Source organism: Pleurodeles waltl, chromosome 5, assembly GCF_031143425.1.
Source record: "Pleurodeles waltl isolate 20211129_DDA chromosome 5, aPleWal1.hap1.20221129, whole genome shotgun sequence".
Classification (NCBI taxonomy): Eukaryota; Metazoa; Chordata; class Amphibia; order Caudata; family Salamandridae; genus Pleurodeles; species Pleurodeles waltl.
Genome location: NC_090444.1, coordinates 783,853,210 through 783,925,298, shown reverse-complemented (window position 1 = coordinate 783,925,298; position 72,089 = coordinate 783,853,210). Strand labels below are relative to the sequence as shown.

The 72,089-nt window shown below is 46.0% G+C and overlaps 1 protein-coding gene across 1 annotated transcript; it reads right to left on the bottom strand.

Annotated features, from left to right (window-relative positions):
* Positions 1-30,220: 30,220 nt before the first annotated feature.
* Positions 30,221-37,047, bottom strand: NKAIN2 (sodium/potassium transporting ATPase interacting 2). The gene is made up of 2 exons (XM_069236568.1): positions 36,880-37,047; positions 30,221-30,229 (listed from the first exon to the last, which is right to left on the bottom strand). The coding sequence occupies exons 1-2, from the start codon at positions 37,045-37,047 to the stop codon at positions 30,221-30,223; spliced, it is 177 nt and encodes a 58-aa protein (XP_069092669.1).
* Positions 37,048-72,089: the final 35,042 nt, after the last annotated feature.

The window sequence follows — 72,089 nt, the reverse complement described above, 5'->3', positions numbered from 1 at the left end:
CTTCAAAGAGACAGACTAGCAAAATGTTTGGTAAGAATTTTATAGTTACGTTTGGATGCTGAGCCAAACAAAGCCACTTGTGGCCTAATGGTCAAGGTCTTGTCCTGTCACTCAGTAGTCTGAAGGTTCAAATCCTAGTATTGCTTGGCAGTGTGTCTGTTTACTTTCTAGTGTTTTCACTGTTAAACATTCCTAGTGGTGGAAAATTGTGGGTTGAAAAGTCATAGCCAGGGCCACTGGAATTATAAGATTTTCTGGCCACGAAGATTTCTACATAATTTTAAATTTGTCACATTTGACACATTATCCATCATCTGTCACATAATCTGCAGATTTTTACAAAAAACTAATTTGTTTTGAGCTCAAACAGTTCAAATGTTACTAGAAATGCAGCAACACATGTTGCTGTGCCATGGAAGGCCCTTTGCAAAGCTGAATTGGTCACATTCTTTTGCTTATTGCTAAATTGCAATTTTAAACTGGTACTAATGAGGCACAACTAATCCCAGACAGTGCTACCAAGTTCAATGAAGAAATAACGAAGTTATATCAATACAAAATGTGTCACATTATGCTGCATAATTTTTATTTTTCTTGTCGCATCATTTACTCAACACTGCTAAATAAATTGGCTCTCACATGCCACATAATTCCAGTGGCCCTGGTGATAGCTGAGTATGGGCACTGCATAGTAAGGTGTCACCTCTGATCTAGTGGTGAAGATCTCAGACGTGCACACTAAAAGTTAAGGGTTTTAGTCTAGGTGAGACTGTGGTCATTTTGTGCTTTAGTTTCATTTCAACTATAAATATTTAAGTTACATAGTGAAAGGTGATCTCACTCTTTTTTATTGACAAAAACATTTTTATTTTTTAATTTGTCTGGAAATATCTCATTCTAAGTAAATCATTCGTCAAAGGCTAAATCGCTCTCTCTCGCTCTCAATCTCTCACTTTCTCTCTCTTTCTCTCTCTCTCAGGGTTGGGTAGTTAGCGGGTTTGGCTGCAGGGTCTGGCCGCAGGCCGGGCCCTGCAGCCAACCCCACCGGCTGTGCGTGGCACAAGGTTGACTGGTTATAGGGGGGTTGGCCCTACAGCCAGCTGCCGCCTTGCACTGCCTTTGGCCATGCACTGAGGTGGTTCGATTAGCATATAGTAATGAAAATTACTTTATGTTAAAACATCGAAATTCACTGAAAAAAACAATGGCTACATGGACGGTATAGTTAGGTTCTGAATTTACTGATACAAAACCTTAGAAATTCACCAGTTACAGTTACTTCTAATTACCCCAGATATTATAGATATTACTGTAATCATGACATCTTTGATAACATCATTGATAATATCACTGTATAATTTGTTGTAAAATTATTCAGAGAGAGGGACAGCCCAATGTATATATATTTACTTATAGATAGATATTTTTTAGCTGAGTTGATTAGTAAAGCCAGCCATTATCAGTACTTTAAAACAAATGAAATACATGTGAGAGAGGGACTATGGAGAGATGAGGGGCACTTTTTCTGGGATTTTTGTAGGGGAATACAAGGAGAAGGTCATGTGGGGTGCCAAAAATGATTGTTGCACTGGGTGCCACCAACGCTAATGGCTGTGATGATGGGAATGTGGGAAGGTGATGTAATACTGTGGATTTTTTAGCCTTTTTTAGTGTCTTTGGAGATTCTGCTTATTTAAGGAAGATGATAAAATGAGGTGACCTTTGTTATTTACTGTTGCACACATCTCTCGTGCACAAACCCACCAAATGTTTCAGAACAATATGTCTGCCATCTACGTAGGATGATATTTTAGAAGGACATTTTTAGCCAGTAGCGGAAATGGTGTTTGGGTGGATGACTGATGCTGAAACCCTAACTCTAACACAGGTTTTGGAGGACAGCTCTGAAGCAGGACCAGAGACTGAGACAGCAAATACTGAGCCAGCATCTGAGGCAGAGTCCCATCCGATGACTCTTCTTCCAGTGATTCTGAGGGTCACAATGATGACAGTCATGCTGTTCCCTCGCAAGCACAGTTTGTGCAGCGGGACAAAAGTAGCAGCCTACAGAGCAGGTAGGGGCGGTGGCAAGCTCAGACGGAGTGCTCTATTGGTAGCACCCCAATTTAGTTCAGCTACATATTCCGCCTTTCACTGGCGATGCTGTATGAAAGGCCCATACGGCTAACGCTTTGACAATTGACTATGTCCATATCTTCTTGGATGTTGACATCCTTGAGCAAATCGTGCAGCAAACTAGTTCTGAGAGAGCATAGAGGCACTCTAGGGCCTTGTTCTAGAGCATGTGAAGTGGGCTATATTGGAGGAGTAGAAGATATTTTTGGGCATTGGGCTAAAAATGGGGTTAGTGCAGAAACTAACCTTGCCGTCCTACTGGTCTACTAGCATGGTTTGGGTAACCCCCATCTTCACACCATACATGAGAAGAGATAATTTTTTGCAATTGCAGCACATGTTGAATTTCAATAATAACTCTGCTCCATTGTCCTGGGACCATCTGGACCATCACAGGGTGTTCAAAATGTTGCCTGTTGTGGAACATTTGTCTGCTAATTTTCCAGAAATGTATTGATCCTATACAAAAGGCAGCTGCTGCTCAGGCAATACATTGCGAGCAAAAGAGCTCACTATTGCATAAAGCTGTACATGCTGTGTGAGAGCCCTACTGGCTATGTGTACAGTTTGAGAGTGTATACAGGGAAGGACCCCACTATAAACACTGTAGGTTGCCCTCCCAATCTAGGAGTCACAGGAAGATTGTATGGGAGCTTTCCCAGCCACTCCTTCACAAAGGAAAATTTCTACACAGGAGTAGAGCTGTTCAGTGACCTGTATAAAACTGGCACAGTATTCTGCTGCACTGTTTGTTGTTGCCTCAAAGGCTTCCTGCAGGAGCTTGTTTGCAAGAAGCTCTAGAAATCCTAGAACACTGTGTTGCGCTCTAATGAACTGCTCACAGTCATGTTCTCAGGTTGGCATGATGTGTACGTACTCACTACAATTCATGGTAAGAGTACTTCCGTTGTCACGATTTGGGATCAGATGGCCAAAGTTCATAAACCCCACTGTATACTTCATTACAACAAGTACATGGGCTGAGAGGACAAGAACAACCAGGATCTTCAGTCATACAATGCAGGTCATAAAACTTGCACTTGCTGCAAGAAACTGTTTCCCCACCTGATTCAGATGGCAACATACAATGCGTATGTTGTTTATCGTCAGATATACAAAAACAAAGAGGGAGAAGGAGGTTGTGGGGCTGGGTCTGTCTTCCTTGTGTCCTATATAAAATTACAACAGAGGACCAGCTAAAAGAACTACCACAGGATGGATAGGAAAAAGGATTTTCTTGTTAGAAAAGCCCTCACCCACCAGGGTTACCCCTTGGTGGCATGCTGCATCATTGGGTTTCTTCCCATTCCTCTATGGAGCGAGGCGTGCTATGACCTACGGGGGACGTGGGAGCGCTGATATAGTCTTGTCAATGTGACTCACAGGAGGGATAGGAGTGGTGGAGTCTTAGGTGAGTTAAAAATACCTGTCTCCTAGTAATTCCAATAATTTAATAGATCGCTTGGAGGCGGTATGATTAAAAAGGGGGCTGGAGTGGCACCATGGAGTCTACCTTGGTCCTGAAGAGGATCCTAGGGGGAAGGCTCGGAAACATGTAGACTTGGAAGCCAGGTACATTACTTCCCCCACTTCCATAGCCCCCTATTTAATCATACCGCCTCCAAGAGATCGTCGTGCTGAGCAATTATTTGGAGGTCCCATCCTTCTCAGACCACCACAGGTGAAGATTTGGGCAAAAATGCTTTTTAATCACAGGCCCTGCAAAGCAGTATGGGGAGAGTCTCCATAGTACAGTGAATATTGTAGTATTGGTTCTCCCTCTATGCCAGGGAGAGGTGTTCTGAGGTTTTTCCTGTGTTTTTTTATTTTTAATGAGGCCTCCCGCAATGTTTTTATTCTCATCACTGGGGTGCCCGGTCTATCCCGGACCCCCCAGAGCTTGCCATTGTTTGAGGGCAGCAGGAAGAACCCACACTCAGCTGCCCTCACAGGCTCCCCATGCTGGCAGCACGAGCGCATGCCTTTACCGGAGACAGCAATCCTCTTTGGAGTCTGCTCGCTCCAGTGGGCAGAAGTGGCTTGTTGTAGCTGCCTCCTGGTGCCCAGGGATGGGGTCCTGGACCCATCCACCTTTCGATTCCCAGGGAAGCACAACTGCACTTTCCCATAACACAAATTACATGGGTGTCGGGATAGGATTCCAACCCTTGCAACATGAATCTGCCTAAGGGATGAGGCCCCTGGGTGCAATAGGAACACAAGGAGGGGGACCCCACACATGCCCTCTCTCCTAACATGGAAAAGATAGTTTCCATGCACTGTCTCCCAGGCGCTGGTCCACCTGGGGGAACTTGATCAAATGGCGGTGGAGCCCCATGTGTTCCGAGGAAGGAAAATTAGATAAAAGGTCACCAACTTTAGATTGCCATATTTCCTCACCTTCAAGGTGGTGCAGTCCTCTAAAAGCTCAAGAAGCTGGCCCTCCTGGCTCTCTGCACCAGTTCTCTTTTGTAGTTTTGCTCATGGGTGCAGAAAAGTCGAGGACTTTGCCCCAACTGGTCCGCAGAGGGAGTAAGGGTGGCAGCCTTACAGGCCCTTGGGGAGACCCACTGGTCCTAGAATCAAATGTCTAGTTGAGTCTAGTAGAGTTCTGGGTCCTGAGTCAGTGGTCAAGGGGATCCTCCTTTCAGTTCTCCATGGCAATCTCAGAATCTAGGAGCGCAGTAGTTAGAAACTCCACAGGTAAGAAGAAGGTCTTCCCCTGGTGCAAGAGTTTATAAAGGGGAGAAGAAGGTTCCAGAAGACAGGCACCTCTAACAAATCCTGGGGTGCCATATCACCTCTCTACCCCTGTCACACACCTTCTGCACAGCATATTGGAACAATTCAAAATGGTGTCATCAAGGAGCTGCTGGCCACATCAGCTCCAGGGGTCTCAGCTCCACCCCTCACTGAAATCACTGCCAGGAACATGCACACCCGATTTTCAAAGACAGCCGCCCAGTGGTTTGGCTCCAGTTGTCTGGGCACTCTCCTTTGTTCAGTGGGCTTGGGCAGGCCCATCCCTGGTGCAGTGTGACAGCTGAGTGATTGGAACAGGTCATTCTGCCCTGCCCCATTTCTTCCTTAGGAGCCTGGAGAAGTAGTGTTAATTGCTCCTTTTGTGTGGGGGTGTCCTTTGTTCCTGCTGCTGGAGAAAATGTAATAACTGGGCACAGGAGTGTGACAACAGGCCTGGGCTCTGATCCTGAGCTGAGCCAGGAAAATATGAACACTCTGAAACACCCACAAGATGTACACTTATTATTTCTGAAGTTGCAGATTTGATTTTCTTGCACCAGTAAGGCTCCAATTCTAGACATCAATGGTCTCAAGGCCAAGGAGAAAGGAAACTACTCCTTAGGGCAGTTTCCTTCCTATGTTTATAATGGAGTGTCACTATAGTTAAAACAGTAAAGAACACTGACTTTTCTTAATAGTGTACACTATTCTCATGAGGTCTATCCCAGGTGAATATCTATCCCTGCAGAGTCCCCATTGTGCCAAGCTACCTGTGTGCTGTTACCGGGCTGCGCACTACAGTAGTCTCCCATGCACAGCCTGTAGACGTGCGCACACGCTTGTGCATACAAGTCCATGTGTGACCAGTCAAGTGCCCCTTACACTTGCTGCATCATAATGGCCTTACTTTAAAAGGCAGACACTGGTGGTAAACACGTCGAGTCTATTTACTGTGTGATTACCGTGGGTGAGACACTGGTAATGAGGCTCACCGACAGAAAAATCTTCAAAAACCGGGTGGTCAGAAAAGCAAAAAAAAAAAACAGGGATGCTGCTGTGGCGGGCAGAACCCAGTGCGACTGGTTTAGATCAGAGCACTGTAGCAGACACCATGGTGCATAAGATCCACAGTTGTCCTGGTATACACAAGAAAGTTTGAGGCAAGTGGATGGACCATTTTCAGGATGTGCTACTGGACCTGATTGTTGATAGACTCCAAGAACTCTGGACATCACTCAATTGCTTCCTCCGACCTATACACACTCACACTACTTAGTCACTACAATTTAATACAAAGAAGCGTTTGCAGATGACCTGGTGCTGATGCATGCTGTTGTTTCTATCAAAAAGCTCAATAAAAGAGTTTTAAAAAATCCATTATTGGACTTAGCCTTAACAAAATGGATATGCTTGAACATCAAGAGACAATGGTGGTCATTCTGACCTCGGCGGTAAAAGGCGCCTACCGCCGGTCAGAAATCCTCCATAATCCCGCCGCGGTCGCGGAAACCCGCCACGGTCATTCTGACCCGCAGAAGGCAAACCTCCGAAAATCCGACCGCCACAACAGACCGCCAGACCAGCGGTCGGCGGAAAGGTGGAGGTGACCAAACCTCCACCGCCACGCCAACAGAAATACGCCCATCCCATTACGACCCACGAATCCACGCGGCGGTCATTCAAACGCGGTATTCCATTGGCGGGACACACCGGCGCGGTCAGAATACACACCAACGAACAAAACTCACCCACATTGGACGATTTGAATCCCACACACCTGATACACATACACACACCACTCCCACACACACAATACAATATAAAACACCCACCCACATCACCCACAAACCCCTACGCTTACAAAATCGTAAAGAAGGCAAGAGCGAGACACCAGCATCCAAAACATAACAGCCACAGCCACTCAACACCATCACCCACACACTATCCACACACAAAACAACACACACCACCACACTCAACTCACTTAAATACACATACTCCACCCCACACATCATACACACCACCCCATGGCACCCCAAAGACAACCCCGCTTCACAGACGAAGAACTCAGGGTTATGGTGGAGGAAATCGTTCGTGTAGAGCCCCAGCTGTTCGGCACACAGATACAATACACCAGCATTGCCCGGAGGACGGAGCTATGGCAGAGGATTGTCGACAGGGTGAACGCAGTGGGACAGCACCCCAGAAATCGGGAAGACATCAGGAAGCGATGGAACGACCTACGGGGGAAGGTGCGTTCCATGGTATCCAGGCACAACATCGCCGTGCAGAAGACTGGCGGAGGACCCCCACCTCAACCCCCACAATTCACATCATGGGAGGAGGAAGTCTTGAACATCCGGCATCCTGACGGCCTCGCAGGAGTCGGCGGAGGAATGGATACTGGTAAGTTGAAGCTTCAATACTGCTTCCCCCCCACCTGCATGCCAAATCAGACCCCAACCCTCACCCCCATCCTCGAACCCCACCCTCACCTCCACCCTCACCCCCACCCTCACCCCCACCACCATCCTCACCCCCACCACCATCCTCACCCCCACCACCATCCTCACCCCCACCCCCACCACACCTATTCCCCGCCAATGTCTCACCATCACAACCCACTCATCCCAAAACCTAGGCCTGCATGCGTCCACTAAGCATGGACACCCATCACCAAAGCATGCCCAATGCATATACACATCCCCCCCACAAGCCACCCTCACCAAAGCCCCCACACACGAATGCCAGCACTTGGGGACACGAGAACCCACAGATACACCCATATGCGACACATTGAAACTATAACCATACCTCTATACCCCTGCAGGACCCGACCGTCAACACACCGCGGCGGAGGGGCCAGAATTATCCACACCCCCCACCCAAGAGGCCGTCAGCGATGACAGCAGCTCTGTCGATCTGGACACCGATGACCAGCCCGGACCATCGGGGACCTCTGGACAGTCGGTTCCCCTCACACAGGCACAGGCCACTATAGACCCTAACCCCTCTGGGAACACCAGCACAGCTCCCACCCAGCGGGCCCATGCCTCTGTCTCCAGGGCGCGTCAATCTGCGGTGTGTCTACCACTACAGGGCACCCAGGATAACCCACCACCCCAACAACAACAGGGACCTGGGGGCAGTGGTAGTGGGCACACCGGCCAGGGGGCAGAGGCCCAGGGAAACAGGGCAACTCGGCAGGCAGCTGTGCGACAGGGGGGGGAGGAGAGGCCCAGGGAACCCACTCTCCACGAGGTCCTCACCACCATCATGGGAGCATTCAACCGCTCCCAGGAGACGATGGCGACGGTACTGGCCCGGTTCCAGGAGATCCAGGTGCTGCAGGAGGAACACTATCGGGGGTACAGGGAGGACATCCGAGCCATCAACACCACCCTGGTTACCATGGTAGGGCTGCTGCAGGACCTCGTAAACAGCAGGGCGGACACTGAACAACACCCAAGGGCCCCTGCCACTAGCCGGGACCAAGAACAGCCATCCACCTCCGCCGGCGCTAGTGGACAGGAGGCCCCCGCACAGCAGCAGCCCACCAGACCCCCACCTCCTGCAGGAGAAGAACCACCCCGCAAGAGGGCCCTGAGATCTCGCAAGACAGAGTAGGATGTCAAGACCCCCGCCAGCAATGGATACCACCTGATGTCATCCCACTGTCCCACATTGTCACCCTGTCCATCCTCGAACTGCCCATGCTCCATCTCTCCACAGGCCTCTGGACAATGCACCTGTGTGACTGTTACTCTGGACTCTGCCATGGACATTCCTTCACCATAGCCCCCACCCACTTGAAACCACCCATCCCATTTTGAGCACTTCAATAAACACCTATTTTGCACCAAAATATCAGGAGTCTGGCTGTGATTTCAATAGATTGTAATTGACATGACAGTGCAAATATGTCCTTGTACATGGTGAAGTCAACAAACAGCTGCCACAAAGCTGTAGTCCATGGGGAAACGAAGCACAGGACTCGTAGTGGGGACCCCAGATCTGAAATAGGGAGGGAAAAGCCAAAACTCAGTCATCATACACTGGGGCAAATAGACAGGCAGCAGAGATGCTGCAGAGTAGTTAACTTTTACTAAATTATCTTTGAAATGTTACCTGTGTCCTATTGGAAGTACTGTTCAATGATTCTGTCCCTGTTGTCTGTTTCAGCCCCGTCGTCTTCCTCCTCGTCACTCTCCTCAGGTTCCACCGCTGCCACAACACCACCGTCTCAACCATCCTCCTGCAGGAAAGGCACCTGGCGGCGCAAAGCCAGGTTGTGAAGCATGCAGCAGGCCACGATGATGTGACACACCTTCTTAGGTGAGTACATTAGGGATCCACCGGTCATATGCAGGCAGCGAAACCTGGCCTTTAGGAGGCCAAAGGTGCGTTCGATCACCCTCCTAGTACGCCCATGGGCCTCATTGTACCGTTCCTCTGCCCTGGTCCGGGGATTCCTTACTGGGGTCAGTAGCCACGACAGGTTGGGGTACCCAGAGTCACCCACTAGCCGTACACGGTGTCTCTGTAGCTGTTCCATCACGTAAGGGATGCTGCTATTCCTGAGGATGTAGGCGTCATGCACTGACCCTGGGAATTTGGCATTTACATGCGAGATGTACTGGTCAGCCAAACACACCACCTGGATGTTCATTGAATGGTAACTTTTTCTGTTCCTGTACACCTGCTCCCTGTCTCTTGGGGGAACCAAAGCCACATGGGTCCCATCAATGGCACCAATTACGTTGGGAATATGTCCAAGGGCGTAGAAATCACCCTTCACTGTAGCCAGTTCGCCCACCTCAGGGAAAATGATGTAGTTCCTCACGGATTTCATCAGGGCAGACAACACTCTGGATAACACCTTTGAAAACATGGGCTGAGACATCCCAGAAGCAATTCCCACGGTTGTCTGAAATGACCCACTTGCCAAGAAATGGAGTACTGACATGACCTGCACCAGAGGGGGAATCCCTGTGGGTTGGCGGATGGGGGACATCAGGTCGGGCTCCAGCCGGGCACACAGTTCATGGATAGTGGCACGGTTAAGACGGTAGGTCAGGATAATGTGGCGTTCTTCCATTGTCGACAGGTCCACCAGCGGTCGGTACACGGGAGGATTCATCCGTCTCCTCGCCCAACCCAGCGGACGGTGCCTAGGAAGGACAACATGGAGCACACAGTCAGGCAACCCACAGGTACGTACTCACAGCTAGCACAGTATACGATTCTCTATGCAGTGAATGGCGTGTATGAGTGGCTATGCAAGGCCTAGGCCTGTGTGACGCAGTTGAAATTGAGCCATGTGGGCCCTGGAAATGGCGGCTGCCTGACCTGTGAAGTGTGACAATGGGATGTGAGGTCAATGCGCTGGCGTGGCACACCGCGGCGGGCGGCGGGCCAAGACCGCGGCGCGAAGCCGCATTGGTTAACATTGAAGCCTATGGGTTTCAGGAGCCAATGGCGAAGGGCGCCGGCGGTGGCGGGACACACCGCCGCGGTACGCACTGCCGCGGACGTGACCCCCATTTTCTATCTACTTATCCACTTGCGACTTGAACTTTCGCAGGAGAGGACCTATACTGCAAGTGTTGCTGTGACCTCGGTCTGGAAGGGACAATGGCTGCTGCGACTGGGGAAAGGGCCCCTGCCTTCACTGGAGAGGAGTTGGAGAAACTTGTGGATGGGGTCCTCCCCCAGTATGCGCTACTCTACGGTCCTCCAGACCAACAAGTGAGTTTAATTCTATCTGGATTTGGGGCCACTGGCTGGCTTGGGGGCCTGGCGGGGATGGGGGGCATGTTGGGCCTGGCGGGGGGCCTGGCGGGGATGGGGAGCATGTTGGGCCTGGCGGGGGGCCTGGCGGGGGGCCTGGCGGGGATGGGGGGCATGTTGGGGCTGGCGGGGGGCCTGGCGGGGATGGGGTGCATGTTGGGGCTGGCGGGGGGCCTGGCGGGGGGCCTGGCGGGGATGGGGGGCATGTTGGGCATGGCGGGGGCCTGGCGGGGGGCCTGGCGGGATGGGGTGCATGTTGGGGCTGGCGGGGGGCCTGGCGGGGGGCCTGGCGGGGATGGGGGGCATGTTGGGGCTGGCGGGGGGCCTGGCGGGGATGGGGGGCATGTTGGGCATGGCGGGGGGCCTGGCGGGGGGCCTGGCGGGGATGGGGGGCATGTTGGGGCTGGCGGGGGGCCTGGCGGGGGGCCTGGCGGGGATGGGGGGCATGTTGGGCATGGCGGGGGGCCTGGCGGGGATGGGGGGCGTTGGGCCACTGGAAAGGAAAATGCTGAGTAACTTGAACGTGGTATTTCTCCCTCCCTGTACGTGTCACATAGGTCCGCGCCCATGAGAAGATCTGGATTTGGCGTGCCATCGCCAAGGAAGTCCGGGCCCTGGGGGTCCACCATCGACGGGGCACCCACTGCCGCAAGAGGTGGGAGGACATCCGCCGCGGGACCAAGAAGACCGCCGAGTCTCTGCTGGGGATGGCCTCCCAACGTAGGCGGGGTGCCTGCCGTCAACTGAGCCCCCTGATGTTCCGGATCCTGGCGGTGGCCTACCCTGATTTGGATGGGCGCGTGAGGGCAGCACAGCAGACACAAGGGGGTGAGTACAAGCATCATCTACTCTGTTGTCGTGCAGTGGAGGTGTCTGGGTGGGGGAGGAGGGCTGTGGGTCCCCCTAGGCCAGGGCGATATCTGTAGGCTGGGCACCCCCGTAAGCCCCTGTGTCCCCAGCCACCACCCTCAGTAGTGTGTCAGTACAGCCATCCCTGGGCCGTGTCATCCATGGGTGCAGTTGACAACTCTAGGCGTGTAGGGCATGTTCCACGGAATGCGTAGCGGACCCCAAGTGCGCAACTTAGTGCAGGGGGCATCTGTGTCTGTCATGTCCGCTAACTGTACCGGAGATCCATGTACTCAATATCCCTTTATTTCTCTCTCCCCCCCCCTTTTTGTTTGTCTTTCTGTGCTTGTGTGCATCAGCATCATCAGGCGGAGGAGAAGTGGCATCGGGGCAGGAGGGAGCTGCATCTCACATGGCCCAGGAGGGCCATGCCACAGAGTCAGACTGGACCAGTGAGACGGAGGGCGAGGGGAGCTCCACGACGGGGACGACTGGAGCCTGCAGCGACACGGACACGTCCTCGGAAGGGGGCTCCCTTGCGGGGGTGGCACCATCCGTGCCCCCCGCCATTACAGGTACAGCCGCCACCCAGCGCACCATCTCCGCCCTCCCAGCAGCCCCTCCGCGTTCGCCCCGTGCCCGCTCTGCCAGGAAGCCGGGCATCTCCTTCGCCCCAGGCACCTCAGGCCCTGCCCCTGTTACCCCCGCTGCCCTCAGTGAGGAGGTCATTGACCTCCTCCGAACGCTCATTGTTGGGCAGACTACCCTTTTGAATGCCATCCAGGGGGTGGAGAGGGAGGTTCATCGCAGCAATGCGTACCTGGAGGGCATTCATTCGGGTCAGGCTGCCCATCAGCGATCGTTCCAGGCTCTGGCCTCAGCACTGACGGCAGCCATTGTCCCTGTCTCCTGCCTGCCTCTACTAACTCCCTCCTCCCAGTCTCCTGTTCCTCTGCCTGTCCCACCCACACCATCAGACCAGCCTGCACACACCTCAACACCCAAGAGAAGCTCATCCAAACATAAGCACCACAGATCACGCAGACATTCACACACGCAACATTCCGATGCAGACATGCCAACAGTCACTACCACCTCTGTGACCCCCACCTCCTCGTCTCCCTCCTCCCTCCCTGTGACGTCTACACTCACACCTCCATTCACCTCACCATCAGCCAGTGTTTCCATCACCAGCACACCCTCCACTCCAGTCCGCACACGTGCAGTCACCACCCCCACTGCCATTTACACGTCCCCTGTGTCCTCTACCACTGTGTCTGTCACCCCCTCTTCCACACCACACAAACGCAGCCACCCACCCACCCAACAGCCATCCACCTCACGACAGCCTATCCCTCCTGCACCTGCACCCAAAGACAGCAAACGTGACTCACCTACAACCACATCCTCTCCCTCCACTCCCATTCCCACTGTACCTACCACTCTCCATTGTCCCAAGAAGCTCTTCCTCGCCACTACTAACTTCTTTCCTGACCCTGAGCCCCCCCCTCCTTCTCGTCGGGGTAAGAAGAGCACCTCAGCCACCACCAGCCCTGCAGCCCCCTTGACAAGGGTGCAGGGGTATTGGAGCCCGCCAGCCCGCATGTCTGGATCTTCGCCCAGCAGCAAGGGGACAGCCAGCCCACCCCCTGGGAAGAGGAGCAGAAGGCGGAAGGGGCGCCGCAGGAGCCCGCCTTCTACATCCCCCCCGGACACCACCCAGAGACAGTCACCAGCCACAGCTCCAAAGGGAGGAAAGGGCCACAGGCCGACGACTAAGGAGGGCAAGGGCAGCAAGTTGGAGAGGTCAGGCAGCAGGCCTGCTGCCCAGGAGGAGCCCACAACCCCCATAGCCGCTGCCCCGGGAGGAACCGGCACAGCTGCCCCGGGAGAGCCCACCAGCCCCATAGCCGCTGCCCAGGGAGGACCCAGCCCAGCTGGCCAGGAGGGCCCCACCACCCACAGCCCAGGTGGGCAGTGAAGGAGCACCATCCCCGCTGCCCAGGAGGGCACCACCAGGCATTTAGCAGTTGGCCATAGACCGTCCGCCGTCTCAAGAACCGCTGAACTGGGCCCTTCAAGGCAAGAACCGCTGAACTGGGCCCTTCAAGGCAAGAACCGCTGAACTGGGCCCTTCAAGGCAAGAACCGCTGAACTGGGCCCCGCCGTCTCAAGAACCGCTGAACTGGGCCCTTCAAGGCAAGAACCGCTGAACTGGGCCCTTCAAGGCAAGAACCGCTGAACTGGGCCCCGCCGTCTCAAGAACCGCTGAACTGGGCCCTTCAAGGCAAGAACCGCTGAACTGGGCCCTTCAAGGCAAGAACCGCTGAACTGGGCCCCGCCGTCTCAAGAACCGCTGAACTGGGCCCTTCAAGGCAAGAACCGCTGAACTGGGCCCTTCAAGGCAAGAACCGCTGAACTGGGCCCTTCAAGGCAAGAACCGCTGAACTGGGCCCCGCCGTCTCAAGAACCGCTGAACTGGGCCCTTCAAGGCAAGAACCGCTAAACTGGGCCCCGCCGTCTCAAGAACCGCTGAACTGGGCCCTTCAAGGCAAGAACCGCTGAACTGGGCCCTTCAAGGCAAGAACCGCTGAACTGGGCCCTTCAAGGCAAGAACCGCTGAACTGGGCCCCGCCGTCTCAAGAACCGCTGAACTGGGCCCTTCAAGGCAAGAACCGCTGAACTGGGCCCTTCAAGGCAAGAACCGCTGAACTGGGCCCTTCAAGGCAAGAACCGCTGAACTGGGCCCCGCCGTCTCAAGAACCGCTGAACTGGGCCCTTCAAGGCAAGAACCGCTGAACTGGGCCCTTCAAGGCAAGAACCGCTGAACTGGGCCCTTCAAGGCAAGAACCGCTGAACTGGGCCCTTCAAGGCAAGAACCGCTGAACTGGGCCCCGCCGTCTCAAGAACCGCTGAACTGGGCCCTTCAAGGCAAGAACCGCTGAACTGGGCCCTTCAAGGCAAGAACCGCTGAACTGGGCCCTTCAAGGCAAGAACCGCTGAACTGGGCCCCGCCGTCTCAAGAACCGCTGAACTGTGCCCTTCAAGGCAAGAACCGCTGAACTGGGCCCTTCAAGGCAAGAACCGCTGAACTGGGCCCTTCAAGGCAAGAACCGCTGAACTGGGCCCCGCCGTCTCAAGAACCGCTGAACTGGGCCCTTCAAGGCAAGAACCGCTGAACTGGGCCCTTCAAGGCAAGAACCGCTGAACTGGGCCCTTCAAGGCAAGAACCGCTGAACTGGGCCCCGCCGTCTCAAGAACCGCTGAACTGGGCCCTTCAAGGCAAGAACCGCTGAACTGGGCCCTTCAAGGCAAGAACCGCTGAACTGGGCCCCGCCGTCTCAAGAACCGCTGAACTGGGCCCTTCAAGGCAAGAACCGCTGAACTGGGCCCTTCAAGGCTAGAACCGCTGAACTGGGCCCCGCCGTCTCAAGAACCGCTGAACTGGGCCCTTCAAGGCAAGAACCGCTGAACTGGGCCCTTCAAGGCAAGAACCGCTGAACTGGGCCCCGCCGTCTCAAGAACCGCTGAACTGGGCCCTTCAAGGCAAGAACCGCTGAACTGGGCCCTTCAAGGCAAGAACCGCTGAACTGGGCCCTTCAAGGCAAGAACCGCTGGCCCTTTGGCAGACGTGGCAGGGCAGGATCTATCTCGGGCAGGGCTGCAGGATGTCCTCTGGCCAACTTGCCTCCTCCAGTGGCAGTGGGGTCTGTTATGGACTGTTTGGACTGTGGCTTTGCTCTCCCCAGGATGGCCCAGTGGGCAGGCCACCCACTGTATGGACTGTTTGGACTGTGGCTTTGCTCTCCCCAGGATGGCCCAGTGGGCAGGCCACCCACTGTATGGACTGTATGGACTGTGGCTATGCTCTCCCCAGGATGGCCCAGTGGGCAGGCCACCCACTGTATGGACTGTTTGGACTGTGGCTTTGCTCTCCCCAGGATGGCCCAGTGGGCAGGCCACCCACTGTATGGACTGTATGGACTGTGGCTTTGCTCTCCCCAGGATGGCCCAGTGGGCAGGCCACCCACTGTATGGACTGTTTGGACTGTGGCTTTGCTCTCCCCAGGATGGCCCAGTGGGCAGGCCACCCACTGTATGGACTGTATGGACTGTGGCTTTGCTCTCCCCAGGATGGCCCAGTGGGCAGGCCACCCACTGTATGGACTGTATGGACTGTGGCTTTGCTCTCCCCAGGATGGCCCAGTGGGCAGGCCACCCACTGTATGGACTGTTTGGACTGTGGCTTTGCTCTCCCCAGGATGGCCCAGTGGGCAGGCCACCCACTGTATGGACTGTATGGACTGTGGCTTTGCTCTCCCCAGGATGGCCCAGTGGGCAGGCCACCCACTGTATGGACTGTATGGACTGTGGCTTTGCTCTCCCCAGGATGGCCCAGTGGGCAGGCCACCCACTGTATGGACTGTTTGGACTGTGGCTTTGCTCTCCCCAGGATGGGCCAGTGGTCATGGAGTCCCCTCGTGGATCTGGCGTCGTGTACTCAAGTGGCTGAGGTGCCCCCCCTTCCCTTCCCCCTGAGGTGCCTGTCCTATTTTCTTTCTGATGCCCCTGCAGTGTTCTCTCCGTGGAGTTCTTGTCGTGGGACTGGGCCTTGCCCCTTTGCACAGGACCCCTGTGATCCACGGACAGTGGTTGGACTACATTTAGTAGCTGTATATATTTTGTACATAGTTTATTTATTTATTGGGATTAATGGCGTACATATTTCAATATATCTGCCCGTTTATGATCTCTTCTTTTGGTCTTTGCATTATTTCGGAGGGGGGTGGTTTGTGGGTTGTGACAGTGATCTGTGGGAATGCATTGATGTGTGTGTTGTAGTGGGTGTGGGTGGGTGGGTGTGTGCCGGTAATCTTTTCCCTCCCCTGTGTCGTAGGTGCAGTACTCACCGATGTCTTCCGCGCCGCCGGGCGTGCTCCTGGTATATGAGGAGGAATAGGAGTGCGGGGATGACCTGTAACTCTGGCTCCATACTGCCGGAATCTCGCGTGGAGTGCGTAGAGGTGAGCGTTTTCCCGTTCGTAGTCTGTTTCCGCCGTGTTCTTATCGGCGGTGCTCCCGCCCCGGAAAAGGTGGCAGATTGGTGGGTCGTAATAGGGTGGGCGGTACTTTGTCTGCCGCCGGGCTGTTGGCGGGAACCGCCGCGCTGTTTGTTTGTACCGCTGTGGCGGTCGGAGTGTTAAGTTGGCGGGCTGTGTTGGCGGTTCCCGCCAGGGTCAGAATGCCATTTTTAATACCGCCGGTCTGTTCGCGGTCCGACCGCCGCCTCTCCGCCGACCGCCAAGGTCAGAATGAGGGCCAATATCTGAAATCCCTAATCAGATTTGCATTTGTTGCCAAAAAACACAGTATGCAAATAATGGATCTCCTTGAAAAAATGAGGATTAATTGGCATGGAGAACTCTATCTCTCTTTTTATAAGGCAGCAGAAATATACACTCTCCATAAATACCATGTAATCTGAAATTACTGACCTTGAAAACTAGACAATAACATCCTAACTTCATGTGGCATGCATAACAATTTGCAAATATGTCCAGTCCCTGAACTACAGCAACTGAATTTATATGAACACATTTTAATTCAATCAGTACGTTTTCAAACCATAGTTAGAACACAACCAAAATATGGAAGATTTCTGTCACGTGAATTGCTATGGTCATTGAATGGAAACGCTGTTTTTCTAACATTAGATTTTAACAAAAACATAGCCCATCTTGCAATTAAATGCAAAATAGAGGAGTCTTTAATGGTCTTAGTCAATGGAGTACCTACAGACGAGACAAAAATTGGTAACAGTTAATTAGCATAGAAAAAGATCAGAAAGCACTAAACTACCTTCAGAAAAACAAAATATACTATAAATATTTTGGCATTGCAAACTATATCTCATCTACATACTTATCATTTAGAAAAGAAAATTAAACAAGACAATCTGAACAGATTACTGTAAACAAGCTGAACAAATATATGAACATTACAGTAAACACGTAAACACGCACTATGCTCAAGAGTCATTATGGGTGATGATTCAGAACTGTGTCAGATGAAGAAAGCTAAAGGGAGAGTCTATTGGTGTCTAGGGAAAAACACAAGAAGCAAGATGTTACCCACATTTATACCCCACTCGAAATGGTAGACTATACAATGAACATGCAGTCCAAATTTCAGCATATGATTACCGAGCTACAAGATTATATTTAGAGGATCCATGTTTTCTACAAGATATTCCTTACATTATCACACTACTATATGAAATTGAACTTTCTGTCACTTCTTATGCCATTCAATGTTAAGCATTCTGGAACTGGCTTTACTAATATAACATCACAGAATTATTTTGAAAAGGTACATAATAAAGAGGGAAATCTATAATATAACTTGATGAAGATTATGTTATCCGAATGAGGGACAAATTAACATTGGTTTCAAAGGCACAGAGAACTGTGCTGATTTCTTCTCAAAGCTAATGCTAATATTCCAGACATTAACTGCAAAACATCCACAAAAATATATGTTTGTAGATATAGCCGCCACAAATTCAAACCATATTTCACTACTTAATCACCAAAAGAAAAATTCTGTTGAAGAAGTATTTGATTACTTGCAGCCAAAAGAGTATTAAACAAGAGGTGCACCACACATTCATATACTTTTGAGGATGAAACATGCATCTAAGTTTGGATATGAGTCTGATGAATCAGTTCAAAATGTTATTGAATGTGATATGACGTCCCGAAAAAAAGATTAAAAAATAAACTATTTGAGCAGGTTTTACTCTATCAACCACATAAGTGCGATTAAGAGTATTTTGGAGAAAATCTAAATATTACTCCTGATTTTGTTTTTGTTTCTCCAAACCAATTCTAGAGAAAGGCCAGTCAACAATTTAGTGTCATCTGTAAGTCGTGCAGTCACCTGGAAAATCACCAAAAAACATGTACACAACCACAAGCGTCATAACAGATCAATGACTACAAACTTTTAAACTACATACGTGGGATGGTAACATGAAAATACAATTTGCTGCAGTTAACTCAATAGTAGTTGCACTTTATGTTATTTCCTACATTATAAAGGCACAAAAACAGATAGAAGGAAGTCTAGAAAATAAATCTGCAGAGCAATCCTTAAGTAAAAGAGTGTGTAGATTTGGCCTAGGAATGCTATCTCACCATGAGGTCAGTAGCATGTGACCACATAGGTTCCTGAAGCGTATGTGGTGAATCAAGGGCAATCATGTGGCTTATGGTAGGCTTCTCATCATCATGCTAAAGACTTCTGAAAAGCCTAACCAAAATTGAATATCTTGCACAATTTTATCCCACAATGATATTTCGAAAATGAAAATGTTGAACACATACTTCCCAAAGAGAAAAGACCACTGTTAGAAAAACTATCCCTCTGTGAAGTTACTTAGTTCTTCATATATAGGAACAATGTGGCAGAAGTTATCAAGACAGGAAACATTAGAGTAGAAGGTACCTATGGTTGTTTAACACATCATAGTAAACCTACTCCTATTAATCATCGCAAATTAAGTTGTGACACAGAAGAAAATAAATAATTTTACTATTTAGCACTTCTTTAATGATTTAAACCATTTTGCAAAGAAAAATAACTTAGAGATCCCTTTAAGTGCTATACACTGTATTGCCTTGATTTCAGAGATACTTAAAAAATACTGGATCAAGAAATAGAATAAGAGAACAATATTATTGCAGAAATTCAATGCAATACTCAATCTACTAATAATATGTCCACTTCTAGGACTGCTGACTCACTTGGACAAACAATTATTTATACTGAAAATGTGGTTTCAAAGACAGGGTTCAATCTGCAATGGAATTAGTCAAAATGATGTAGATAATTTAAATTACTTAGTATCACAATAAAATAGTGAACAAGACATTTACAAATACATAAAAGAATCCATATACCATGGACATTACCATGAAAATGGAATATGTCAATGTAGTGCAAGTGAACCTACATTACTACTTATGTGTATAAAGTTAATAACTCTAATTTATCTTGTGTGGTTACTACTCCTATTGGCGTAGCAGCACATACCATCAAAGGAATTACCTGACATTGTCTACTCTTATTACCTATAGAGCATGACACAAACTGGAATACTTAAAATTAAATACTGATGTATGCCAAGAGCTTTAAAGAGTCCTTGAAAAAATGTTTTTTTTAGAATAAAGGCTAAGTGAGTAAGGTTTCATTCACCTGTGTATGCAGGAGTTACTCAAAACATCTTATGATATGCTCTTTGGAAGCAAATATGTGATTCTTAGGGTGACAACTTTTGTATGGAGGAAACTATTTCCTGCTGTATTCTTACGGAACAGAGAACTTACCAACTTCAACTTCTATAAAAACCTCATACAGAGTATTCCATATGGGGAATTGCTCAGAACCAAATGGAATTGTAGTGTGGAGACTGATTTTTTACATGAAATATAAACTATGAGTAATAGATTCCTTGAGAGAGGTTACTCTTGAAAAGTCATTGAGAGTGCATGCAATAGGGTCATGACAATTGATCGTGAAAAACTGTTGGCTTCAGATTTAAAAAAGTAATGAAATTCAATCTATAAGGTTTATCACAACTTTTCATAATTAACTTGGGAAGTGAGACGTAGTTTTAATAAGTATTGGGATATATTAAGAAGAGAAGAACATCTAGTTAAATTTATTGGAGAGAAACCGCAGATGACCTTTAGAAGATGTACGTCATTAAGAGATAAACTCTGTGAGAGCTTAGTACAATCTGCACAAACTGGTAGACAAACATGTATACAAGGGTTTTTTACATGTGGTTCATGCAAAGCTTGCAAATATAGCAGCAGCTGTCATAAAATACAGCTATCGAAACAAACAAGACCATACATGATTAAAAAACACCTGACCTGTAACACGGAATTTAGTATTTATGCATTAGGGTGTCTATGCGACAAACTTTACATTGGCAGCACAATTCACAAAGCTAAAAAACTAGTGCTTGAACACATGAGAGCCATACTAAATGAAGATAAACAGTATCCTATTGCTAGATATTTTGCTTTGCATCACCATAAAAACACAAATTTGTTAAAGTTTTGTGTCTTGGACAGCATCCCTATCCATTTGATAGAAGGAAACAGGGAGCAGGAATTAAGGAGATTGGAGTCTAAACTCATTATTAAATTTAGAACTATTCATCCAGGAGGATTGAATCTACACTTAGGTTGAATTCTATTGCATTCAAAATTTCAGCTGCTACATAATAGGTATTTTCATATAGTTTGGGTATTAGGTTTTAGTAGATAAAAAATGTGGTATTTGAGTCTGAATATTAATTTCAATTTTTGTTTTAGGTTTGTATTCTTTAGGGTGAAGACGAAGCTGGGATGGAGGTATTGGAATACAGGAGAGCTATTATATCTGAGCTCTTTTTTGGCCATTTGGAGTTTTAAGAGATCAGATTCAACAAGTGATTTTGAAGTAGGAAATTGCTTTCTTTCATCATACTGTGAAAGGGAATCATAATTTTGGAAAAGAGTAATTAACATTATTAGGAATGATTAAGTTAGAAATGAGAATAATGTATTGGTATGTTTATTTCTTTTTATGTTTATTTTTAGTTACTCTAAAAAGATTTGTATTAGATAATGATTTAGTTTCCGAGAAAATTTACAGTGAATTTAAGCATATAAATATTTTATATATTGCTATGCTAGCTGAATCTGTATAGAATTTGAAATGTTCCAATATGGCTGACACTTTTTTTGAAACTGTGTGAGTATGTATTTGTCTGTCATTTATGTTTGCTATCACATTCACATTTACAAATGTCACTGAAGTGGAAACAAATTATATGTATCTGAACCTGTGAGCAAAGAGCGGGGTACTTTGCTGCTATATGCCATTTAAATAAATACGATGTCTGACATTGAGCCGTGGTACATTGTTTTTGTGATGCCTTTACTGTTCGTGAACGGGCAACGTGTTCTGTTGGATGCTTTAAGGGTTCGCTACCCTACCACAGGCTCGCCGCAAGCAAGAGGCTGGAACTGAGCAAACAATTGGGATTTACATATATATATATATATGTATATATATATATATACGTATATTTATATATATATATATACGTATATATATATATATATACATACAAGCAGTGCATGTCGGGGCACAAGTTGTTGTTAGCTTTCTAAAGCATAGCTGGGGAATTAAATTTTTTGGGGGTTTAAAATGTTGCATTATGATTGACATTGTCACCTCGGTATAACATTCATTTAACCTTTGTTTTTTTAGTGAATGTCTATTTTTTAACATAGGTTAATGTCTTTTTCAACACCTTACTACAGTGAATTCTGAGGGTATTTTCACAGTAAGATCTTATTAGCATACTTATGTATAACATCACTCTTAGGTCTAGTTTTTCCACTGAATTTTCTTATAATGTCCTATAAATTTTCAACTTAATGACTGATATTAATTGTATTTTATTTTTACTTACCACTGGTACCACGGTACTACTTCAGCACTGAAAAAAACCAGAATGGTACATCTTGAGTCTCATGTGGGGTTTACTATGTCTGGTCTCGCAAGAGGAGAGTGAAACCCATAAAAGTTTTTAAAAGCTTTCTTCATCTGCTACAGTTCTGAAGCCTCACCCATCATGTCTCTTGAGCATGATGTTTGGTATGTAAGAGTGATTTTAATGTAACTTTGATCCTAGAGCTATTCTCATCTGCAAAACGTATAAGGGTGATCTGTCTTTTTGTTAAGTGTCCTTGTTTTTGGGTCTGGTGGTACCGTGGTACCTGAATATGGTTCTTATGACACAAATATCTGATTGGTTGAAATCACTGTCTTACTTATTTACAGGACCTTCCCACACTTTTTAACCTCATGTGAAATTAACACTTGGGTGTGTCCACATCTTGTGCTGAGCTGTTCTCTTGTTTTCTGAGACTTGCAGTTTTTTGGGGTAATCTATCTTTCCAAGAAAACGGCATTTGGTGAGGAAACATCCAAGGAAGAGTCCATCGTGTAAAACATTACCTCAGGGAGAGAAAAGAATGTCAGAAACTATTGTGATGTGCAATTTCTGTCACAGGGATTTTGGTAGGGCACTGTCCAGAAGTGCCTATTTGGTTCTACAGGCACTAAACACTAAAAAGCATATGAAGTCAAAGTATCCCAGACACCTTGCTTGTGCTAAGAAAAAACAGGATGAGGAGGAGGCTTCTTCATCTTCTGCTGCACTCTTTCTTGTACCTGGAGATACTTTAATGCCTGAAGTGCTGCAGCAGCAGAGTGATGTGAACCGTAATTTCTGGGATATGGTTGTCCATTGCTTCAAGTATTCCATGGTGGTTACGGTAGGTGAATAAAGTGCCTATATTAGGGACAAGTTAGTGTTTGGGCATCAATGCAATCAGAAGACATAATTATTTTTTTTAAACGCCAGGTTCAGATCCCCTCAATTTTTTAAGTTAAATCCCACAAATTACTAAAATCCCCCAAAAATGACAAACTGTTTAAGAACACAGAAAAGGGTTATTTTTATAATCACCTTTATTAGTTTGAAAATAGAAAAAAATATTGTTGCTTGCAAAATGTCTGTTTCTGTAACTATGTCATTATAGATCTGATATAGCAGTCTATATGTAATAATAAAATGTAAGTCTACAGTTATAAGTGTAAGCACAATGCTCTATAAGTGTGAAGTTTCCTACTAGAGGTTACAGCCATGTGTACGTGGGGTTAGGCCACTTAAATGGGCTTAGGTTTCTGAAGGGGGTGGGTGCTCCATAAGGGATTATGCACAGTGCAAAGATTGTGTGGAGCCAGGGCTTGCCCACTTGTGTGTGGTTTGTTGCCCATGAGAGGTTGTCTATCTGCAAAGTATTTGGAATAAAGTAAAAGCTGTGCATAGTAGCAGTTTGACCTCCTAAGTGAGGCTGAGCTGCTGGAGGGATTGGGCTCTCTGTGAGGTTTGTACACACAGAGAAGCAACAGGGTCCTTCTCATCTGCATGCGGTTGGTTGTCCACAAAGGACAGATATCTGCAAACAGTTCAGTAAAATGTGAAAAAATCAAAGGCTGTGCTTAGTAGGGACTTTATCACATAATGGGCCTTGTGTTTCTGAAGGGGGTAGACTGTCCATGAAGGGTTGCGCACTGAGTGAAACCCATGCGTAGCAGGTTCTAGACCATCTGAGTATCATTGGTTGCCCACAAGAGGTTGGCTATCTGCAAAATATTTTGTATAGGGTGAAGCCAGTGTGTAGTAGGAGTTTGGGTTCCTAATTGGGTTTTGGTGTCTAGAGGGAGTGGGCTCTAAGTGTGGAGTTGTGCATAGAACTTGGACCATGCTCAGTAAGGCCTTGCCTACCTATATCAGCTTGTTTTGTGAAGAGAAAGAAGATACCCATGAAGAGTTTGTTACACAACAAGGGCTGTGTGTAGAGGGGGTCAGGCACCTAATGGAGAGTGAGTCTCCAAGGGACTGGGTCTCTAATAGGGATGATGTACAAGGTAGAAACTGTGCGCTGCAGTTACTAGGCCACCTGTATGTACTTTGTAGCCTTCAGAAGAAAAACTATTGAGGTGGAGTTGCACCACGGTTAAGCTGACCACCTCTCCTTGAGTCTCCAGAAGGCCATAGTATGCACACTGACATTGCTCCCACATCCCACAAATATGGTGACAATGGACGATAGGAGCAATCACCATGAATGTAAGGGCACAACAGGAGCTGGTTTCAAAATGTTGTTGTCCCTTATCTGACGGGATCTGGGTCTGCTGACTGGTGCGCAGGCACTGCTACCCCTCCTCCATAAGACCTGAGCATGACACCATGGTGAGACACCAGCACAGCAGCCTGTGGTACAACAGCTCAGCACTTCCACCATTCATGTACCTTTTAGTGATATAGCTCAGCTGTACCAGCACTCTCTCACATCAGGGATCTGAGATGGCCAACCAGCAACACCAGGACTACTTCCCATTCCCCATCTAGCTACTCCACGGTGTTGCAGGACCACACTGGTGTGATCTCGCAACCGGCACTAGAGTGCAGCAGCACTGCTTTTGAAACCCTGCACAGGCCATGCTTCGTCCTGGGCCAGCTACACTTGCCACCTAGATCTCCCAACCTCACCCTCCCTATTTTTGCCTCCATTGATGTCACTTTCCCTGCCAATGACAAGAGGGGGATCACACACACCATGGAACCAGGGGCCCTGAGGCTACATATGCATAGTGAGCCATGCTCCTTTGAGGCACTCTGCTCCTTGTACATCAGAGCCTTCTAGTGGTTCAGTAGCACTGCAAACGCTATGTATCATATCATAGCCTGTGCTCTATACACCACAAGCTGGGTAGTCATGGGAGTCCTCCTGCCCTGTAAACATGCTTAATTCTATTTTACCTGCATGGCTGACCACAATAGCCAATGGCCCTGCTGGCTTCAGACTCATCGCTCCTACTGCCTGATGCCCTTTGACCTCAAGGCCCTCTAAACAAGACTTTCATGGATCAGCAAGCATCAGCCTCCACTGTGCAGCACTCACAATTACTGCCATATTTCAATTTCAGGCCTGGGCTGACATTAGACTGATTCACTCCAATCATGTGGCTCACTACTGGTGCCGACATTGGTGATCTCCTCTGGTCCTCATCCTCACCTCGGCCTCGTCCCTACATCATCCTCACATTCCCCATCATAGGTGAGGCACACACAACATGGGACCTGTCAATCAATCAATCAATCAGGATTTATAAAGCATGGCTAATCGCCCAATAGGGTATCCAGGCGATTGCCAGTCCTGGAGGCTAATTCTAACAGCCAAGTCTTGAGGGCCATTCGGAATTCTGGAGGTAGATGCATGGGGAGGCTTTTCCAGGGTTTTGCTGTAATGTGAGAAAAGGAGCATCCTCCACTTCTGCTTCGGCAGATGCAGGGAGTATGGACAAGTGAGAGGGAGGCAGAGCATAGTCTTCATGATGGTTGGTGAATGTTTAGGCGGTGGGTAATGTACGTGGGTCCATGGATGTGTAGAGCCTTGTGTGTGTGGGTCAGCAGCTTGAATTGACATCTCTTCTGTACAAGGAGCCAGTGGAGTTGCTGAGGTGGGGTGTGATGTGCGTTCTTTGGGGAAGTCACAGGATGAGTCTGGCTGCGGCGTTCTATATGGTCTGAAGTCTCGGTAGGAGGGGTGTGGTAATTCCTACATAGGGGGCATTGCTGTAATCCAGTAGACTGGTGATGAGGGCAAGTGTCACAATGCGTCTCGTGTGTAGGGGCAGCCACTTGAAGATCTTATGTAGCATGTGCAAAGTGAGAAAGCAGCTGAGATAGTGCTGATCTGTGATTTCATGGTGAGATTGTAGTCAATGATGATTCAGAGGTTTATGGCATTATCAGAAGATGTGGGTGTGGATCCTAGGTCTGAGGGTCACCAGGAGTCCCTCCATGTGTTTTGCTGCTGTTGCAAAGATCAATATTTCCATCTTGTCTGTGTTCAGCTGCAGGCAGTTGTTCTTCATCCAGTCAGCGATGCCTTTCATGCATCTGTGGAAGTTGGTGATAGAGTGAGTTGGGTGTCATCTGGGTAGGAAATTACGTTCAGACCGTGTGATTTGGTGATATTGCCCAGTGGGTTTATATATGCGTTTAAGAGCGTGGGGCTGAGCCCTAGGGACACTGTATGTGATCTCCTTGGGTTCAGAGGTGAAAGGAAGGAGGTGGATCCTCTGCATTCTTCAGGTGAGAAAGGAGGTGATCCATCTGAGCCTGTCCCCTTGGAGGCCAATGTGGTGAAGTCTTTCGATCAGCATGTGGTAAGATATGGTGCTGAAGGCTGCAGATAGGTTGAGGAGAATCAAAGCTGCTGTTTCTCGTTGGTCGAGAAGGGTTCAGATGTCAGTGGTAGCTGCGATCAGGCAGTTTCAGTGCTGTGATTGCTGTGGAACCTGGATTGGGAGGCATTGAGTAGCTGGTTCTGCTCCAGGTATGTCATGAGTTGCTTGTTGATGATTTTTTTCATTACCTTCACTGGGAATGGGAGCAGGGAGATTGGGCAGTAGTTTTTGGGTTTGCTGGGGTCATCTGAGGGTTTTTTGAGTAGTAGTCTGGCTTTTGCGTGTTTCCAGGTGTCGGGAAATGTTGCAACCGTGATAGAGGTGTTGAACAGGCTAGTGAGTTCCTGGTCTATCCTTTGGTTTCCAGGGTTGAAGATGTAGTGTGGCCATATGTCTGTGGGAGCTGCTAAGTGGATGAATTTCATGGTGGAGATGATGTCTTGGGTGGGGACGACATTCATAGTGGTCAGTGTGTGGTTTGTGTCAGTTACGGTGGTGGCCTTTCTGTTGAGGAAGTCCATAGGTGAAGGCTGGGTTTCAAAGTTTCTGTATATATTTGCGATCTTGTTGTGAAGAAGTGAGCTTGGGTGTTGTTACACAGCTCCTGTGAGGTTGTGATGTTGTTTTCGCTGGCAGCCGGGTTGGAGAATTCCTTAACGTGTTGAAAAGTTCCTAGGTGTTGTTGGTGCTGGATTTGATGTGTGCGGCAAGGGCTTTCTTCTTTTTGCCCTCAGCAGTGGTAGAGGTTGAGGGAGGTCTTGAAGGCTACTCTGTCAGAGTTGCTCTTGCTGGCGCACCATCAGCTCTCTAGCTAGTTGCTGTCTCGTTCTGCTGTTCTGAGATCTTCAGTGCACCAGATGGCCTTTTTTGCAGGATTTTCTCTGGATGTTACTCTCTGTAGGAACAATTCTGTCATCACAATTGGTGATCCAGGTGTTGAACTTTTCCCCTTGATGTTCAAGGTTGGTGGTGGTACTGTAATGGGAGGTGTTAAGGGCATCTGCCCAGCTGATCTCTGAGATTTTGTTCCCCCTCTGGTGGGGGGCACTGGTCATCCTGGAGATGGAGATGCGGGGGCTGGAGATGCTGAAGTGGACAATGGAGTGATCGGTCCATGTGAGTTCTATGAGATGGCTGTATTTGACACGGTTGCTGAAGGTGAAAATGAGGTCCAGCATGTTTTCTGTGGTGTGTGCAGGGTCGTGGATGATCTGGGTCAATCAAAGGCTTCACATACTGTTGAGGAGGTATGCAATGTTCTTGCTGTTGGGGTCCTCGATGTGGAAATTTAGATCACAGAGGAAGATGTAGTCCATGGAGTCTAAAGCTGGGGTGCAATGAAGTGTGTGATGGTGTTGCACAAGCTGGAGTGTGGGCCTGGAGGTCGATATGTGAGGTTGCCTCTGATGGTTGTTTTGGCATCAATGTGGAGATTGAAGTTGAGGTGTTCCATGAAGGTAGTGGTGTTGTCAGTGGTGGTGGTACACTGTATGGTCTCTATGTGGATGATGGCTGTTCCTCCTGCCAGCTTGCTGGTGCAGTCCTGGTGAGTGATTTTATATCTGTTGGGGATCGCTGTAGCAACGGCTGGGGCAGATGTGGGGTTGAGTCAGGTCTCAATGAGGAAAATGATGCTGGGTGCAAGGCAGGCAATGAGGTCCCATATTTTGGTGGAATTCTTGCACAGTGAACGTGTGTTGAGAAGTGTGCATGCAAGTTGGTGTTTTTGTTCATGTGGTGTCTGCGGAGTGTTCAGAGTGGGCTGTTCAGTGGGGCTGTATGTGTGCTGTGGCAGGTGAAATGACAGTGGGTGCAGATGTAAGGACCTAACATTCAGCACAGTGTCTGTGTTTGATACGGTATCCAGGGTTGAGGGTGTAGAGCTCGGTGAAGGTGTAGCTTTGGGGGAAGGTAGGGCCGGCGGTTCTGGTGCTGGACGTGGTCCACGTGTGGATAGGTGCAGATGGGCTTGCTTTTGGATCACCTTTGGTGCACCACTTGCACATCCCCAGCACACGTCCACTGCACGGTCATGCTGCAGACTGCACTAAGTAGGTTCTGCGGTAGGCAGGGCTTCTTTTTAAAGGAAGAACAGAAAGTGGGGAAAACCCATTTAGGAAAACTCTGGCGAGAAAACCCAGGCAGCTGCGGTATCACTGGGTCAGTCTGGAACAAGCAGGAACAGAAAGCCACAAGCAAGTGGCAGGCTAGGTGGCAGGGTGCCTTCTATTGTGCACTCCTCTTTGTGTTAGTTTGAGGTGAGTGAGGCCCTTGCCCTTACAGGATACAGAGGAACACTACATTCAATTGTTCCTGACACTCCATCTGACAGGAGCAGTTCTTAGATCATACTTCTGCATCACACCTGAGTGGCACCTATACCAACATACTGCCTTCAACTGGATTGCATGTTAATCCATCCTGTGACTGCCTCTGTCCCTGTGATGGTATGGCATGAGGCAAGTCTTTCCTATAGTTGTTTTACAGAGGTGGTGGCAACTGGCAAAAAATGCACTGCCTCAATGTTTCAAGGCAATGCTCTGGATGCCATTCTTAAGGAACTCATCTCCATTGGGGCACAACTGACTGCTACTGGCAAAAAGATCATAGACCTCACTGAGGGTGCGATGACTATCAATGCAGACATGAGATCATTTTATGTCCACACAGATGCCTTACATCATTGCCACAGAGGACATAATGGAGCACTTCGAAGCATTGTGCTCCAGACAAAAAGTAGTCAAACTGAAGACCGGTGCACCAGGACAACATCCGATTCTACGGGATGTCAGAAAAAATAGAAGGCACCACTTCTGCATAGTTCCACTTGAAGTTCAACCCTTGTATTACCAGACTTTCTTTCAATACACTGTTTGAACAACAGAGGGCAGACATGCCGGGGTGGCTCCTCCATTAGGCTGGAGGAGCATCTCCCCCACCAGCAGCAGCAGCAGCAGCAGCACAATATGTTTATTATCGGTTTTGGTAAAAGGGGCGGGCCACAGGCTGTGACATACACTGAAGGGGAGTGCACAGCACTCCCCCTCACTGTGCATGTATGTTTGACCGGCCGTCTCGGGCCGGCCAAACACACATGCGCAGTAGGGTCTCTCTAGCCCAGCAACAATGGAGAGAGCTGGCATAGGCTCCCAGTCTGCCTGGGAGCTCCCTGGCTGGGCACTCCCACCCAATCCTGACACTGCTCTGAGTGGCATCAGGATTGGCCGTAGGACAGGCTGGGAGCCTGTGACTGCAGGCTCTCGGCAGAGAAGAGGAGAAGCACAGTTGTGAAGGTGGTGGCACAGGTAAATTTTTTTAATTACTTACTCCCCACCCCACCGCCCATGCAGGCACCGCCCCGCCCATTTTCAGTATTGTGAGCCAGACCTGCAGAAATGAAATGATCCCGCTGACCTTGGGCTACCACAGCGGACGCCAAAAGACCTCATAACTTTGAAAGCCTGTTTCTTACACCACCATCATACATGCCACATCTTCTTGGAGGCAAGCAAAAATGGAACTTGTGAGCAGGATTGGTGCAAGATCGGGATTGCTGCAGATTTCACCTCTGAAACTAACACCAAGAGAAAGACGATCTCAGCTGTATGCCCACAACTGAGAAAATGGGACACTGAACATGGGCTCCTCGAACCTGTCACCATGTTGATCATGAAAGATGGCCTTTCTAGAGATTTTATGACCCTGTGAAACTGGATCATCATCATCATCACTTTATTTAGGTAAAAACATACCATAAAAGTACAATACATGCAATTCAAGAGAAAATTTGTAAAAAGAGTACAAACAAGATAAATTACAGACTCTAAAAAGAGAGATAATAAAAGCGAAATAAGATAATAACATAAAAGATTTTCGTTTTCCATAAATTAAATGCTTAAAAGGTCCTCCAGTCCCAGCTAAAACTGTAAACTTTGCACTTGTATAGCGCACTACTCACCCGTTAGGGTCTCAAGGCGCTGTACTCATACCGCTATGGAACCCCTCCTGGCTTTTCCCTGTGAGGTGCCCACTCCTGGGCACCCCCAGGGTGAAGCCAGGCATCCAAGCACTGTTGGGGCCGTTGTGGAGATTAAGCAAGCTATTGCCCAGAGTTGCAGAGTGGGACCCATTAGTTAGATTAGGCACTGAGGCGAGAATTATCTGGTCCAAGGGAATTGAGCCCAAGACCTGCCGAAGCAGGACTTGAACCCTGGTCTTGAGCCAGATCTCTGTTTCAGGGTCTGCCGCTCTAACCATTGTGCCACACTTCTAAAACATTGGGCTAATGAACTTGCACTTAAATACAACGACTGTACATTATGTGCCTCCTTCTAAAATCTGTTAACAAGTCTTATTCTTTAAAACCACTACTTTAAAATGCCAAATTGATTCAAATTTTTTTGCCACAGGGCAAACTATTTGTACGGATGAATCTGATTTAAATACTCTCTCAGCAGATGCACAATTCCTAAAACCCATTTATTTGCATAAGGGGATAATCCAAAAAGCCCTCTGTTTGCCATATTCACGACATTGAAAAACAACATGAAGATCAGTCTCTTCGTGTTTACAACCCATCGGACATAACTTAGAGTTATTAGTAGAATTGGGCCATTTATAGGTTAAAGAGCACAGAGGAAGAGACCCTATTCTAAATCTGATAAAGAGAGCGCGCACAAATGGAGAGAGTGCTGCATCCATAAAGGGCTCAAACGTGTAGTGGCATTTAAATTACAAAAAACTATCAGTCATGGAAGATGGCACAACTTCAGTCAATTGAGCAGTTTGAACTTTAAGCCAGAAAGCATCCTTCAATATCTGAGCGGCATTTTTAGGTATAGAAGAGGAATCTGCCCAATAGGACCCCAAACCAAGGTAAAGTAAAGACCGTTCAACATAGGCACACCACTTAATTTTGGTATAAAGATTAGTGCCCACCAGTTTAGGCAGCCCACACCTAAATGGGATGAGAGCATCTGAAGACCATAACCGGATCCAAAACATTAGTGGCCTTAAGGCAGCGATCTGATTGATTGGAAAGAGATTTAAGTCCATATGAATAGGCAAAGTGGGGGTACTTGAGGGAACTCTTAACAACATCTTTAAAAACTAGTTTTCCACCCAGGCCAGATCCTCCAAATTACAGTGACCTCATAACTCAGCACTATACAGAGCCCCCCCCCCACAGCTTGTAGTTTGTATATATCAAGGGCAGGAGTCAAGACAAAACTAGGGGATCCGGTTGCAAATCTCGCAATACCACCCGCCCTTGCTTCAGGCATGTTAAAGATGGCCTTTCTAGAGATTTTATGACCCTGTGAAACTGGCTCACTTCCTGGATTCTCTGACAACTTTGGAAATGGACACCTCAGCCCCCTTTGTCACTTCCAGTACCCAGACACACTCCTGGCAATGGGGTTTCAATCTGGCGGGGTCGATTATTTGATCGCCGACCACAGAATCAATCTGATAGTGAAAGTGAACTCTTTTCAGTAAAAGAGATCATGCACCGGGAATCAAGGGACAAATACTGTTCACCATTGAAACCTACAACCACCTCAGACATTGGTGCCAATGCAAAACCATCTCTTTCCTAGTCCTGAGAAGCATCTTCCGAACTTTGGGACAGATGAGTATTGCTTAGTCTGAAGCAGACCCCTCCATTCCTGTTTATTGTCTGCTGTCATTTTTCTCCATCATAGTTTCAATGTGGTTGCACTGTTACATGATTGTTGTGTTGTCATGCTTCTCAATTTGTTTACCCTGACACAATGCATTTGATAGCTACCCCTCCTTAGTCATTACTCCCAACAACCCACATCCCCTCGCTCACTCCTAGAAAAGAGTTTTCTCAACCACCCAACATGGCTGATGCAGGACAGGTCTAGAGAGACACATATGTCCTATGGCCCCTTGACACGCCCAGCACCTACCTAGTGGTGAATTCTCTTGGGGACTACTTTACATAGAATGATTTATCCCAACACATAGATGCTACTCTTTCCACTGCCATACACATGTGATGATTGTCCTCTCCTTTGGCTCCTCCCAGTTCCACTTTCACATTGCTAGTCCCATTTTCTACGATCCTTCCTTTTGCCAGCGCAGAAACTTCTACTAGACATTTAGATGATGTCTGTACCTTACTACACTAACCACTGTGAGAGTACCACCCAGGGTATAGTAGCTCCTTGAGTGGTTTCGACCCACCTCTAACAGTTCTTCACAAGGCTCCCACGTCCACTTTCTACCCCTGCATCACCCCTCCTTTTTTGCACCTCTCAAAAACCCACCATACCATCAACTGAATATCTCGAATGCCACTTCTGCCTGCAGCGTACACCTGACTCCTCCCCTTGGGATTACAGGGATTCCCCTATCTCATCCTTACATTATGCATTTCTTCCGCCTTATTCCTCCCACAGCCCTAGCTACCAGTCCATTACAGCTTCGGTGCCCCCCTGGTCGGGAGGTGACCTCTCTTTTACCTGCCATTCCCTTTTGCCCCACATGTGGCCTGGATCGCTTCCTTCCTTTTTTTAGTATGGCCTCCTGACCCCCATCCCTGTCACACTCAGCGTTAATGGCTTAACGTCCTGTATCAAACTTAAGATTATTCTATCATACCTAACATGTAAGGCCGCAAACCTAGCACTTTTGCAGAAGATACACCTCTCTGTGAAAAAATCTGAATAACATAGGATGGACTGGGTAGCCAGACGTCCACTGCAGTCCTGCTCATACAACCCCAGACCACTGTTACCGGCACTGAGAAATGTGGAATGGCTATTCTTAAGCCTAAATCTTTCCTGTGTCCTTCATACCTGGACAGATGAGGAAGGCTGATGCTTATTTGTTAAACTCAGGATCAGTACCAAAGTATTCAGTGTGAGCTCGATCTAAGCCCTTAATGACTCCAGGGCATCATTTATCTTTCACCTCAATAGACCAATTATTAAAACCTGTGCCTCTCATATAATTGTGGGGGCAATTGGAATCGCTCACTGGATACTAACTGAGACAACATTGGCTCCATGGACACACATAATAACAGAGATGGGGCTCTACTGGTGACTATCATGAATATCAAGGCCCCCTCAACATCTGCCACCTTCTTCATCCATCTGATGGAGTTTTTGTAAACTGAAAATGAAGCCCTGATGATTGTTCACCATGCCCATTGCTCAGCTTAACTGTGGTGGCTACCTTCCCGATCCTTTCACAGTGCTCATGGCACCTGATAGCGTTGCCCTCTATAGCCACTGTGGTTCCTCCTTGTAATGGAAAACAAGCTGCTATCATCTGCAAATCTCTGCAAGTTGTGGGCATCCCTACAACAGCTGGTCCATCTAAACTATTCTTGTTTGCGGGTGATATCCTGCTTACACTCACTGCACTCAACAGCTCTCTACCAGCTTTACTATCCTTTAGGGTGGGCATCTCCTCATTCTCAGGCTACAAAGTCAATTGGGACAAAAGAAAGCTCTCCCATGTCCTATGTCGTGACCAGAGTGGCCATAAATGTCTGAACATATTCATACCAAATTACAAAAAGCAGCCCTTCTGAGTAAAGATCTAGCTTTCTGAACACGCATTTAGATTGCTGAAAGAACTTTAAACTGTGTTTCCAGAAGAGGTGGCAGAGCACAGCAGAATGAGCCAGAAACATACTGCTAAATAGTGGCATATTGCGTTACTTTTATACTGTAGCAAACACAAAGGCTCTTCTGGTAGAATAAATAAAGAACATGGTGATTATAATGATTCCACACCCATCTCGCCAACCAAACCAAAAGCAATATGGAAACACGGACAATCACCAACTACGTTTAGGGTATGTTAACGCTCAAGGCTCCTATTTTTAACTTCAGCAAAGGAAATGTAACAAATGTTAAACAATATTTTTACTGCTCATTCACAGGTCATGCAAGAATTTAGAAAGAAAAAAATTTAAACATTCAAAATAGAGACAAACTTTCTGGTTGAACTTTGTTTTCACATTAAATACACACATAGCTAAAAACAATTATTGTCTTCCTCTTTTTCTGTCTTTAATAAAGATCACTTGTTCTCTAGATGGAGGAGATGAAGTGACTTTCCCATCTTAGATTTGCCTTGTATTACACCTTAAACTATCCAGCTCCTGCATTAACAATCTGCTGTGTCTTGACACCTCTTCACTCTCTTCCACAGCACCACCCTTAGCTCTTCTAGCATTTGTTATTTTGTAAATCTTCAAAACCTTTTTCAATCTTTTGCCAACCCTTTTAGCAACATCACTGCTGAAATGGCCAAGCTCCATTTGTAGATTAACAGATCTATGAGATGCCAGTTGTAGGGCAACCTACAGCCTGCCCAAAGCCATGCAATGTATTGCTTAAATTTATGTGATGACATTGTATATTACCCTATCCATATTCATCAATGGTTACCACCTGTTTTAAGGCAGCAACTTCAGTACACATTGCCTCATGTAAATCACACATGTAATAAAAACCTCATGGCATGGCTTCCTTTAGCCCACTCATTGTTTGCCCTTACCTGTTGTTTCCGTGCCTTAAACATAGACATTTCTATATTTTGAAATTGTCGAGTAGAATATCATTCAGTGTTTTAATTATTGGACATATCTGACTAGGGGACTGCTTTAGAGTTTGCCGCAGGGTTACACCGTTACAAACGTGACAGATATCCCGTCCGCCATATTCCAATTTCCGTAGGCTATTATGGTATCATAATACTGCAGATGGTACTTCTGCTATGTTTGTGATTGAGTAAACCCTTCTGCCAAACTCTAAATCAAGCCCTTAGTCCTCTACAAGTATGTTTAGTATGTCACATTTCAGTCCTTGAGTCCGAAGGTTGCTCTTTATCGAAACATGATGTTAAAAGTTGAACATTAGATATTTCTCCCAGTTCAGAATCAAAAAAAGATTCACCAATATCACCTTCCACTTCCTAACATTCTTGTTTCACAGTGATTACTGTAGAAAAGTAAACATTTTTTTAAATTAAAATAATCCCTGTTTAACATTTTACAACTTTTGAAATGCATTGTGGAGTTTGCAATTGTAAAAACAGTATAATGTTGATATCTGTAACTCCAGAAACAGATTCTGGTGCGAAGGTAATTTCTATTATTTTTTCCTCCATCAGATTCACCGGTTGGAAACAGGAAGAGCCAACTCTAGAGGCAACCATTCTCAGAGATTCTTTGTGCGAACTTCTCATTGGTACTAGACAATAAGTCATTCCAGCGCCTACATATCTCAACAATAGAGCACTTGGTGACATCACCAGCACGGATGCACTCTTGTATACCCAAACAATTGTTTTTGTGGACTCAAACACTGTTAATTAACTTGTCCCCCAAAAGTTTTTTATTATTGGAACCACATTCATCCACAAGATTCTCCAATACCACCTCCGAAAACGACTTCTTCTTGGGTGCTCCCGATCATCCTTTGTTTCCTCCTGGCTAAAATGTTTTAAATGTCTGTGCTACTCTCCGGTTCCAATGAGATGTGTGCTGTCCAAAGTGAAAGTAAGGAATGTGGTCCTGGAAACTCACTTTGTGGTTCTGAGGTCATCAAATTCAGTCTGTGCAACGTTCAGTATTCTACCGATTCACTATTATAGAATCGTTATTTACAATTGTGAATCCTAAGAAGTCACAAATTTAGTGATTCTATATTAATGATTCCAATAATAATTCACTATATTATGTCATGGTACAAGGCCAATCGTTTTGAACAACAGCTTCACTGCATTGACAAGTGCAAAATCTTGGTGGACAGCTCGCTCCATCAGTTTTGATGGCCAGACACACATTTTTTGCTTTTGAAAAACAAACACCTGAAATGTAAGTTTGTTTTTTAAACACAAAGGAGCCTAAGACTTATATACCGAGGTTGTGCGGAGTCATTTTTTTTTTTTTCTGACCATGACCACCAGGTTTTTCCTCACAGTGACAGACAAAAAAAAAGTCATCAGACCATCTGCTCTAAGTTGAGTTGGGCAATCTGATGGCTTTAACCTGATGATCCTCTACTCCATCGGGTGTTGGAGTACGTTTTCCAATGACAGGGCCAGCAAGGTCATCGCTGCTACACAAATGACGATCTGCTCGACCAAGTCTTCCAATAACTAAATCAGGTCCTTAGTTTGAATTGAAACCAGTCACATGCCACTAATCATGCCACTGATCACTAAGGCCAAATTGAGGGGGGGGGGGTGGCTGCACAGTACATAGAGGGAGCACCCTCTGGACTCAATCAAGAGCTCTCAGGCTAGGGTATTGGGCAGAGGGGGTCCCCTGGAGCTCGGGGCCCTCCGCACCACGGGGGCAGCGGGGGCCTTGGTTACACCTCTTCATATACAAATTGCACAACGTAAATTGATGGAATATGTTTACATAAAATTTTGCAACAAGTGCGCAGGCTTGCACAATAAATTTAAGACTGAAGAACTCACTGCAAAGATGATCTGAAGTGAACTGTGGGCGACCTCAATGTACTGGTACTCAAGCAAGCATTCGGAGACACTGATGTAGCGGTGGTCTTCTGGTGCCCAGTCTGGCGCAGGGGTGACCGATGTCACAGTGCAGCCTGGTCCATTTTCCATCCACCAGGAACGATGCATCGAGACATTGAAGGTCATAACCAGGTCGGTATCCTGAAAGACAAAACATACCATCTTAAGAAAGAAGATGGATAACTGAAAAAATTATATTAGAATATTCCGTACAGTAATTCAAAGTAATAAAAAGCACCACCAGCTCCCATCTGCTGATTACGTGTGGCTACAGGGAAAACAACAGAATCAAGAGTAAACAATGCTCCGCTGGGGAATTACTTATCTATGGATACCACTTCCAGTGCAATGTCTGACATATGCTAGTTGAAAACTACACCATTAAAATACTTTTCACAGAAAACCAAAGATAAACAGATACTCTTTTTTCAATCTATTGATTAGCAGATCTATTGATGTGATGCAAGGTACACAGACATAACTGAGGGTATTTATAAATCTTGCACCCCTATGCTTTGGCTACTAACAATAAAAATGAGTGCCTGCATAGCTTGTCAAGTAAATTTAGAACAAGAGGGGATGTTCATGAAATATTTTTGGTGTGTTCAGTTTTTTCTCAACTAATTTGGTGTATATTGTTCAGTAGTTTTCAGGAAATTAGCATTTCAATAGGATCTCGGGTAAATTATGGCTAGATTACATTTTAGTGACATCTAGACCATTAATCCGTAGATCCTCCATGGATATGAGTATCCACACAGGATTCCCACATCCAATAGAAAACATGAAAGCACTCCATTGGAATAGGATGCTTTTTCTCCTTTCATGCATTGTGGATTCGTGTATCTGGTGAATCTGATGTTGTGATAGACTGTACATCACAGAAACATTTCTGTTGTGTCCACATGACCTGACCCACCCCCCAGCGATGCACAGTTTTTTTCATAAAAACTGATGCTGCAAATATTACAGTAATATTATCAATGATGTTTTCAAAGATGTAATGATTGCCGTAATTTGTGCGGTAATTAGCAAAGCATGGCGAGGGCGAGAGTTATAGTTACATTAGGGCGTGAGTTATAGTTACTTGAGATAACTATAACTATAACTGGTGAATTTCTATAGTTTCGTAAATTTAAAATGTGAGCCAAACTATAAAGTCACTGTAGCCTTTGTTTTTCTAAGTGAATTTCTATGTTTTTTTATTCTATTTCTTAACTATAATGTCCCTGTAACCTTTGATACATGTATATGTATGTATATCTATATCTATATATATATATATATATATATATATATATATATATATATATATATATATATATATTACCTAGTGGCAGTCGCCACTAGGAAGCTAGTGTTAGGACCATGTTTCCATTGAAAACACTTTTTTTGACTTGCCTATATCTTTGGTGCTATTTGACGAATCTTCAGTAAATTTTCGGAACAAGGACTGCATTGAATCTTGTTGTCCATGGGAAGATTTGGGGTGATCCTTCTAATGGGGTTGAGAAACAGGAGGAGGGTAAAAAAACATGTATTTCCCATTAACATTCGCCCAGGGATTTTAGACTTGATTGCAGCACGAACCGCTGGATGGAATTACACCAAATTTGCAGAAAAGATGCTATTGGTCCAGAAAGAGTGAATTTTATTATTTGGTGTAAATTTGTTCAGTACTTTTTGAAATATTAAAAGAAAAGAAAATATAGATATTTAAAGGTGCAAAGGAATGCAAATAATAATGAGCTGGTGCAGGGAAATGCAGAGCTATGATTAGCTGCCAAAACTTCAACTAGAAAGTGTTGGCAGCCATCTTGGGACTTGGCTTCCACCAAGTCCAGCAAAAAAGAAAAAAAAGAAAAGGGGCAGGGGCAGGGTAGGGTCACCCGACCCCTTAGCTCTGTTGGTGGTGTCTCAGAAGAACACCCAGGGTAAAAAAGCATTTTAACAAAATTGAGGTAAATGTGCAGTGGATCCACAAATACACAGCAAAATTGTTTTTAAAAATGGAGCGGGCTTCCATGCTTGCTTTAAGAAGCCTCTGGGTGGGCCAGGTCCTGAAGCCATTTTGAAATAAAGGAGGGGGTGCATGGGGCCACCACCTCACTGGGGCTATTTTACATTTGAGGGGGCACACAGCCCTTCTCGTGGAAACAATGATAGACATGGGGAACCCCCCCCCACCACGACCGGCTCCTGCTATGTCCTGGGGTGCCCACCCTTGGGACATAGCTGTTTGCTCTGGCAGAGCAAACACTTCACTTTCTGCAAGTGAGAGCTGTCAAACAGCTCTCTTTTGCAGAAAGTGAAGTTTTAATCTGTTTCCCTGTACACAAATATGCTTGCAGGGAAACAAAAGAAAGCATTACTGCCGCAGGCAGGGAGCTGCTTTTTAAAACTGCTTCCTGCTTGTCGGAGCACTGCTGGCTCCGGCAGGACAAGAGGAGCAGGCTAAGACCGCGGGGGCAGTCATGATCCCCCAGCAGTCCTGTCACTCTCTCTCTCTTCCATCCCCTGAAGGGATGGAAGAGAGAGAGATTGTTATTGTAATGATCTCTCCATAAAATGAATTCAAAGTCAGCCTAGCAAGATGCTTAGTTAGACTGTTATAGACTACGTTTGGATGCAGAGCAGAACAGAGTCACTTCTGGCTCAATGATCAAGGTCTTGAACTGTCATTCAGTAGGCTAAAGGTTCAAATCCAAATATCACTTGGCAGTGAGTCTGTTTATTTACTAGTGTTTTGAATGTTAAACCTTCCTAGTGATGGAACATTCACGTTTCTTTCCAATCACATGCGTGGGTTGACTGTCATAGGTAGGTCTAGAAGCATCACAGTACAGAGTCACCTATGGCCTAAAGGTTAAGGTCACATACCCTCACTGAGGGTTCTAATCCCAGTGTTTTTGCAGTAACTTTCCATCTTTGATTTCTTATAAACTTCAAAAGTTTAAGGTTCATGCTGAAAGGTGATCTCACTCTTTTTAATTGACAAATAAGTTTTTCTTTTCACTTTGTCCAGAAATATCTCATTCTAAGTATTTCATCCATGAAAGCCTAAAAACTCTCTATCTGTCTCCCTCTCACTCCCTTTCTCTCTCTCTTTCTTTCAATCTCTTTCTCCCACTCACACACCCACTCAGACCCTTGTGCACCCGCTCACAGCTGCACTCAGACCCTCATGCACCCACTCACAGACCCACTCAGACTCTCACAGACCCACTTAAACCCTCATACACCCACTTACAGACCCACACAGACACTGACATACCCACTCACAGACCCACTAAGACACTGACACATCCACTTTCACACTCAGACAGACACTCTCAAAGCCACTCTTACACCCAGATACACCCTGTTACACCTGTTCTCACACCCAGAGGGACAGGCTGTGGCCAATCCCCACTGCACACAGCCAAAGGGTTGGGTGGTTAGGGGGTTGGCCACAGCGTCTGCTGCACACAGTCAAATGCTGTGCACAGCATGGGGTTGGGTGGCTCTAGGGGTTGTCTTCATGGGCCTCGCCGCAGACTGAAGGTCATGCGCAGCATGGGTTTGGGTTGTTAGGGCTAAAGGCTGTGTATGGTGGCAGTAATGAAAACTACTTAAATTTTGAAAAAAACATAGAAATGCACTGAAAAATCAAATGGTTGCAGGGACATTATCGTTAGGAAGTAGAATTAACAAAAAAAAAGGTTACAGGAACTTTACTATTAAGCTCACATTTTAAACATATAAAACCATAGATTCCTCAGAGGTCCTTCAGGGACCCCATGTCACATGTCAGTTTTGAGGGGGGGGCTGCATCAGGCCTCCAATTACCAAGCAGTAGATCAGTCTCAGGGACTCCAAACTCCAGTGTCTGACCAAAGCAGTGTTTCTGGGACCCCATCCCCTGGGACATTGTTATGTTCCCTGCTTAACGAGTTCTGGCAGGGAATGTAAACTTTATTTTCTGACTTCACTCTGCTGGACAGGGAATACACCTTTGCTCTCTCCTGGCAGGAGCTCAGAAGAATGCTACTCTAACCAGGGTGGGAATAAAGTAGGCGTCAGCTCCCTTCGCCCCCAGGCTAGGTGCTGGCTCAGCAGCCGGCAGGGGCCGAGGAGAATTGGAGCTAGCCCCACAGCCTCTAACTTAAAAAAAAAGGTATGGGTGCTCCAGGTGAACAATGGGACAAGCAAGTTTAAAAAAACAATATGTCAGGTTCCCTCTAAGGGTCCCTAGGGTTTCTCTGCAGCCTGCAACTTAAAAAAAGATGGTGTGCCCTGGCAGACACTAGAGCCACCAAGGTTAAAATTGTAAATGGCTGACCTCCTACAGGGTAAAGACTAGGAAGTGGATGGGGCTGTAGGGGCCATGGCTGTCCCCTGTGGTCCCAAACTATAAAATAGAAATGGTGGGTGTCCGGTGGGACCGGAACACTAAAAAAAACAAGAAAAAAGGAAGATTAAGAAATGAGCAGCAGAAGCTGCTCATTAATTATTAACTGCTCTGTGGAATGAGTGCCCCATAATGCCTTGAGAGGGCTTTTTAATAATATTTTCGGATGCTCCTAGAAGGGACAGGGGCACAAACAAGTATTTTGTTTTAAATATTCTGTAGGTTCTGCAGTGAGCAGGGCAGTCCCTCAGCAACATTAAAAAAACACAGCAAGTCTTTTGGGTCAGTGAATCTATGAACTAAGGAGAGCCTATCATATTTTAAAACACTCCAAGCTGGATCTTAATGCTTGAGCTGGAGCTGGAGTTCAGGTAACCCTTATGTTTGGTTCAAGGGCGACACTTCATGGCCTAAAAATGTTCTAAAAAGGCTCAAATAATTTTTTTATGTTTTTAGACATAATGCTTTATTGAAAATATTTTGTAACAATCCCTAATATAAACATTGTAATGCATGAAAATATGAAATATATATTTGGCTATGGTTATTGGTAACTTTTTGGCAAAAGCTCAGCTTTATATGTGTGGATGGGCTGATCCCTTGATAGAGTCAATAGGCCCACCATTTTTTATATGTTGATATTCTGACCCTTTTAGAAAGCCAGTAGTTCAGCCTAACTTAAACTGACACCCTTTAGATTGTTTCATCACATAGTCAGCCATGTGAGGTGGGGACACATATACTTAGGAATATAGGCCCTCATTATGACATTGGCGGCAACTGCCACCTACCGCCACAGCGACGGCCGTCAACATACCGTTGCCGTGGCTACCGATCCATCCATGGAATTATGACCGTAGCCAGAATTCTGCCAGAAGGCTGGCGGTAGTCCGGCTACAGTCATGGCAGCAGACAGCGGTAAGGTGGCGCTGCTACCAGCAGCAGTGCCACGCCAGCAAAACACTGCCTACTGTATCATGTTCCATGATATGGCCTGGCGGTGTTTTTCTGGCGTCATGTCTCCTGCCGGAGGACACCCTTCAAGCAGGTAAGTCAGGTTTCTCCAACAGGAGAGGGGGTGGATGATGTTGTGTGCATGTGTGGGGGTGTGTGTGACTGTGTTTGACTGCGTGCATGCATATGTAATGCGTGTGTGCATGAGTGGGTGTGTGTGTACGTGCATGTTGTGTCCTGTGAGTGCGTGTGTACCTGGCTGTATGTTCATGAGCGTTGCTGTGAGTGTGTACGAATGTATGCATGTGTGGGTGAATGTGTGTATGCGTGTGTGTATGCATGTGTATGTATGTGCGTATATGTGTGTATATGTGGGGTGGGTGGGAGGGGCCGGGGAGGGTGGGAGGACTCTGAGGAGGGGGGCAGGGGAGACCCCTATCATTGCCGGGGAAGGAATTTCCTGGCATTGATAGTGCCTACTGTCATGGTTTTCATGGTGGTACAGAAACCACAGAAACCATGGCGGTGGGCGGGGTCAAAATGCCATGGGCGACCTAGTGACAGCTGCCTGGCTGGAGACTGTGGTCTCCATCCCGGTGGTCATTACCGCCGTGGCGGTCAGTGCGTTAACTTGGCGTTTTGGCTTTGGCCAAACCGCCAATGTCATTATAGTGGAGGTATGTACCGCCAGCCTGTTGGCGGTAATACCTCCATTATTACACCGACCACCGGGGTCATATTGACCCCCATAGTCAGGAATTGTAATGATATCTTACTTTACAATACAAAATGTTAAAATATAATTGAAAAAGACATAGGTTAAAGGGGGATTATAGTTAGATGAAAATGTTTAGCAACACCTTTTTAAATGAACAAAATCACTGAAATTCACTATTTTTCATAAGTAACTATAACTCGTACCCTAAAGTAACTCTAACCCTTGCCGTAATAATGTAGTAAAGTCTTATATTGCATCGAGGGATTCTGGTGGCATCACAGACCACAAGGCCAAAAGCTGAGGGGTTTGTAAAATGTCACCCGAAATGAGATGTCGATAAAGCAATATATTACATGTAGCTTGTTACAATATTTGTATAGTACTTCTTATTTTTCTAGAGTTTTCTTGCAAAATCTATTTTCTTCAAAGTGCAGATAACAATGAGCTCTGATTAGAATTGGAATGTTTAGATTTTGTATGTCCTTCATGAATAAAGTATTGAAAACAATGGACAGTAGTGAGGGCCACTGGATCTATGCAGTTCTGCTGCTACTGCGTACTTGTGAATTTAAATAGTTTTTCAGATAACTTACCCCAAAATTTGTGTAACTTACACATTTAAAAATTGTTTATAGTTCAAATGAATGACAATAATACTGCCAGACAATATGCTACTAAGTTTACATTTTTGCGAAATTTTACTTACGGCACAGTAATTGGAGTAATTTCAGTAATTATGCCTTACTTTTGTGAAAATTACAGAAATCAGCGATTATGCCATCTTAAATGATTATGAGTAACTTGGGGGAAAATTCCTACTGCAGTAGGAACAGTGATCTAAGAGACAGAGAGGCTTCTGGCCAGTGTTGTTTGTGTCCTGCAGTATTTAGTTCTATTTTTTTAGCACAAAATGCATCCTCAGGTCCATTTTGGACATGAGGGTGCAATTTGCACCAAACAAATAGTGCTAAATGCTAGATTATGTTTCTTATGTAATTCTGCATAATTATGAGCAATTTATTTTTAATTACGAGTAATTATGCAAGAGAGAATTATGCTAGTTACTCCCACCCCTACATAATATTGATAGCCCCAATAATGGTAACATTCTGTAGAGAAGTTTGGAGGCTGACATTATGACCATGAAGAACATATTTCCCAGGGATACATGAAATATTGTCTACATTGCAAGGTTCCATGTGATACAGAGGTTTTTAAACCACTGAATTACCATTGAATTTTAGTAACAAGTAACACACACACACATACACACACACACAAACACATACATATATTCATTATCAAAACACAAAGGTGAAAGTGATGTCATAGTTTGATGTTGGAATGAGATAAAACTAGTGTGATAAACAAAAATACACTGATATTCACCAGTTATAGTTGACAGATCTAACTATAACTTGTTCACCCACCATGCACTGCTTAGGACCTCCCACATATTCCATTACTCATAAGACGTTACATGGCATAATTGATGATATTACTGACAACCTCATATAGTTACTGAGTGTTTACATATGGGTTCACAGCATGGAAATAGCATAAGCCCTGGAGACGAGCATAGTTGTGCATGCTGAATGTTATATGGTGAACTGTGTACAAATCACTAAAGTTTGGGGTGGAAGTGTTACTCAGTGTCAAACAAGGGGAAGGCTGTGAATGCCTGATGTGGGTTGTAGAAGTATGTTTGAAGATAGGCTGAGGCTTGAAGCCAAAGTCAATGAGAAAGGCCAAAGCTATCCAGCAGTGGATACGCGGACATATGCCTATGATTAACAGTTGTAATAACAGTTGTAATAACAGTTGTAATAGTAGAACAGACAAATTATGTACATACAGAGTGTGTTTATAAAGTGTGGATGTTTCTTTCTAGAACTTCACTGAAGATTTAGATGCATTGCAGATTGTTGACTAATACAAAATGTAATCGTGTTCCACTTAGGGTTGGTTTTATCTCACAATGGTGTAAGCATCGATCTAAGGTTATAAGCCATTGTGTCCATCTGAGGAATGCCTGTAGTGTATTTTAATAAATTATGGATGGTTGTCTTTAGCACCAGAAAGAAGGTACCTTTCAGACGAAAATCTACAGTTCTCAGCCTCTTGACATAAAACTTAAGCCCATATTTAAGAAAAATTACGCACAATTGCGCTAGCACAGTAATGCATCAAAAAAATGACTACGAGCTAATGCCATTCCCTAGCGCCATCTGTGCACCATATTTATAAAACTACGCACAATGGTACTAAGGAATGGTTAGCATAAAAAAAATGATGTTAACCACTGCGACATGAGTAAGTAAAAATGACGCTAATGCTGCAAAAGTGGTGTTAGAACATTTTGCGACACTTTTTTTTACGTAAAACGGATTAGCTCCACATTACAAGCATTTGCATAAAAAAAGTGTGAGTTAGAAATAAATTGGGGAAAGACAATATGGGGAATGCAGGCCAGGAGAGACACCAGGGAGATCCCAATCAACCAAGTACCAGCCAGGAGGGTGCCGCAAAGTCGAAGGAGAAGAGGACGCGAAAGTGTCGCTTTAGTGAGGAGGAGAATGACATCTTGGTCAGAGAGGTGATGGAGCACCTGGCAGTTCGGGCTGGACTGTTCCCATGGGAAAGAGGGTCAAGACTGATTTGCATATGGCTGGGTCCAAACTGGAATGGCATGGGCAGCAACAAAAAAATGATGGATTTAGGCCCAGATCTCTGTACTGGGGTGAATGTTTGACATTGTTCAGCAGTCTGTCAATCCCGTGTTCTTTTAGCATTTGTCGCCCTAAGTGGGAAGGGTATGCCCAGACATGGGTCCAATGCTTCCCATGCCTCTGGATTCAAGCTAGCCCGGCTGATGAGGGGTGAACCCCCCTCCCCCCTGAAACTAGTCCCAGGATGCTTGTTTCCAGTCCAGGGAAGACCTGGCCTGGCAGTTTGGACTGGACTGTGCCCATGGGGAACAGGGTCAAGACTGATTTGCATATGGCTAGGTCCAAACTAGAATGGCATGGGCAGCAAAAAAATGATGGATTTAGGTCCAGATCTCTGTACTGGGGTGAATGTTTGACATTGTTCAGCATTTCCTCCATAACTTGTTCTTTTTGCATTTGTCGCCCCAAGTGGGAAGGGTATGCCCAGACGTGGGTCCCGTGCTTCCCATGCCACTGGTTCAAGCTAGCCTGTCTGATGAGGGGTGAAACCCTGAAACTGGTCCCAGGATGCTTGTTTCCAGTCCAGGGAAGACCTGGCCTGGCAGTTCAGGCTGGACTGTTCCCATGGGGAACAGGGTCAAGACTGATTTGCATATGGCTGGGACCAAACTGGAATGGCATGGGCAGCAACAAAATTATGGATTTAGGCCCAGGTCTCTGTACTGGGGGTGCATGTTTGACATTGTTCAGCATTTCATCCATCATTTGTTCTTTTTGCAGATGGCGCACCAACACCAGCTCTTCTTCACCTCCAAATTGCAAAAGGTAGGAGAGAGGCTATTTTGCAGGCAATAGTAGATAAAGTCAACAGTGTGGCAGAGGTGAAGAGGATTTTCATTGATTTCAAAAAGTGCTGGCATGATTGCAAGCGCAGAACTAAGGAAATACTGGCCAGGTACCGAAAAGCAGCACTGCAGAGTGGAGGTGAAAGTCCAGCGCCCAGAAGGACCTGGATGAGCTGGAGGGGATGGTGGCAGCGGTCATTGTAAATATGGCTCCTAACACGCAGCATATTGCCTGAAACGGACGTGCAATCAGTGTAGCTGTGGCTGTGCCACAACAACACCCATTGTATATTGTTTTTACCCCAGATCCAAGAGAACATGTTCACCAGAGACTCTGACTAAAGTCAACACCACCCCAGGGGTGGTGTCAGGATGGCGCAACAAGGCAAAATGCTTCCCATCCTCCTCTTGTCATTGCCCATCTCATGTGTGCTGCATCCTTCAGCACACATAGAAATGCCTCCTTGTCATAATAGATTGTTCATATGCAGAAAGGAATACCTTCCTGCATATGCACAATCTATCCCCTCAAAGCAGGCACCTTGCACTATGGTGCAAAAATGCCTGCATTGGTGCATGGAGAACAAATCTGCGCAGGCGCTGGGGGAAACGCAGGGGTGTACTGTATTTCAGAAAACACGGCACATCCCTGCATTACAAAAGTGGCGCAGCATGATGTAACTATCATTTCAGCAGCACTGAGCTGCACCACTTAAGAAAAAATCAGGGGCCATATTTATACTTTTTGACGCAAAACTGCGCTAACGCAGCTTTGCGTCAAAAAAATTAGCGCCGGCTAACGCCATTCTGAAGCGCCATGCGGGCGCCGTATTTAATCAATGAAGTTAGCCGGCGTTAGCTGCCGGCGCTGCCTGGTGTGCGTGGAAAAAAACGACGTACACCATGCAGCGCCGGCGTAGGGGGATATGGAGCTTGGGCGTCAAAAAATGGGGCAAGTCAGGCTGAGGCAAATTTTTCGCCTCAACCCGATTTGCGCCATTTTTTTCGACTCCCAACCCCCATAGAAATGACTCCTGTCTTAGCAAAGACAGGAGTCATGCCCCCTTGCCCAATGGCCATGCCCAGGGGACTTCTGTCCCCTGGGCATGGTCATTGGGCATAGTGGCATGTAGGGGGGCACAAATCAGGCCCCCCTATGCCACAAAAAAAATAAAAATAAAATGACTTTCCTGAACTTACCTTAATGTCCCTGGGATGGGTCCCTCCAGCCTTGGGTGTCCTCCTGGGGTGGGCAAGGGTGACAGGGGGTGTCCCTGGGGGCATGGGAGGGCACCTCTGGGCTCCTTCCGAGCCCACAGGTCCCTTAATGCCTGCCTTGCCCAGGCGCTAAAAAAAGGCACAAAAGCGGCTGTACGTCATTTTTTTTGACCCGCCCACTCCCGGGCGTGAATTTTGCCCGGGAGTGTAAATACGGCGCACATGCCTCGGAGTAAATTTTTTAGACGGGAACGCCTACCTTGCATCTCATTAACGCAAAGTAGGTGTCCACGCTAAAAAATTACGCAAACTCCATGGACTTTGGCGCTAGACGCGTCTAACGCCAAAGTATAAATATGGAGTTAGTTTTGCGTCGGAATTGAATCAAAAAAAACGACGCAATTCCGGCGCAAACAGAGTATAAATATGCCCCCAGGTCCTCAGTGTGCAATATGTGAAATGCAACCTGCACAGGGTAGGTCAACAACAACTCTCACACACCTCCATTCACTATTTGGGAATGAGCACAAAAGTGAACTCATTCAACAGATGGGGCTTGTCTGTGATCATCATTTCTGCTGATGTACAAATAACATTAATTTCACCATGTAACAAGGTTATCTGCGTTGTGTGAATGGTTGGTGTTGTGCATAAAGGGACACCTTCATACGTAAGAACTGGCACAAGTGTCATCAATGTTGCACTATGGGCACAATGTCACGAGCCTGTACTGCAACTGTACCATCATACAAATAGTTGCCCACATGGACCCAAGCTGCCCATTCCCCTTGTGCCACATCAAGAAAGTCTCAAAATGCATGCATTGATCCACATTGTACATCCTTACACCAACATATGCCTGTGGCAAATATGCAGTATGCGAGGAAATTCCCAAATGTAGGAAGGGGCAAACTAATGGGGCAGTCAATCCATAATGGTTGCACTGTGCCATCCAATCAGCACATGTGTGGGGCCTGATAAAGGTAGATGACAAAGTTACACATGCATTGTAAGCAATAGACCTCCCTGTACCTTGCTGCACTAGTGCCATCATTCATAGTGCCAACTCAGTAAAGCACTAAAAGAGTGACAACACATATCACACTACTGTGGAAATGTCCACCATAGTGAATAGGAAGGTAAATGATGTGCTACCATGGTGTTAGTGGCAGGGCAAGGGGCCTGCAAGAAGATGGTGGTGTGGGATCAATGCACTAAGGCCCATATTTATACTTTTTTAGCACTACATTTGCGTCATTTTCTGAAATGAAAGCGGTGAAAACTGTCAAAATATATTTGTATTTTGTCAGTTTGCACCGCTTTTGTGTCAAAAAATTATGCAAATGTGTCACTAAAAAGTATAAATATGGGCCTAAAAAACTTGAAAGGTTGCTCATGTGGGATGCACAATGCAACACATAATTAACAACTACAAACTGGCGTCTCTAAAATGTCACTCAGCCTCCAGTAGCAAGTAAATGATGAGCCATGTCAACAGCCACTACAGTCAGAGATTGAAATTTCACTATCTCATTGCTGTCTTAACTCCTATTGACCTGCCTGTCCTGGATTTACAGATGACATAGATGACCAGCAGCTGACCATCAATGAAGAGACTCTCCAGGATGTCCTGGGTTCCCTCCAGACACTACCTCCAGTCGCAGGGAAGACACACGTGGTCTCACATGAACCACACAACTACCAACACACAGCACCAACCAGTCCTGCCACAGCCCTGTACTCCAAGGACCCAAACATCACCTGACAGACAAGGGGTTGAAGTCCAGCAGGAGATGGCCAAGCAGGTGGGGAGGGGACCATAGCAGGCAGCCTAGAGGGAGTGCAAAGGTGTCTCAGTCCATATAAGGACAAATCAGCTGCCATCATAAGCACCGCCTCCCTGCTACATGGACTCCAGCAGTCCCTGGCCGACATAGCTGCTGTCATGAGGTAGAGGCTACAACAATTGCCCTCCCAAAGTGGCAGCAGCATGACAGATAACAGGCTGGGGGCTATACAAAACACCCCAGAGTCCATAAAGCAGGAAGTGGCCTCCCTCAGGGAAAACATGGCTGCCTATCACCATGATGTTGCAGTGATGTTGAGAAATCAGCAGTTCCTCCTTGCTGCAGTGATGCTTTATGTGTTCCCATAAATGTCAGCTGCTGGGATCTTTGATTGTACAACTCTATTCCCTGATATGTGTGTACCCTCTCAACTTCTACAACATCACCACCCATGGCACTGGAGGCACCAGACACATCAGAGGATGAAGATGTGGAAGGAACAACATTCACATTAAAACATCCTGGTAACACCAGTCTGTGTAACATGGACTGTATCTCCTCAGTTCTGTGCTTAAGATCATGCCAGTGTTGTGACAGCTGGCAATGTGCCCTCTTCACTCAACCACTATTGACTTATCTGCTACAGACTGTCCTTATCTCAATTCCTACCTAAGGTTAATTTGGACACATCCTCACTAATGCACACTTCTCCTACCCATGTCTCAAGACGTCCCTCACCTTGGACTCTGAATGTACAACAAATGGCTTAGGATCTCTCATGGGGTCTATGAACTGGAAACTGTATTGCTTTGGAAAATACACTTGCACTAGTAAATAAATCTCCCTATACACATATATCATGTCAACTTTTACTGTGATCCAGCAACTCAGCTAAATGTATGCATTGTGTGAAGCTCTGTCAATAAGAACAGAACCTAATTACGTGTCTTACTGTTAGACACACTGTCACACACTAGGAATCTAACATGAAAAAGGTGACCGATGATGTTGTGGCCTATAAACAACTTACAGAGCCTTAAAAGCATGTATAGAACACATATCCATGCAAGATGACATATAGTACTATGGGGTCAGAACCAAGTATTTGGAATTTTCCCTGATGAGAGCACCAGTCCAACTCATATGTGTGGAACAGAAGATCTGTGACGGGCAGCTGTCAGTGTTCCGGGATACATTCCCCAAATAAGTTCCAGACATATGTGCCAGCCTTTACAATATTTCTTCTGATAGACCTCACTGATGACAGTTGAAGTTCCATACTTACCTGTCAAAGATTCTGTGTACATACATTATGTGAGTGTCAGGAACTGGGATTGAAAGATGTTTTGAGTAACTGATGTCATATTGCAGCCAATCTGACAGTTCCTTGGTCATAGGGGATACACATACTTATACATGTGAATCAATACAGAAAGCATGCCCCAAGGCAGTCCTCTAACTTGGCCAGTGCACACATGAGAACACCCAGACACTCAATCAACATGGAGACCTAATTGTCTAAAGCTAATAGGATATATTGAAACAGTAAAACAACACCTTGTAAAAACCTAACCTATACACTATCCTACACTAATCTAACCTACACTAACTTATCTAAACTTACCCCTACAGCTATCTATCCTAACCTAAACGTATCTTAAACATTTAACGCCACACACTAAACATTGGGCCACATTTATACTTTTTGACGCAAAACTGCGCTAACGCAGTTTTGCGTCCAAAAAATTAGCGCCGGCTAACGCCATTCTGAAGCGCCATGCGGGCGCCGTATTTAATCAATGACGTTAGCCGGCGTTAGCCGCCGGCGCTGCACAAATCAGGCCCCCCTATGCCACAAAAAAAATAAAAATAAAATGACTTTCCTGAACTTACCTTAATGTCCCTGGGATGGGTCCCTCCAGCCTTGGGTGTCCTCCTGGGGTGGGCAAGGGTGACAGGGGGTGTCCCTGGGGGCATGGGAGGGCACCTCTGGGCTCCTTCAGAGCCCACAGGTTCTTTAACGCCTGCCTTTTCCAGGCGCTATAAAACGGCGCAAAAGTGGCCGTATGTCATTTTTCTTTTGACCCGCCCATTCCCGGGCGTGATTTTTGCCCGGGAGTGTAAATACGGCGCACATGCCTCGGAGTCAATTTTTTAGACGGGAACGCCTACCTTGCATATCATTAACGCAAAGTAGGTGTCCACGCTAAAAAGTGACGCAAACTCCATGGACTTTGGCGCTAGACGCGTCTAACGCCAAAGTATAAATATGGAGTTAGTTTTGCGTCGGAATTGCGTAAAAAAAAACGACGCAATTCTGGCGCAAACGGAGAATAAATATGCCCCATTGTTCCCACATCCCCTTTAATAGACAAGATATGAGGAGGACAACATAAACTAAGGTTACACATATACTAAATTAACATACATCCTAAAAAAAAATGTTTTTATTTTTTTTATTTTTATAAACATAGAACACCCTCGCCCCACACTCCCCAAAACAAAAAACAATACTAAATCCCACCCCAACTACACTACTTACTCTATCCCAAAACTAACCTAATCTATGTAACTAAGCCCTCACTATCCACCTAAAACTGATAACAGTATACAACAGGAGAACGGAAGGAACCGGGAGGCTGTGCAGCATCATGTGCAGAGCTTTTTCTTACAGAACCTCAGCAACCTGTAATTCCTTGCATTATCCTTCTTTAGCTGGTCCAATGTTGCTATTATGGCTGCCATGTCCTCCTCAAGTCCGCCTCAAAGTTTGAGGAAGTGGCTGCTGCAGGTGGCTATTGCAGTGGCTGAGTGGGCAGAGGTGCTGATGATGTTGAGTGTTGGACCAGCTAAGGCCCTCATGATCCCAGATGTTGTGCCTGATGTGCCCTGCACAGTTGCGGACTGTTATGGAGGTTACCCACTTTGAATTGTAAGCTAAGCACCCAAAGATTTGTCACATCAATACCTCCTGGCCATCTTCCGGTACCCTGCCTGTACCTCCATGATGTGGCGGAAACGCTCAGTCATTTTTTCAAAAGCACGCTTCTGTGCTGTGGTCATAGTGAGAGTCAAAACCTGGGGAGAACATGGCATCAAATACTGTATTGGGTAGAGGAAGACCAAACATGCAATGTACACAGCATCCTCAGATGACACATGCTATCCACCAGGCATCTCCAATTTCAGATTACATTTCCTACCAGCAAACTACCGTATCATGTACATGTCACTGGGTTAACTACTATCCATTGTTGACCATTAGGGCCTGGAGGTAAGTGGACTACTGTCTCCTTGTGCAATATTTGTGTCATCATACTAGTGAGGATCAAGTGGCCCAACAAATCCCAAATCCCTCTGCCATAGTCACTAAGGGGGTCATTATGACCCTGGCGGAAGGCGGAGAACCGGCGGTAAGACCGCCAACAGGCTGGCGGTCTTACTTTGTGGAATTATGACCATGGCGGTAACCGCCATGGTCATCCGCCAGTTCTCTGTTCCGCCCGCCAGGGCGGAGACGACCGCTGGGATGGAGACCTGGGTCTCCAGCCCGGGGGCCATCACTAGACCACAGGCGGTATTTGGACCCGGTTTACCACCGTGGATTTCCAGCGGTTTGAATCGCCATGAAATCCATGGCGTAAGAATTCATTCCCTGGCACTGATAGGGGTCTCCCCCACCCCCCACCCCCACCCCGACTCCCTCCCCTACATCCCCCACCACCCCTGCCACCCCCAAAGGTGGCAGGGCCCCCTCCCCACCCCGACCCCCAACATCACATCACCCATACCCACACGACACGCACGCAGGCACCACCTACACACTTACACGCACACACGCCGACATACATGCCTACATCCACACACACAGTCAGACACGCACACCCACATTCAAACATACACGCACACATCCATACAGACATACCCACAGACATACACGCACTCATTCCCATACACACAACACCCCCGCAAGCCTACACACACTCACACACCCCCTCTACATACACCTCCCCCACCCCATGCACCCACACAACACACAACACCCTCCCACCCCCCTCCCCTCACGGACGATCAACTTACCTGGTCCGACAATCCTCCGGGAGGGGATGGGAGCCATGGGGGAAGCTCCGCCGACACCACACCGCCAACAGAACACCGCCACGGCGAATCACAGGACATGATTAGCTGGGAGGTGTTCTGTTGGCGTGGCGGTGGAGGTGGAGCAACCTTCACTTCCCCGCCTCCCGCCAGTATGGCTGTTGGCGGCTCTCCATCCGTAAAAGGATGGAGAGCTGCCAACTGTCATACTAGGCCGAGCGGCAAACCGCCACCACTGGCGGTCTTCCATACGGCGGTCTCTCGGCGGTCTTCAAAAAAGACCGCAGAGGTCAAAATGACCCCCTAAGTGTCCCAATGCATGCATTCCACTACTTTGAAATCCCTTGTGCTACATCAAGCCATACATCATGGATGCATGGTGGGGGTCACCCAGTAGGGGGACTGGAAAAATTAGCACCAGGAAATCTAAGGAATGCTAATTCATCAATCATGTGTCAACACCTGCTCAGGGCAGGCGTTACCAGGGGGCATACCACTGTTTACAATGTACCCCTATCCACAATTCAGGTGCCCATATTGTTTGCCCTAAGCCTGAACAGTACATCTATATTGTCTACAGATTTTGTAACTATTGCCCCTTACCCTGTAGTATGGTGTGCAAAGTTTCTTCTGAGGCACACATGGTGACTGTATGAGTGCTCTAATGGGCACAGGAAGAGTGGCACAACACTGGGTGCAGCTACAATATTCCTTCTTATTGAACTACTTGTGCACATGCATGTCTAGCATCTCCTAAGTACCAGGTATACACTCAGAATGCACATTCTGTACACGTGTGATATGACCAAGCTTACTCACAATTATCATGATGTGTAGATCATGTTGGTAAATCTGCACACATCTAAGTTGCTACAATCCACTGACATGTCCCACATCCATCTGGAGCAGAGTTGTATTCTCATTGTGTACTCAAGTGACTGTTGGCCAGCACAAGAAGGCAACTTGCATGCAATGTAGAAGCCTAATTATTCAGCAGCCATTCAGGATACAAACGACCGTTAGCCAGCTCTTCTAGATAAACATCATGAATTTATTAGGGATAGAATAGAAAGACATGTACATGGAGGATGCTCTGTACTAGTGTACACTCGAGCAGCCTAATACAAGGAAGTAATACACGATCTTTTATAGTATTAAACCACAAACATAATTCAACGTCTTATTGGTTCTTTGGCTTTGACGTATGACTACTTCTCCATTATGGCTGAGGTCGTTTTTCCTATCATACCATATATAGTAACAAAAAGCATAGAAAAGGATTTTACACAAGGTGGCCTACGTGCCTAATATCACATGGTCCATCTTGTGACAGAACTTGAGAACATCACGTACTCAGACTGGTACTTTCCAGAAGGGAGATTGCTTCAGCTAGCATGCAATGACGATGATGTTTCATGATGGCTGTTCAGAGAGCAAGCCTTGCAACATAATGCGTTCCTAGCAGTAGCGAATTACATTTGTAGGCCTCTTTACTTAATGATAGGCCTGTGCAGAGATTGTCATTGTGTATCACAGGGGCCACTAGGCATAGCATACCTATGAACTGTAAAATGCGATTCCACATTCCGCCCTCTGATACTCAATGACAAATCTAAGGGTCATGGTGTATTGCTCTCATTTATACCTCTTGCTCGTCCCTGTTGTCATCCTTATATCTTTTTCTTTGATAATGTGTGTGTTTCTGGTGACAGTTTTTTTTTTTTTTTCAAGAGTAGGGCCAGGAAGGATGGACAAACTGGTATGAGCACACATATCCTTATCAGTGCCACGATCCCTATCGCTAGTACCACTACCAACCAGGTACCCCAACCCCTGAACCATGCTGCTACTCGATCCAGCATTCCTCCGACTTCTCTCCCATTTCTCACTTTCCCAGCTCCTTCTTCTACCTTTTTTATATCCTCTATTTCCTTTCTTATATTCCCCACGTTGGTGTCCTCTTCCTGCGCACCCCGCCAAGTGTTCTCTTTTCCCCCTTCTGTAATTCTGTTCTATGCGCCATTTGTGGTAGCACGAATGCTAGGTAGCAGGTACCTTGCCAACCTGCTGGCAATTTAAAAAAATGCAGATGTCCCACATATAATAAATATTCATTTGGGAGGTGTCAGGCCTATGGACAAGCCTGTTGTATCATTTCTTTTGTAGTCCGGGCTCAATGTTGTATTGCAAATACTATGTCCCACATCAATTCCGTTTTTGCTAGTGTCTGCGTTCCCTCTTGAGCATTTGAAACACCATGGTGCCTTTCTTTCTGTATCTATGGTCAGGCATGGTATTCGTTGTTCTGAGCCATGATCCCTTTCAGTGTAACCCTTCCCTCTTTCTGTTGTAAATGCATTCAATAAATTCTCTTCTTCTTTCTTCGGGTTCTAATCTCCTACACTTCTTTCTTCTCCTTCTATCTTCTTCCTTCAATTTATTTTACACTCTTTCTACCAATTTTCCTTGCATATCACCTACATAAGGTTCATCTTCCAAACCATAGTCATCCCTTTTTCTCCTCATTTCTCCTTTGTTTATATTTTCTCTTATTCTCTCCTTTTTTCTTTTCCCTGTTCTCATTCCTTTTCAATTTCCCCCTAACATATTATCTAATATGTTACATGCCACGAATTCTGTGAGGAGCATTTAAGTGTAATTTCTTTTCTCCTGGCTAGTGGTCGGTAGGTGGGTACATATATAACATTTGCTAGTTCTTTGTACATTGATACCATTTGCACAAATGAATTGTCCTTATAATCTTCTCCATCTTCTTTCCATTTTGTATATTTCACCCATTTTTTTTTTATCCTCCACCCTCTCATGTTATTTTGAGATACTGTTGTTCTCACCACCTGTTGTTCTTTCACCTTGGCCATTTTTGGGGATGTAGGGTTCCTGGTCGAGCCATGGAATGTGTATTTCGTCTTTATATACTATCAGGATTGTTGTTAGTACTATAGCTGCTACTGGGGTGAGTAATGCTGTGACCACCACGGGCCACTTCTTCTGCTCCTTTTTCTTACATTGTAATCTTAAATCCATATCGCCTTATAGGGTGTGGTCGGATGTGGCTAGCACTTGAAACCAGTTCTATTGGTATGTAACCTTTGGTACCTCCTTATTCCTGTAGGAGTGACACACGAGTAGTCTATTCCTTCTGTATATTTTCGGGACGAAGTTGAATGCTATTTGACACTTGTAGTTATGCAGAGTATAAAGGGATGAATCCCAGTGTCCAGTTCTAAGGGAGTTGGGTGCGATAGTCCACTGACCCTAGGGATGGCCCTTTTTTCCTATTTTTGCTGTATTCCTAATTGGAAGAGGCACCTCCCAAAGACGCTACAAACTGCAGTGACCAGCCGCTTCCGTAGGACTGGGATCTGTACCTCTTGGCGCAAAGTTTTCTAGCGGACTTTTAGTATTCTGTTCATTTATATCCTGATGTCTTTAATACTTAAGTGGCCTTGCTTGACTCTCCGACTCCCGTGGAGAGTAGCACGAGCAGTTCTGAAAGAGTATTCTGGTGTCTTGAAGGACCCGCTTGCACCCTCCGACTCCTGTGGGGTTGCAGCACGAGCAGTCCAAGAACAATGCTCTGGTGTACTGGGGAACCCGCTTACACTCTCCGACTCCTGTGGGAGTGGAGCACGAGCAGTTCCGTCAGTGTTGGCTGGTGGCGCTTGTTGAACGAACGTTGTACCGCTGTGGTGAAGGTGGCATTACTCTCATCTGCAACTTTGTTGGCGGCTGGTCGTCCTTTGGTCCAGCGGCCTTCTTGGTGTGTGAGGTATGGACCCAGGATGTGATGCCCTCACACTTGACTGCTGTGGCTGTTGTCAACAAGACTTGGTGTGGTCCCTTCCACCGTTGTTGAAGACAGTGACGTCTGGTGTGGCCTTTACCCACACCCAGTCTCCAGGATGCAGTTGTGTTCCGGTGGTGTACCTTCTTTGTGTAATAGCTGTGGATCCATGAGGTCAGTCCCTCCTACTTTTCAGGTGACCCAACCCCAATCTCCCTGTTGGAGATCATGTCCAGGTAGTGTTGTCCAGCCAGGAAGGTCCTGCAGCACCTAATGCTGAAGGTATGGCAAACTGCTGTCAAAATGTCTTATCAGATAATAACTTCTCAGCACCAGACATGTTCATAGGCCAGTCAAACAGTATCTCAGTCGGTGCTCACTTTGACAACTTTGTCAAGGGTGCCTTTCTTGACCAATGACGCAAGCTGTAGTGCATCAATCTAGAACCGCTCAGCAGATGCACAAAATCTTATAAAGGGACATATCTGACTTGTTTATGGGGTAACTAGCACACTCTTAAACTCAAATAAACACTCAAAAAATAAATAACAATTACACTCAGTAACAGTGGAATATTCACACAGACTATTTCACCAAACAAATGGTGATCCAAAGGTCAGGAGAAAACACATGTTACACTGGTATACAGCCAGTATAATTTTTTAACATAGCATTGTATCCTATTATTCTATTTCAACACCCTGAATATCTGCATCAATGCTGGAAGGGTTGGGACTTTGCAGGCATCACTGCCATCAGAAGTCACTTCCCCTTTCTCGTACAAGTGTGATGTTCTGAAATGCTGATGTTCCTTTAAGATATTATATTTATTTTATTTATTTATATTTGGCACCCTCATCATCAGAGGTATATTACTCATAGCTGTATTGCAGTACTATATAGCACATTCTAAGGTAGTAATAACTCTATCCTAATATAGGTATTTTCAATACCCAAAACCAGTTTGGAGAATATTTAGTTGCAATCTACCAACACATGAAGGCAATCCATGTCACTGCGCTCATTAAGATGTACCACGGAAGACTCCCATTAATTATGAAAACATAAAACGTAACATAGACAGACGGATACAGAAACCACATCTTCTCGTCCATGTTCTGAAACCTAGGAAAAAACATGGATAGAAAAATACTCCTCCTGCCGCCAATTATATTCACATATATATTATATTAAAATTAACTGTAACATTCAGCTCTACATTTATTTTACTTTTGTACTTGGAACGTCATGGTAACATATCGCAACAATCCGTGGCTTTGCCCTTGGAGTCATGCCCAGAGTCTGTGGTTTTCAGAAATGGGGAAGGTAATCTTAACTGCTACAATTTAATATAGGGACGGGACCTGGCAGATAAATGCATAAAATAAAATACCATAAAAATAAAACACATTTGTGACAAATGTGCTGCATTTTTTTCCCATTCATTGCCCTTTTGACACCCTGGTTGCACTCACATGACTTCAACATACTACATGTACTGCAGATGTTTAAACATCCACTTGTGTTATTTTCTTTTAGCCTTTCATTAAGTGAAATCGATCAGTCACTAACACGTCATGTGTAATCATTATTACTGCACTAATGTGTTTATTTTAAATATCAATACACCTTAGTAGAAGTTTGTTATTACATAATTAACTCACTCTACACCCCAACAAGAACCCACATTTTTATATATCTGTTATTTCCTTATATTATTTACAATTCATCACATTTTAACACTTCTGTTAATTTCTATATCTCTTCTGTCATTGAACATGACAAAATTATTAGTATGTACTCTATAGAGCTATGAAGAAATACACAACCAGGGGTATGGAACTACCGTAAACAAATGCCCAGCACAATTCTTCCAGAATGCTCTCTCATCAGATGCAAATATCTGCAGAAGCTCGAAAGCAAAATTTTGTTATTCCTTGCTTTCAAAATACCTTCACAAACAATGTAACTAGGAAAGAAACATTCTGCTAAACTACCATGATATTTTAGGTGTAATTTCTTTGAAGCATCATTTAGTAAAATGTGCGGATGCATGGTGGTATTTCCAACATTTATATTCATAACAGGAAAAATCAATGTAACCTTTTCATCAAAGTTACACATTGCCATAGTAGTTCCTGGCATGAACAAAACTACTTTGTGCCAAAACTACTTTGTGCCAATATTCTTCGTATGGAAGAGCAGAATGGTGTCACTACCACTGAAGCCAGTCAATAAACAGAGAGACAGAATTCAAATAACAAAAGATCTGTGATAACCAGTTTATGGCAGAATTCTTAAAGAAAATCACAAAGTGCACCCATGGTATCTGTTCCTGCATTAGTGCAGATTTACAGCTTTTATACATGAGCTAGCATTTAATGAGACAGACCAGGAAATCGAACTCCTAGACAATATTTGTAAACCCCATTTTAGCAGGAGGAAAATATGCATGTCTTTTTACAGGACAAGTAGACTGATGACACAAAGGCCCTCATTCTGACCTTGGCGGGCGGCGGAGGCCGCCCGCCAAAGTCCCGCCGTCAAGTTACCGTTCCGCGGTCGAAAGACCGCGGCGGTAATTCTGACTTTCCCGCTGGGCTGGCGGGCGGTCGCCTTCAGACCGCCAGCCAGCCCAGCGGGAAAGAGGCTTCCACGATGAAGCCGGCTCGGAATCGAGCCGGCGGAGTGGAAGCTGTGCGACGGGTGCAGTTGCACCCGTCGCGTATTTCACTGTCTGCGCAGCAGACAGTGAAATACATGTAGGGGCCCTCTTACGGGGGCCCCTGCAATGCCCATGCCAGTGGCATGGGCACTGCAGGGGCCCCCAGGGGCCCCGCGACCCCCCCTACCGCCATCCGGATCTCGGCGGTCCGACCGCCGGGATCTGGATGGCGGTAGGGGGGGTCGGAATCCCCGCGGCGGTGCAGCAAGCTGCGCCGCCGCGGAGGATTCAATGGGGCCGCGGTACACTGGCGGGACCCCGCCAGTGGTGCCGGTCCGACCGCGGCTTTACCGCCGCGGTCGGAATCCCCATTGGAGCACCGCCGGCCTGTCGGCGGTGCTCCCGCGGTCCTCCGCCCTGGCGGTCAAAGACCGCCAGGGTCAGAATGAGGGCCAAACTGTCCCATGGACAATTTAGACATTTTATAAAATTCCACACTCCTGACAACATATTGTTAACTGCTGCAAATGAATCCTCTGTTCCCTCCAGACTAAATTTGTTCACTGTAAGAATTTTGGCAACCTTTGCATGGGTCAAATATTTTTACATGTAATCCCTACATAAGAAAGTTCTAATTTGTTGTACACCTGTGGTTCCTAACCTTTTTACTCCTGGGGACCACCAGTGAAACATTACTGGAAGCCAGGTACCCCCAAGCAATTTGCACAATTTAAATTTCAAACATGAAATCATTCTTTTTATATTGAAAAAATATGCAAAAATCTAAACATTTTATTGGAAATGTTGGTGCTGCATCTTGGCGACCAACTTTTCAATTTTTACTTTTATTTAGGAAAGGTGAATCCTTCGGGCAATTTTTTTTAAATTATCTCCGGGGCTATTTCTGTTATTATTTTTAGGAACATAAGATCTAAGAAAGCTTTTATACATAAATATGTGGTGGGGAAAGGAAGTAAACCATAAGTGCCTCTCTTCTCTCCCTATCCTTTTTGTCACATGTAATTAATTTTTATTATAGCATCTCTCATACCAGTGTAGGTGTTGGAGCACTTTACAGCACTTTAAAATGAAAGACTGGGAAAAAACAGCTTTCTAATTTGTGCTATGCAGTTGGCATGCAGCTCCTTGATTGCAGTTCATAGATCACTGTGCTAAATTACTATTATGAACTGTACAGTAACTAAAGAATCTCTGTGACAAAAGCAGTAACCCACTGTGCCATCCACATAAAATACTGTTTTTTATTTTCATGATACACATCCTTTGCAGCCTGCATATTAACCATCTGCACTATCTTTCAGTCAAAAATGCCACTGTCCAAAACTCTCATTCCTCCCCAGCAGGTACATTAATCACTGGAGTTATCTTGACGCTTTTATTTTCGCTGTACAATGCTCTTTGCAGTGTTTTTAAAGCCATTAACAAGTAATAAAGTCTGAATTTTGTGTCTTATTACGTGTGATAACTTAACAATTAAACTTAAATTTTCTACAGTGTGTAATCATGTTACAGCCATCCCTTGTCTACTTGCAAACCTTTCCCATACTCAGTCTAGCGCCAAATGATAGTATAGTAATTGGAGTAGTGGTCACATTTTTCAGGCCAGTGTATCGCCTTCTTACAATCCTCCCACAAATCTCATGGTACAATAATGCTAAACAATGTATCCGGATCCTTCCAAAGCAGCCCTTCCCATGGCTATTATTCTGTTTAACTCTGTACATTTTTATGTACGTCGAGAGACTGTGTCTTGTGATCTCCAGCTGTGTGTTTGTATTGCTGAGCACCTCCTTCCACATCTTGATGTTATGGATTGTGTGATGTGCATACATGGACATATCCCATAGTAAATTGTGTGATCCCTCTCGCCCCTTGCCAATACATTTTTCCATTTCATTTGATATCTGTTCGTACTTCTGTTCATGTTTTCTAATTGCGTTAGCCACTTCCTCTTTACCCTGGCTATGGAATAACTGTCTAATTCTTTCACAAGGTCTCTTACGTTTTGCTTTTATTTTTCACTTCCTCATCCAATAAACGCCATGCCAGGGTGCGGCTTTCACGTTCCGTCTCTGCCTGCTGTTGTAGAGGCAGCTCAGAGTGTTTGGTCCCTGTTGTGGTGCCCTCACGCTGTAGTGTATTTCCCAAATGTCTTCAAACAAAATCGATGTTTTGTTCCTGTGACTGTGCACTTGTCACAGGAAGAGAGCTTGACAAGCCCCTATTATCTCTATTTTTTTTTTTTCTTCGTCCTCCAATCTTCCCTGCCCTGTCAGCCCCCCCACCATGTGGAGGAAACCATTCTTCAGTTCAGTTTATTTATTTCTTTTATCCTCCACATACAGGACAGCCCCACATTCACGGGACATCCCATATGCAACTAGCATGTAGGCGGCATTGTAAAGCACCACACATGTCCGCAAAGCCACAGAAACACTACTGTCAGTTTCCTTGCAAAGTCAAAGTCTAAGTACAGTAGTGCCTATAGGCCTTCTTTCGCCTCTATTTGGTACGCTGGACTGTCCTTGGGGCTATGTTGATGTGTCTCTAGTTTGCCTTTACTAAGAGGGTTCCTCGTGACTGTCTTACCCTAGCCGTTTGTTACATAACACAAAGACAATTACAATCGCTCCAGAAAACAGTAGGATGTCGGTGTATTTTTTTTTTTTCTTTCACCGCTCTGACCCCATGACACAGAAGGGATAACAATGGGTACAATCACACACGCAGCCTCTCTCTGCCAGCCTCTATTATTGATTAGTAAAAGCAGGAAGCAAGCCGGTCTGCATCCATGCCACAATTTCAGCCAGCCATGTCCACCTTAGCTCACACAAAGTTTGGAATCAGACAGTACCCAAGGTGCTAGTGACGGCGTCCACACTGGCGTCCTTTGGGGTAAATCAAGAGATGACAGAATAGTCAGGAGGGACAGGGTGCGGCTGTATGATATTGGAAACTGGACCAGATCCTTGGCCAGTGACACACAGATAATGCAATAGCGGTGAACAAGTCAAGCAACCACATGTGACGGCAGAACCATAGACAAGGGTCACAGTACAATTAGCCCTGTGGGGTGATCCTACTCCCACCCCTTGTATCAAATAAGTAGTGAGTGCAGGGGGGTGTTTTTACTGTGTGATGTTGCAGATTAAATCAGTCAATTGTCATAAAAATCTGTATTATGTCGCCCAGGAGTCCACCCACCTAGTCTTAAATTTTCTAAAAATTCTTATCCTAAATCGCAAATGCATGCAGTCAAAATAAATCATAGTACACCACCTTGTTGTCAACCCTTCCTTCATCAATCAAAAACCACTTTCTCACACACACGTATTTATAGCTCAAAAACCACTTTCACACACACACGTATTTATAGCTCAAAAACCACTTTCCCACACACACGGATTTATACCTCACAAACCACTTTCACACACACACGTAATCAAACCAGCATCTATAGTTTACACCATTTCACATGAGTAGCCGATAGTTCAATATGCCATAAGCATTGTTCAAAGAGCTGCAATATCACAGGAAACAGAGAACATAACAATTCTTTAACACGACAAACAGAGCCTGCCTGCTCCACTGGAATGAACAACTATCATCCAGTTACTGGAATGAACCACTATCACTCCTATAAACACAATGATGCTGACATCACATGCCAGTTCCTCTTAAATGCACACATAGACCCTGGAACGGACCACTACCATCCCACATCTGGGCAACGCCCTTTTACAACACCCTCTCTGGCCAGAGTTATCCGCCCCAGCCCCTCCGGCTGGGGACTGCAAACAGCGACTCGCGCTGTGTTCTGAAGCAACACCGCTAGTTGCCTCTATTCCTCGGACTTCTTTTTTTAACAGTAACAAGCTACATGAAATACAGGAAGCTATTCTAAGTATACAGCTGCAGCGCAGGGAGGAAGGAAATGGTGTAATACAATGGAAGAACCAAATTAACACAGAATGCTAGCAGCCTGCGGACGGCTATAGTTAACTAACTGAATGTTTTCACGAGGTGCATTATCGGAGCCCGCAACAGAAGACAACAGAGGAAGAAATGCCCTTGGCATGCCACCGGAGACAGAGAGAAAAAAAAAAAAGAATGTAATTACAGAAAGCTGGCTAAGGGGTACGGCAAATAGAAATATTAACCATAAATGCATAACCACTCTATGCAGGAAACATATTAACGAAACACCCCAGTTACCTCCCTGTTTCGCAATATTTACACCGAAAATACAGTAGAGCAAACAGCGAGAGCAGGACCACGAAGCAGCAATAGATACTCACGACAGCTCCAGACTCCGTCGAAGGAGGGGCCCTGTCCAATGGGTCAGCTGTCGCCCCAACCGAAACAGGAGCCGGGCTGAAGGAAACTATTCGCTGAACGAGACCGCAATTCTTCCATTCTCCACCAAATGTAGAAGCCTAATTATTCAGCAGCCATTCAGGATACAAACGACCCTTAGCCAGCTCTTCTAGATAAACATCATGAATTTATTAGGGATAGAATAGAAAGACATGTACATGGAGGATGCTCTGTACTAGTGTACACTCGAGCAGCCTAATACAAGGAAGTAATACACGATTTTTTATAGTATTAAACCACAAACATAATTCAACGTCTTATTGGTTCTTTGGCTTTGACGTATGACTACTTCTCCATTATGGCTGAGGTCATTTTTCCTATCATACCATATATAGTAACAAAAAGCATAGAAAAGGATTTTACACAAGGTGGCCTACGTGCCTAATATCACATGGTCCATCTTGTGACAGAACTTGAGAACATCACGTACTCAGACTGGTACTTTCCAGAAGGGAGATTGCTTCAGCTAGCATGCAATGATGATGATGTTTCATGATGGCTGTTCAGAGAGCAAGCCTTGCAACATAATGCGTTCCTAGCAGTAGCGAATTACATTTGTAGGCCTCTTTACTTAATGATAGGCCTGTGCAGAGATTGTCATTGTGTATCACAGGGGCCACTAGGCATAGCATACCTATGAACTGTAAAATGCGATTCCACAGTATGGTGTGCAAAGTTTCTTCTGAGGCACACATGGTGACTGTATGAGTGCTCTAAGGGGCACAGAAAGAGTGGCACAACACTGGGTGCAGCTACAATATTCCTTCTTATTGAACTACTTGTGCACATGCATGTCTAGCATCTCCTAAGTACCAGGTATACACTCAGAATGCACATTCTGTACACGTGTGATGTGACCAAGCTTACTCACAATTATCATGATGTGTAGATCATGTTGGTAAATCTGCACACATCTAAGTTGCTACAATCCACTGACATGTCCCACATCCATCTGGGGTAGAGTTGTATTCTCATTGTGTACTCAAGTGACTGTTGGCCAGCACAAGAAGGCTACTTGCACGGCCGCTGCTTCACTTAAAATCTGAAGAGTAGCGAGACACCAGTTGTGCAAGTGTCTCCAACATTAGCCCCCAGAGACCTCAATATATGTCATCATATGTACCATTTCCTGAGTAACGTAAAGCAATGTGTGGCACACAGTGCTGTAAAAAATGCTGTGACAAATTTGTCGACAACAGGCATGCTAATCACAGTTCTTGACTGACATCACTGTGTATGTGGGCATGCTTGCCTTTTCCTAACACCCACAATTCCTTTGCAGCACAGGTTGGCACTTGTGCAACAATTTACTTATTCTACATCCTCAACATTCCATCAGACATGATGTTTATATCCTAACTCAGATGATGTCATCTCATTGGTCACACATGCCATTTCAACATTGCATTGCACACATCATACCCCCTCACACAAAACCCTGTAATGACACATGTGTTGCATAAGGTGACACTTACCAATTGTGTAGGGTGGGGTTCCACCTGCAAGACATGACAGGAACACTTAGCTTAGTGATTTTTGAACATTTATGCCCATGGACAACTGTTACACATTCATCTTGTTAAGTTGAGTAAGCAAGTCAGCTCTGTGTTAGGACTGAACAACTGACAAACATTACAATTTTCTCTGTAAGGCAATGGAACAGATAATTGAGGCCCTGGCACCATCAGAGCATCACTTTCTCTGACTCCCCCGTGGTGCTTTTCACTGCACCATATGTAGAAGGATCTGTTATGCAGCTGTTTGTAACGTAACATCTCCATGTACATATGGGGTGGCATGACACAGTATGCTGCATCAGAGGCATGCAAAGGTTGTTGCAGTGACTGTCCCATTGTAACACCCATTGCTTTTGAGGCTACCCCAGATGTTGAAGACATCTTACCTGTTGGCTGCGCTAAAAGACTAACATCAGCCCAGGGGGGGTGTAAGCATAACAAAGTGTTAAGGAATGCATTGATACGTCCTTGTTTCTTGCTTCTTATATGTGTGCCCCATTTGAAGCCACACACAAGAGAGGTAAAACACCATGGATGTTTGCTTATGTACACATAGGTGCCCCTTCCTGCACAGTAAGGAAATAACATAACAGATGACTTGGCACTACTATGTAGGCTGCATTATACAGTACACATAGAAGTGGTAAATTGCCATTGTAGACTATTTATGTCCAGTAAGGGATACCTACCTGCACATAGACAGTCCCCTCAACCCAGACACACTTGCACTGTGGTCCAAGTATGTCTGAAGTGGTGCAGGCAGTTGAGTTATGTGCCGGTGCAGGTGCAGATGCAGGCCTGCCCTGTACTTTCGGTAATACTGGGCAGGGCTGTGTTACAAGTTCAGCTCAGTGTTGCTGATGTTGGCACAGCATTATGCTGCACCTGTTTCACACAAATGTGGCACGTAGTAATCACACAAGAACATGCACAGATTTGGCTGCAGACATATGTACTTGTTTCAGATACATATGTATAATAATATGGGAGGACAGGATACTGGCCATTAGCTAAAATATTGATTCTTGTAGTTGATCTATGTGAACAAGCAGCCAGACACTCAAATGCTTGCTTATTTTTCATACATACAGCACCAACACATACCTTCATCATGTGTGTGCCATATGTAACATATGGCACTCCATGGTGTATGTCAGGACACTGAGGTTGGGAACCCTGTCAGTGTGGTTGCACTTTGCATGTTTGGCCTCATACATGAATATGCTACACGTGCAAATCGGAAAATGGCTACTTGATGACATGGGAACAGTCATGTAATCAACCAGCCTTAGGCAGATATATGTTTACTCCACTGAAGGAACAGTATAACCAAGTTGATGTTGAGTTAACATTTTTTGGGTGTCACAGCTTCCATTTCTCAGGCCTAGTTCTGCTGTCATATGACACCTGCCTTTTACACTGCCTCAGTGCTTGCACTTGTCAAATATATCACATATGGCTAGGTAGTAGTTGCCTCCATTGGCAACATTACCTGTAACAAAACTTAGGCACAGGTGTAGCATCATGAGGCATTCACTCCTGCTTACATATGTGTAAATGTCATGTCACTCTGCACATACATGACTTTCAGCATACACACACACCCGTGACTGACAATACTCCTGCATCATGGTTCCCATCACTTCAACTATTCTTACCCTATTTACACAGTTGTATTGACAATGATTGACATGTACTTTTGTGCTGATGAGACGTGTACCCTTGCACCATTGCACATGTGTGTCTGATATTTGACACTATATGGTGTATATGCGATGCCCAGTGTACACAAACAGGAATGTGCAAGGAGTCTGCACCCTGTGCATAGCTGAGCTCTCTCAATTGCACAAAACTTCCTGTCCTGACACTTGACAAAACATGCTGCAGTCAACCTAATGTCCCCCTCTCATGCAAATGCAAATGAGGAAGTTGCAATGCAAAAGGGGTACTTATCAACTGGTCCACCAATACGGATCACCAGGTGATCAAGGAGATCTCGCTCTCGTGCAGTCAGGTCTTCCCAATGGTGCTTTACTTGGTGGTCGGTGAGCACAACTCCGAATATCCGGCAGAGAGTGGAGCACCTTGCGCCAACACAGCTTCCATGCTCCTTTTGGGTAGCCCTGGTTGACCCGGCCACCCAATCTCAACAACATGGAAAGGTAGTTTTTTACCAGCCAGATGAACCCTCCCACTTAATCTCTACTCATCCTTTGTGCTCTCGCCTTCCCGGACATGTTGCAGTTTCCCTCCACTGTAATCACAATAGCCAAAAAATTATAATACACTACCCCACCTAGCCCCAAATACCCCAACAGACTAAGCTACCCAAAGACAAACACCCGACAATACAATAACAATGACAGGACAAATAAACTACACAGGACACAGCAACATCACAAAATGCACAGGACAGCAAGAGGACACAGCACAAAACTCAAAAAAATCTACCACTCCTCAATAAGCACCGGCTCCACACACCCTCTCACAATCACAGACAAAAAGACTGTAAAGTAAAACTGAAAGTGAAATCACTGTACCATGTATGCAGCAAGGAAGTTCTGTTTTATCACTTCTTGGGCGTGTGCTTCACATTTTCTGATATGCGTCATTTTATTTTATGCATGACGGTCATGCATGGTTTTTTCCCATTAAGGCTGACAAGGCCTCTCAACTTAAATTTGACACGCAGGGCCCAGGTGTCATTTTGTTGCATAGTTAAGTATGGAGTATTGGCATTTACGTTGAATATTTTGAAGCATTATGATCTTGAGTCATATTCCTCCCCATGAAGGCTAACAAAGCCTGTCGACTGGCGATTGTTGCGCAGGGGCCAGGTGTCACTTTTTTGAATAGCAGAATGTGGAGTATTGCCGTTTGCATCATGAATTTTGATACATGACGGGACTGAGTGGATTTTGTTGGAAAGGCTGACAGTCCTCACAGATTTACCTATCTTGTTACAGGGGCTATGGATGTATAGAGTCAGTATGGTATGTATGTAATATGGTATGGCTACTTGTGTCTGCATGTGCATTCAAATTGTAACCGTAACATCGGAATGTGTTACCATATGTTTGTATGTGTGTGTGTTGGATGCGATGTCTGCTACTGTTAGCATATGTGCAAGTCTTGGTAGTCTTTTTCCACATACCTATCATTACATGTAGACAGGGATCGTACATATGTGATGTAACACATAATTGCTGGTCTACCACATTGTCATGTCTGATTTCCAAATGTACGTTTGACTAAACCACTTTAGATAAGACGGGCTAAGTCCAATAGAGACATTTACATGAGTTACCCCTGACAAATCATAGGATGCAGTGGCCTATGGCTGGGTTGATTTCAAGTAACCCATGGCAATGTGAGCGCATGTGTGTCCACACTGTGGTCTGTTGTATGTTCAGTCCCTGACTGTGTCATGAGTCAATGTAGCCTCAGCATGGGAGTTAGGGGGGAGTTGGGCGGGGATCTCCCCTCTTCATGATAGCTCTTCAGCAGTGCAATGCACTGTCCCCTGCAGACAGACACCAGCACAAATGTGATCCCATGGCTTGGCATTATTTTTTTCCTTTGAGGTACAAAAGCCGGGCCTAGGGGATGGTGGTCCCCAGGGCCATCAATGGCTTCATGATGTGCAGCACTATGTAGATGCGGCCCCCCTCCTATGTGAACATAGACCCCAGGAGGTGATGATCCCTGGAGTTAAAGGGGGTCTGAAATGGACCACCTTTACATTATTTAGTATGTGCCCCGGGGACGTGATCCCTGTGGCCCAGGAGTCTGCATGTCCCCTGCTCATAATTCATTGTAGCCCCATGGCAGTTTGACCATGGATTTGCGACCCTATTGCCATTCTGCTCTAAAAAAATATTTTAAATTATTTTTAGCACGGGGTGTTACCTTTGGAACCCCAGCACCAGAGCTAAAGGGTGATGGTGTTCATATCCTGGCCCATTTTGTATTTCATATTCTTCTTTTCTGGGACTCGGCTCAAGCCGAGTCCTAATATGGCTGCCAACACTTCTTGGTTGTATGTGTTGGCAGCCATTCAGATCTCAGCACGAGATTGGGAGGGGTCCTGAAACATTCACATCCCTAGATATACAAATTTGGATGTCCTTAAATTCTCAAGACTACTGAACGGATTACACCAAATAACACAAAGGGCTCCTTCTGCACCAAGAGCTACCTTTCTGCCAAATTTGGTGTAATTCCATCCAGTGTTTTTGAGCTATTGCTGTTCAATTTTACTTATGGGAATTAACATTTGAAACACTCTAAATTTTATCCCCTGTTTATCTCAGCCCCGCTTGACGGATCACCCTGACATTTTCCAGACAGCATCTCACGTGACTATCAAATTGTTTTGGGAAACTTTCGTGAAGATTCGTCAAGTGGCGCTAAAGATATAGGCAAGCAAAACAGCTTTTTCTATAGAAACTAGGCCCTAACTATAACTACCTAGTGGTGACTGCCATTAGGTTATATACATACATAATATATGTGTGTGTGTATATACATATATATATATAGATGTATATATATATATATGTATATGTTCATGCATATATATACACATACACAAACACACAAACACACACACACACACATACACACATTCATACATGTACTTTGGTTCATTAGCCATCTTAGAAATAATAATAAATATTTAGGCGGTCATTACAACATTGGCGGTAAAAGCTGCTTACCGCCGTGCAGAAGACCGCCAACACACCGCTGCGGCTGCGGAATTCCGCCACAGCTATTATGACCCACAGCACGGAATCCGCCAATATTCTGAAACCCACACAAGTCTGCCACACCAAAGGTCAGTGATAAACTGGCGAAATCAAAACGTCCACCGTCACACCAACAGAAATACGCCCACACTATCACGACCCACGAATCCACGTGGCGGTCTTTCAACCGCGGTATTCCATTGGCAGCCACGCCCAAAATACACACACATTTACAAAACACTAACACATTGGACAATTCGAAATACACACAGCTGATACACATACACACACCACTCCCACACACCCAACACAATATAAAACACACACCCACATCACCCACAAACCCCTACGACCACAATTACCAAGAGAAGGCCAGAGAGAGATGCCACCATCAATAATACTAGCATCCACAGGCACACAACACCATCACCCACATAACTTATATAGGTGCAGGACACCTCCATAGCAAGGAAGATGGAGCTATGGCGAAGAATAGTGGACAGGGTCAATGCAGTGGGACAGGACCCAAGAAATCGGGATGACATCAGGAAGAGGTGGAACGACCTACGGGGGAAGGTGCATTCCGTGATCTCAAGACACCACCTTGCGGTTCAGCGGACTGGCGGGGGACCCCCACCTCCTCCCCCACAACTAACAACATGGGAGGAGCAGGTCTTGGCGTTTCTGCATCCTGAGAGCTTCGCAGGAGTAGGTGGAGGAATGGACTCTGGTAAGTCAAATCTTAACTATCACATCCCCCACCCTACCTGCATGCCGACACATACCCCCACCCTCACCCTCACTCCCATCACTCTAACTCCTCACAAATGTCCCAACATCACAAACCACACATACTAACACCAAGCCCGCATGCAACAACAAAGCATGGACACTCATCACTAAAGCATGTCCACTGCACATACCCATACACCCCCCTAAACCATCGTCACAAAAGGTCCCACACAGGAATGCAAGCACTGGGGTACACGGCCACCCACCCATTGCACACCATGGCACACACAGATGGTAATAAACATCCTTTTATACCCCTGCAGGTCCCCTACCCAACGTCACCGTACAGGAGGGTCCACACATGTCCACACCACCAACAGAAGAGGCCCACAGTGATGACAGCACTGCTGTCCAACTGGATCTAGATGACCAGCCCCGCCCATCGGGGACCTCGGGATAGTTGGTTCCCATCACACAGTCAGAGGCCACTACGGAGCTTCCCCCCTCTGGAAACACCAGCACACCACCCACCCAGCAGGCCCATACCTCCGTCCCCAGGACACGTCAATCAGCAGTGTGTCCACCACTACAGGGAACCCAGGCTAA

Excerpts from the sequence above, each read along its gene's own strand:
- NKAIN2 (XM_069236568.1), bottom strand. The coding sequence starts at position 37,047 with ATGCATCGTTCCTGGTGGATGGAAAATGGACCAGGCTGCACTGTGACA.